General features: G+C 37.5%; 5 protein-coding genes and 1 long non-coding RNA gene across 8 annotated transcripts; 3 read left to right on the top strand and 3 right to left on the bottom strand.

The window, feature by feature from the left end:
• Positions 1-5,233: 5,233 nt before the first annotated feature.
• Positions 5,234-5,590, top strand: LOC136280308 (uncharacterized). The gene has a single exon (XM_066165320.1). It carries the CDS (start codon positions 5,234-5,236, stop codon positions 5,588-5,590), a length of 357 nt encoding a protein of 118 aa, XP_066021417.1.
• Positions 5,591-9,189: 3,599 nt separating this feature from the next.
• On the bottom strand, positions 9,190-12,388 carry LOC131792333 (monocarboxylate transporter 8-like). The gene is made up of 4 exons (XM_059109711.2): positions 12,131-12,388; positions 10,451-11,049; positions 9,493-9,862; positions 9,190-9,374 (listed from the first exon to the last, which is right to left on the bottom strand). The coding sequence occupies exons 1-4, from the start codon at positions 12,333-12,335 to the stop codon at positions 9,190-9,192; spliced, it is 1,359 nt and encodes a 452-aa protein (XP_058965694.2). The 5' UTR covers positions 12,336-12,388.
• Positions 12,389-27,668: 15,280 nt separating this feature from the next.
• LOC131792309 (uncharacterized) lies at positions 27,669-33,480 on the bottom strand. Of its 3 annotated transcripts, none has more exons than XR_010717295.1 (6): positions 33,322-33,480; positions 31,567-31,667; positions 30,493-30,542; positions 29,448-29,548; positions 28,093-28,772; positions 27,669-27,917 (listed from the first exon to the last, which is right to left on the bottom strand). It is a non-coding gene; the product is annotated as an uncharacterized lncRNA (long non-coding RNA). The 3 variants fall into 3 exon arrangements; XR_010717294.1 differs by having other exon boundaries at positions 27,672-27,917; positions 28,093-28,396; positions 28,687-28,772; positions 29,448-30,542; XR_010717293.1 differs by having other exon boundaries at positions 27,672-27,917; positions 29,448-30,542.
• Positions 33,481-39,045: 5,565 nt separating this feature from the next.
• LOC131792315 (THO complex subunit 3) lies at positions 39,046-45,054 on the top strand. The gene is made up of 11 exons (XM_059109693.1): positions 39,046-39,148; positions 39,297-39,392; positions 39,762-39,885; positions 40,686-40,777; positions 41,245-41,313; positions 41,523-41,599; positions 42,356-42,436; positions 42,766-42,852; positions 43,553-43,631; positions 43,786-43,896; positions 44,498-45,054. Exons 1-11 carry the CDS (start codon positions 39,062-39,064, stop codon positions 44,558-44,560), a joined length of 966 nt encoding a protein of 321 aa, XP_058965676.1. The 5' UTR covers positions 39,046-39,061; the 3' UTR covers positions 44,561-45,054.
• A 1,063-nt stretch (positions 45,055-46,117) lies between these two features.
• On the top strand, positions 46,118-51,003 carry LOC131792308 (extracellular tyrosine-protein kinase PKDCC). Its single transcript, XM_059109688.2, has 5 exons — positions 46,118-46,802; positions 47,983-48,117; positions 48,644-49,073; positions 49,351-49,551; positions 49,904-51,003. Exons 1-5 carry the CDS (start codon positions 46,203-46,205, stop codon positions 49,987-49,989), a joined length of 1,452 nt encoding a protein of 483 aa, XP_058965671.2. The 5' UTR covers positions 46,118-46,202; the 3' UTR covers positions 49,990-51,003.
• A 141-nt stretch (positions 51,004-51,144) lies between these two features.
• Positions 51,145-58,475, bottom strand: LOC131792307 (endoplasmic reticulum mannosyl-oligosaccharide 1,2-alpha-mannosidase). The gene is made up of 7 exons (XM_059109687.2): positions 58,242-58,475; positions 57,046-57,888; positions 56,175-56,363; positions 55,375-55,562; positions 54,493-54,616; positions 53,388-53,582; positions 51,145-52,590 (listed from the first exon to the last, which is right to left on the bottom strand). The coding sequence occupies exons 1-7, from the start codon at positions 58,356-58,358 to the stop codon at positions 52,264-52,266; spliced, it is 1,983 nt and encodes a 660-aa protein (XP_058965670.2). The 5' UTR covers positions 58,359-58,475; the 3' UTR covers positions 51,145-52,263.
• Positions 58,476-71,107: the final 12,632 nt, after the last annotated feature.

The raw sequence follows: 71,107 nt of genomic DNA, 5'->3' as shown, positions 1-71,107 counted from the left end.
AATAGCTTTGACCACTCGTATTGTGGGGTCCAACAATTGTTATTACACAGATGACAGCCCTTTTACCCAGTTCAGTAGAGTGTTTGATATATAGCACCCTTCAATTTATGATTTGATAGCCTTGAAGGTTGCCCTTTAGTCGCTCGTTACTATTGATGAAACGCCAAAGTTCAGGACTGAAGTAGCGAGTATCATTCAGTTATTAGTCACGAAAACGTTTAAGCTAAGTTTGCACGGATATCATGATCTTAATCACCGAAACAAGATCTCTGAACCACAAGACACAAGTTGTGTCCCTTTCTCATTGATTTTGTTGCACGAGGCAATCGAAGGCGGCGAAACATTTCTGCCTTAGGTGAAATCTTGGATAGTTGCATGCCCCCCTCCAGAGTTATATTCCGCCAGAGTATTTTCCCTTAACTTAACCTTTAAAGAAAAGCTCAAAACCCAGCCTCAAATTTTGTTGGAGGAAACGAAAAAGTGGAGGGTAAATGAACTGAGCGAAACATGCATATATTAAGTAGAATTCATATTGTGTAATATGACTGAACTATTTAATGGCAACAAAGTGTTAAAAACTTGTTCGTGTTCGTCTCTTCCTTCAAAGCGATCGATGTTCACTCACACGGTTTGTGCTTCCTGTTTGTGCACATTATTATCATAGTTCGATTTTCAGATAATCGAAGTTACTTTTGGAATTTTCATATTTCATTAACAGGTAGCGTACCAGATATTCTTAACGCACAGGACACGATATAAGCGTTATTAGCCGAACGCTGACTGATTAGTTGACTTTAAATTGGTCAAGTTCTTTCTGCTTTGCGTTTTTTCTTTAAATTATATTTTACAGTGCTCGTCTTTGTATTTGAAGTTTCAGTGGTTGAGATAATTTCCTGCTGGTCTACAATGTTGTATTTTTTTTTGCTTCAAAATTTTGAGCAGGATTCACGTGAATGCTAGTTATAATAATTTCTTCTGGAAACTAGCAGTTATGTGTGTAAAATACTTGGATGATCTTTGGGCGCCTTTCCCCACAACCCCTTCTCAAAAGATTTCGAGATGGCTACCGTCCACTCTCTTTTAAGCTTCATAGGGAGAACCTGGGAAAAGGGAACAAGGCAAGTCGAGCTGGGTCATTGAAAAATCACATCTTGTATATTGCCGTCTTACCATACAAAAGACATAAATTTTAGCCGCAATATTGGCCGAGGAAGGCGTGAGGAGCTTGAAAAACTCATACCCAGTTCTCGTTCTTGTAAGTGCTCCCTTACTTCCTTGTCAACCAGGTCTGAAATTCTATCATCTCCTCCCTTATGACTAAAATCGAGGAGGATTTTCCCTTCTTTTCTTATTTGAGAGAAAAATGCGAAAAGCGCTCGGGAAACAAACCAGAGAGACTAAGAGCTACTAAGGTCCCTAACGAAAATGATGGCTAGGAAATATTCAAATGCATCAAAAAACGGACCTTTAGGTTCATTGTTCTATTTAGTTAATTATTTTTCACACAAGCATGTAACTGAGCATATAACTTAGGTTGTATGCTTCTTTTTGCCATTAAAATGTCCTTGATACCGCTGCCTTTTTAATTTTCCCAAGGTTAAAACCATCTTTATCGCAAGCTTTCATTTCCCAGAGTTATCAAGGAAAAACATATACAATCCTATCCTGAACTCTTTTGATTTTGTTCTCATTATCGCTGATTATATTGGATCCCCATGGAAATATAGCTGTAGACTTTACACCGAGTAATTGTCACCAAATAAACCCAGAACATCAATACTATGTGTTGCCAAGGCATTCCCAATTAAAAACTCACCTGTTTTCCCAGTTGCATTTATGTTTTGAATGCCATTTTTCCCTTATTGTTTTCGTATTCTATCGCTCACCCTGATATAAAATCTGATAGGGTTTTTCAGAAAAAAATTTCTCTTTGTTTAGGATCATTTAAAAAAAGCTTCATCGTTGATTTTTTGCCATTCGTGCAAGATTAACATTAGTTACGGTTTCTGATTTCCACCATTTGCCATCCATTTTGACAAAGTCACAAAACCTTCCTACGTATCTTTGTCTTGTAGGTTTTATTCCCTCTGTTTTTTTTTTCCTTGTGGATTTCTTTTCATTTGCTTTCCATCGTTATTGATTATGGTTTTTGAGCAAACGCCACTGCAACCGAAATAAGATTTGAAATAGTATTAACGGGTTGGAACTGGTGACGACATTTGGCTGAAACTTGATTTGATCATAATAAAGGTAGTTGTAATGTGTTGTCGTAAATGATGTTGATTGATGAAGTTTGAAGAAGAACCAACTTTTATGTTTAATTAATTTTTTTATTTCATTCGTTCATTTATATTCTACATGCTATCTACTATTTACAATATTTTTAATAAGATTTGCGACATCTCTCACAATACCAATGTTATGTAGATAGTACGTATTTGTCGCAAAACAAAAACCAAATGAATCACCTTCGTTTTATCAAAAAGGAAGGGGTTATTATGGTTTTTTTCTTACATTGGAAATTTTGTGGCGTACTTATAAAACTGTTGCACGCGGGATACTATGAATTACGCTATTCACGATTAGATTACGTACTTACCCAACGTATAGCATAGTCACCATTAACAATAAGGTTGTATCATTCTTCTTAAATCATGGATTCTTACTACGTTTATTTAAGTTACAAGGTAAATTTAACTTAACGGTCTCTACGGGGCATTGATTCTCACCGTTAACAGTTAATAATTTTGGCCATTTTAGGTCCAGCGGTTAATTTCTGTCCGTTGCAATTAAAAGATGGAATTTTGCGGTTACCTTTTTTTATAACTAATGGTTAAATTTATCACTTTTTACCCTTAACAATTAATTTTTTTTTGCCGTTTCATGGCTAACAGATTACCCTTTTGAGACCCCCCTACCTTTGGAAAGCAATTGTTTTCATTATCTACCCTAAAATTATAAGGAGCTGTGTATTCAACGAGAAATATTCAATTATCCAATACGTTACTATTTTGGATTTACTTTCAAAAACACTAGACTTCTTTAGGTCCTAATAGAAATATTTAGGAAGTATCTCCACACAGTGTTATTTACAATGGACACTTAACTGTGCGAATGTTCTCGCATGACTCTAAATACGATCGAACTTCATACTATACAACAATGCGTTTCGCTGGTAAATTTTTTCTGACTTCATTACCACGAATGTCAAAAGAAACGTCGTTAATGCTGTAATCAAAGTGGCTTATTGCATAGACCAGGATGGAAAGCTGAGAAGCTGACTCGCGAAGTGAAACTTAAGTATAAAAAAGTGCTGCTGGCAACTCGTGTATTCTCATGCATTAAAAATATGGAAGTCTCTTATTGCAGTTACCGTTCAAAGTTTGAAAACCTGGCAGTTACACAACAGTTGTGAATACTTTTTTATTGCAATGCAGTGTTATTTTTCATTATCTGCACTAAATTCGCGTACGATACATTAATTCCAATCCACTACTTACAATACATTACCTATCAAAAGAATCGCCGAAATCAATTTTCAGTAAACTCCTCTCCCTATCATAACAAAAAATTTTCAGTTAGTTCCCAAAATCATAGCTATAAACCTCGCAGGCGGAATCCGTAACTTACAGATTTCCAAGCCAGAATTCCATCACAATCTAGTTACAATCAGCCGCGAAATCAAATAACAATCTCTCAATTAAGAACACCTAGATTTTTGCCAGGAATATTGGCGTGTATTTTTTAGTACTTTACATGCAGAACGATTACTCATTTTTCAATCCACCTCTTCTGTGATTAAATCAGAACGTTTTGACATATTGTGAATATTTCACTTGCTTTACTTGACTTAATATCGCACGAAATTTGCACAGCTTTCATCGATGTGAATCAGTGGTTAATTGTGTAAAATTATTATTCAAAATTTATAGTTAATAACTCTTTCGTTCGTCCATTCGTTTATTCAAAATGTAGGCTCACATTTGCCACACTTTGCGTCATTGATTAAGCAAAATAAAACATTATTACCCTGCCAAAGTTTTTCACCTCGCTTTTATAAGAAGTTTACATTTTCTTTGAAATTAGAAACAAAAAAGGTAGAATGTGTAGGTTCACATTTGTCACACTTTGCGTCATTGATTAAGCAAATTAAAAGACAATTACCCTGCCAAAGTTTTTTCACCTCGCTTTTATAGGAGGTTTACATTTTCTTTGAAATTAGAAAAAGAAAAGGGCACAATGTGTCACTTGCTTACTAAATCATGACTACCTTAAGCTCTGGCGAGCTTTCATGCCAAATTATTTAAAACTATATGAATGAGCTAATAAATCAGTTGATCGATCAAATCAGTTGCGTTTGTTATGTATGACAGAGTGGTTTAAGGAAAGCTAGCATTAAGATTGGCAGAACAGCTTGTTCGTGTTACCTTTCAAAGTCATTGGATTCCATAACACTTAAACTTTCCTAGAACATAGTAGCCCTGCTCCATGTTTGCTCCTGTATCACCAAACCTCAGCTGTTTAACTAGTAGATGTGTCTTTTCAGTGAGGAGACCACTGTCCTCCTGCCAGTTTGTCATACGTATTACAGTTATAAACTTCGTCTTTACTTGCGCAGGTGTTGTTCATTCCGCATGCGCACTTCTACTATCAGGAGCTGCTCCACCCCAGTAAGTCCTTTCCACTGAATCACTTGACACCCAGAAGGCAAATTCCATATTGGAACTGAAGCACTCGTACTTGATGAGCTGCTCACAGAATAGGGAAACGTTGATAAGACTCACCAGTTGAGGCATGTTCGCTCCGTTGTAATGTATGTCACGAGAGTAAGATCCCCCTACTTCATATCCATCCACCAATGTCTTGTCTTCGCTACCGTGACTTATGACAGTCACGCCAATTTCGTTTTTATCACTCATGTCACAGGTGACGTTAAATGGCTGAAGTCCTCCGTCAGTATCAATAATTATGGTCCACTTTTTGCATTAGGATCGAGCTTCTTCAAGTCGCTGCAGGATTTAGGTAGCGCTGAAAAATCCTTAAATGTAAAGTTTGAGTGAAAACTCTAGTAACATTGTATTTTTCGTCATTGTCATATCAGCCAATAGAGTTGCATTTGGATGGTTCAAAATAATTAAGAGCATTGTCGTTTTGATCTCAATACGAAGGTCAAAAGAGATCCAAATACTTCCAGTATAACGGATCGATTTACGAGCAAAAAGACGGAGCCGCCATGGGGAGTCCGGTTTCCGCTGTTATTGCTAACCTCTACATGGAGAGTTTCGAAGAACAGGCGATAACTACATCATCCTACGAGCCTAGGATCTGGAAACGCTACGTGGACGATACCTTTACCATCCTGGATCGCGAAAACGTGGATGACTTCTTACAGTATCTAAACAACCAGCAGCCTTCCATCCGCTTCACCATGGAGACAGAGAAAGACAACAAACTCGCCTTCCCAGACACCGCAGTTTTAAGAGAACCTGACGGCCGCCTCACCACTAGCGTATACAGGAAGCCCACGCACACCGGTCAGTACTTAGCGTATGATTCACACTCTTTAATCAGCAAAACGCGGTATTGTTAAGTGCCTTTACGAGCGCGCCAAACGTCTCGTAACAAAACCTTCCGTCATCTCCGAGGAGAAATAACATCTGTCATCTGTTCTGGTTTCTAATGGTTATCCTTTTTCTTTCTTGCCAAAACTTACCAAGACCGGAAAACCAAACAACAGTGCTGAACCCGCCAACGAGTTCAAAGCTACCGCGGTTTTAGCTTAGGTCAAAGGTCTGTCTGAACAGCTCCTACAACAACAAGGCGTGCGCGCTGTTTTCAAGTCGGAGACGACGCTAAGATCTCAGTTAGTATGACCAAAAGACGCTGTTGACCCGGCTAAACAAGATGGCGTAGTTTACAGGATTCCCTGTGAATGGGCAAGGTGTACATCGGAGAGACTGGAAGACGTATGCAAGACAGAATTAAGGAGCACGATCGAGACATCCGACTCACCCGTACCGAGACCTCCGCCGTTTCAAAGCATGCCCACAACACCGGACACAAGCCAGTCTGGAACGAAGTAAAGTTTATTGATCGTGACCCTTATCACTACACGCGCAGGGTCAAAGAGGCAATCATATAAGACTTCACCCTAACAAAATCAACAGGGTTAGTGGAATAGAAATTCCAGAAGCGTGGATGCCCACGATAAAAAAAAAACAAAAAAACACAACAGGAGAGCTGTGCGACAGTGGACCGCCGAGGGAGCAAATCACTGAGTGAAACAGCCAGGATCGAAATGCACCAATCAGAGCTGTTGTAAAAACAACTAATGACAGCAGAGCATCATGCTTTATAAGATCACGCATGACCAGTCGACCTCATCGCCTGAAGAAGACTAGCGGTATGCAGTCTAAACGTCGTGATCTACATCACACGTGACTACGTCGTGAGACAAACGGAAAAACTTAGCTTTTATTGTTATTCACCACGATGAATAACCACAACTTTTTTTGCGAGATTATGTACCACTTCAAATAGAAAACAGAAATTGAGTTCGCATCTGCTAAAATCTTTGATATTTACACACAAAATGGTGACGTGAAATGCACCTTTAAAAAATGCACAAATCCGAACCGAAATTAAAAATTTTCATGCCGAAAAAAGCTTCGAAATAGCCTTCGGAGAGGTGATGATCGTAAATAGATACCGGGTAGCTTGTGAATTCGAAAAAGTTTTTCTTCCAAGAAAACTTATAACTCTGTGCCATACCTGTGAAGAGACGAAAAAACATCCTTCTCCATCTCATCATCAAGCTTAAAATTCACTATTTTTCTTACGCTGTATACGCACATAATGCCTTTGACATTGCAAATCCTCGTAGTATGCAGGACGCGTGTTAGATATGAAACTCGTAATGGCTTCACTGACGGCATAGAGTCTCTTTGGTAGAGCATTGGAGCGTGGAACCTGAAGTCCTGACGTTCCGACGATTCCTCATGGGGACTCAGAATTTTTCCTTTGTCTCACGCTCATGGTAAGACTAAAAAACGTCTTTACCATTATTCCTTACACAGTTCTGTAATAAGATGGTCAATGCGCAGCTCGAGAAATTGTAAGTGTCACAAGTCAATTTTATATGTCGAACCGTTTTTTCTTGTGATCTACCAAAAGTCATAAAATGAACTAGTAAAGCAATGATCGATTACTAAAAGCCCAATGAGATCAGGAGTAGCACCGCTGAAACTTTTTTCAGGAAGTGCTTGCGACAGGAGGTTTGTTCTAGGTAACTATATTCTCGAGAAAGAGAAGAAGGTGGGAACATCTTTTCTGAGACAAGACGTTAATGTGAAAAAACCGAGCCAAACAAAAAACTAAGGATGAAAGGAAAAGTAGCAGCCCCACTCTTGAGAGAAGCTGAAGAACTCATTCTTGTGAAAATATCTGGCGGCGAAGTTTAGAAAATATGTGAAACACCCAGCTCTCAGTACAGGTCATGTTTATTAATTTTCCCTTTACTTAATACTAAAACAGGAGCATTAAGAATAAAAGAGAAATTTGTAGCTCCAATCTTGAGAAAAGCTGAAGAACCTATCAGACCTCATTATAATTAATTTTCCCTTTACTAAACACTAAAACAGGTGTAATAAAAAAGTTACAGCATATTATGATAGCCTTTACAGATCAGTTAAGGGCCATCTAGTATCCTTGGTAAAGAAAAGATCGTAGACGGCATGAAACTTGCCTTATGTACATTGTGTTCAACAAGAAATGTTCTCTTTCGCCTCAAGTTGCTTTAAAATGCACATAAAATGTTATGCTTGCATTAAATTTTCTTTGGAAATCAGGTTGTCGTAATAAAAAATGCAGGCTGAAAAAATAAATACACGTGGCATTATCAAATTGCGATCTTTGCACCTCGTCGCGTGATATATCTGTTTTTATCAGTGACGGAGTACCTTATATCAATGACGGAGTACCCTAGATCAGTAACGGAGTACCTTAGATCAGTAACGGAGTACCTTAGATCAGTGACGGAGTACCTTATAATGATCAGTGACGGAGTACCATTTATCAGTGACGCAGTACCTTATATCAGTGACAGAGTACCTTATAATAATCAGTGACGGAGTTCCTTAGATCAGCCATGTAAAGTGCATCCTGTTTATAAAACAGCCATTCCCCAACGAGCTGATTCAGACTACTTAAAAACTTGTTAAAAAATAGCATGAATTGTTTTACATGCGCAACGAATGAAAAAGTTTTTATCTTTATTTTATTGACGAAGTTGAACAAAGGAATTAAAGCAACTACCGATAATCATTCATCACAAACTTAAGTACATTTTGAAGGGTAATTCGTCAGGACAAGCACAAATTGATGGCCGACATTCATACAAGAGGCACGTACATCGGATAAATTTAACTATTTGTCGCTTTATTTGAAACTGTGTTATCTGGATCTGTGGTATTTGGGTTTTTCCTCTCTTTTTCCTCTTTTTCCATTCACAATTAATAAAAAACTTGCTTCATCAAAAATAACAAGTTCAAGTTGATATAAAAGTCAACAACAAACAAAGATGGAAACAGCGCAGCATAAGTGTCAAGTTTTATACCCATGGCCCTTTATAGACTTCTCTGGGCTTTCGAGTGTTCTCCCAAAATCGAAGTCGGTTATTACACCGGTAAAGGTGAGTTCGTACTATCTTATTTCATAAGATTACATCCGCAAAGACTTCTGTTTCAGAACCACGTGAAGTGGTGATCAATTTTTTTCATATTTTTAATCGAGTGACAAGAATTTTGAAATTCTCTGAAAGAGACCCCTATTGTCAGAACGTTTTCTTTTTTTCGTTAATTATTTTCAATTTGGATTCTTTTTCAAGCGACATTTCGAAGTAGTCGTCATTTTACGCTCGGTGTTCTTTGGGAAACCTGAGAGCAATTGTACGAAGCAATAGGCCTTGTAGATAAAATTTCGGCTGATTTTTCCAGTTTTGCTAAAACTATGGTTCTTGTTTATGATTGACTCCAACGAAAGCTTTCGTTACAAATTATTCACAACTATAACGATTTGAGTTTACCAAATTCCATTTGAGTTTACCAAAACAGTTAATCTCTGACGCCATGATATTTTTTTTTTGTTTTCAAATCAATCAACTAACAGGGAAGTCCTTTTGTCACATTTGCTTTAAGACTTGGAATAGTTTTTCCTTGCTTCCAAGTCAGTCATTTCTGGTAACACTATTGGACTGACTAGAAACCTTGTCCGCTTGATAAAAATCAATCCGAAAGGAATAACAAATGCAAACATCAGAACCCCGCCGGTCATGTAAAACGAATTAACATAGTTCCCATCTTGGTCTGCCATCAAACCTGTGGAAAACATCACAAGAGAAATCAAGATAACGCATTTCAAAACAAAGCACTAAAAGGATAAGCCCCTTTCATAACAATGTGACGGAATTTTTTTGTCATGTGGGGACTATCTTACCAGCAATAGGTCCACCGGTAGCCACCGAAAATGAACAAAGCACGCTAAGGATACAAAATGAAGCTGTGGCTCTCTCTTTATCCACACAGCTAAGCAAGATGTAACATTGCGTGGTTATGAAAATTCCATCACTTATTCCAAAAGCACAGCTAAATACAACCAAGGCCCAGTATTTAGTTGTCATAGGTAACAGGAGCACACATACACCGCCGATAAACAGCGATGACTGATAAACAAATACTGGGTTGATCTTTGGATTGTTACACAGTTTTCCGGACAGAATCCGCGCAAGAGATGAGGTAAGGCCGCTGAAGATGAACAGTCGAGAGGCACTTTGCGCCGTGATACCAAGATCATCACAGTACTTGACCTGGTTAAAGTTAAGACATGTGCCTTGTTATAAAATCGCTAATGAAGGACACAGCATGAAAATGAGGCAACACAGGAGCTAGTCATATCATCACATCTAAATTTGAAGATCTTTGAAGCAACTGCATGGTGGCATTATTTGTTGTTCAATTTTGAGGATACGGCTGCCATAATAATGGGGTAATTTTGGTACAAAAACCCAAAGTGGTTTCAAGTTGTCTCTTCTCAAAGATTGTAAAGGTGACGTCTGATATATGATTTTTCGGAATCGACCCGGATTTGGCTTAATTTGGTAGTTCTGTCGTATTTTGTGCAGTTATCTATGTTTGAAGCATCTCAACCAGATAGAATTATAAATCTTTGCAATTGATTGACTGATCTCACGTTCCTGGCCAGCTCAACGTTTTTGGCAGAGCCAATCGTTACGAGACTCAAACCATTCTCAAGACCTCACATATGGTGCAGTTTTAAAACAGTTATGAAACACAAAAAAAATCTTTTTTCATCTTTTTTCAGCGTCAGAAGTATTAGCAATAGAGAATATCTAGATTATTGGTATGAGCTATATTATAGACAGTTGTATTCTAACCAGATTGATGTAAGGAGTGTACATTCCAAAAGATCCCACCATCAAAGAAATGACGACGAAAGTGAAAACAGGAAATGTCCACACGCTGCAATAAGAGGAGATGCTGCCTTTAATTCCTGCTTTTTGCCCCATGTTCAGCGCTTCTGCTTTCACCTCCTTCACCATCGTTGTTTCAACTACGTTTGGATTGAAATTCAAACTCAAAATGCAAACAAGAGCGAAGGTTACCGTCATTATTCTAAAGGTGTTTCTCCATCCAAACGCATCCAAAAGAACCTGAAGTAACGGGCTTGTGTAAAGGACACCCACACTCGACCCCAAAGCTGTTATACCAACAGCTAATGAGAGTTTTTCATTGAAATATTTTCCAACTACCAAGTAGTTAGAGTTATATATGAAGCACGCTCCCAAGCCGTACACCAAACCATAGGTAGAATACATTAGACTCAGGCTATTGGCGAAGGAAGTTGCTACCAGACCGGTCACGCATAGCAATCCTCCTAAAAAACACGTTTTACGACATCCAAAGTGATCGCACAGGTATCCGGCCGGCAAACTGGCAAACCAAACCATGGCCAGGCTGATGGAACCAACCCAAGCTATTAAAAAGATGATTTTCAGTGATATTAGTTCCTTTCATTTCATTTGTATAAATATCAATACAAAACCAGCTGGATATCTTTAGGAAAAACGTACTATAACGGTTGTTGACATTTCAAGAGAAAATAATCATGTTCCTCTTCAGACAGGATTCAACAACAACCATGCCATCTGAGATAACCGGCAGCCATGGTGTTATAGTACTTCATTAATTCCAACTTGCATCTCATCGATAAAAATAAGTCATCTCAGCGCGATACGTGGTTTCTTTTTAAAAAACTGGCTAAGTCTAATGTCGCGATCCCGCATCTTATCTGCGTTATGACCCAATACTAAACATCTGCGGCTTTACCACTTGGTCAAGCAAGGTCACTTTGGTGGACATTCCATAATAAATGTTTAGAAAACCTGAATGGATCATTTCAGTTGATTTGCTCACTCCATTCCTGGTTTTCCAGTATCACTTTACTAAACTGATGCAAAAGTTCTTTTACATATTATTTTTTTCGATCCGCAGCTCGTACAGCAGAAATTAATTTCGCTTGATCTTTCGTTATCAGCACAAAGCCACAAGCCTATACTTTATATGGAAGACTCCCTCTTTGGTACTCTGCGGGGGGAGGACTCTTCAGGCTTTTAAAAATAACTTAAGGCCGGTTATTTAAACGAAAGCTGTCGAAGGCCGCAGTCATAGGTAAACAGTGGATCACAAAATTTATTTTCTAAAAGGAACAATCGTCTTCATCGTATACGACAGGTCTTCTTCGACAGTTTGCAAAAATCAATGTTTTTATTGATGAAGCGCTTGGTTTTATTGAACATGGTTTACTATAAAAAGGGTTTGCATTACCACAACTCCAGTAACTCTTAAAATAGAAAAAAGAGAGAGAAAGAAAAAAGAAAGAAGCAATGTCTTGTCGCTTCCGCCGAAGCTTGTTCGTTTTATTCATACTGGTTATTTACATGATTATGTCATAATGCGCCTTCAAGCCTAAGCCAGTGTTCTGATAAGAATTAACGACAAAATCAGCGTTTAGCAAATAACTTTCCGTTACTGAAACAGATTTATCATCAGCATACCTGTCCTTTCTCTTGTGGCATTAAAGTGCCTCATCAACTCCGGGAACAAAACTCCAAAACTGAGTGTAAAACCAAGATTGATTGCATTACACACGGCCGCTGAAATACAGACGATCCATGACCACGAGCTATCTTGGAACCTTTTACCACTAAAGAAACGCTTTAGCTTTTCAAAAGCATTTTCGATGTCTTTTTCTCCAACCATTTGAGTTGGATTTTCCTGAGGTTTCGTTGAGAGAACTCACTCGAGTTACTAAATTAAGTGGGGCAAATAAATTGCGTGAACTACAAACATGCGTTCTGTATGCAAATAAAGCCATTTCTTAATCTTCCGGGAATAACATTACGCCAGGGGCGAAATTTGATTGACGAATTCCTTAAACCCTGATGATCTGGATTTATCTGCTGATTTTCACACGAGAAATATCCGAATTCATGAACACCTGATCCCGAGATTACAGCAACTTCTTAGCGAGACAAACAAATTGAAATCAACGCATCAATTCCAGTGCGTCTGCGTGAAGAACTCTGAGATTCTGGCTTGTAAATCTAGCAGTTCTCAGGTCTTCAAATTAAAACGCATGGACGATCTTGACAATCTGAAACAAAGCTTGGTCAGTAATCCAACTCAGGATTAAGGAGATAATTGTGTTAATTGTTATTCGTTCATAATCTTAATGATGTGATACAGTTATTGGAAATGGCTTCGCACAAAGAGATGAAAAATCTCGCTAAAGAAAACAAATTTCTGTTGATGGGATTGCCATATTATAACTGTAAAGATCTGAAAAATGCCCACCCGCAGTATAACGCTTTACTGGACACTAATCTAGCCTCCAGGAAATCGATCTATTCATTTAATAGCTGATATGATCTTGGTCTCTTTCAGAACGATTCCGTAGACAAAACGATTGATCCGGCTGATGCTAACTTAATGACAACGAGTAAAATTCGTTCGAGCTACTATTCGCCTCATAGCTTCTCCGTGAAGTTTGAAAATACCAGAAATAGAGATGCCGTATCCGATTTCTCTATTCTTCACACTAATATAAGAAGCTTAAGAAAAAATATTGAACATTTTCAGTGTCACGTACTCAGTGAGGTAAAACATAATTTCACGGTATTAGGTGTTACAGAAACGCGACTGTGCATAGGCGAATCTATTGATTTTATACCACAACTACCTGGCTATTGCTTTGAATTTGTTAAAACCCCGTTGTCTGCCGGTGGTGTTGGTCTTTTTATTAATGAAAACTATAAATATCGAGTCTTAGAACGCTCTACTAATTCCTCTTATCAAGCCTTGAGGATTGAAATTTCACTACCAAATCACAAGAAAAATATCTGCGGCATTGTTTACCGACAACATAATAATGCAGATCAATTTCTTGACTATCTTTCGGATTCCCTCGAGTATTTCAGTAATCACAATAATAATATATATCTCATGGGAGATTTCAATATAGACTTGCTAAAATATGAAAACTGTAAATACAGCCAGATACTGCTTCAGTGTATGCAAAGTTTTTCTATGCTTCCTGCAATTGATAAATGAACGCGAGTGTATGGGTCCTCAGCGAGTTTAATTGACAATATCTTCACAAATAACCTGACGAATAATATTTCTAGTGGCAATATCGTCACCGACTCAACCGATCATTTTTCGCAAGTCTGTATTGTCAACGTAAACAAGCAAAAATTACCACATACAAAAAAGACTAAGTTTAGGGATTATTCCAGCTTTCATGCTAATGAATTCATGAATGACCTAAGTGCAATTAATTGGGAAGAGGTTTCTGGTGATTGCGACGTAAACAAGTCGTTCTCTCACCTTTATAAAACTATAAATCATGTAGTTAATAAACATGCACCGCTCAGGGATGCTTCAGTGAGAAAACTAAAAATGCTAACTAAACCTTGGCTAACTGCTGGACTAAGGAAATCTATAAAGGTGAAGAATAAATTGTTCTTTGAATCAAACTGGCCGAAATATAAAATATATAGAAATAAGTTAACAACCCTTATTCGATTGAGTAAACAACGTCACTATCAAAGGTTTTTTGACTCTAACATAAAAAATACGCGATCGACATGGAAAGGTATTAACGAAATATTAGGAGATGCGAAGAAAAGGAAAAAATCAAAAAGAATTAACTTCATTCGTTCTAACGAGCATAGCGTTTTATCAGATGATCCTAAAACGATTGGTAACACACTCAACAAATACTTCTCGTCAATAGGGCATCAACTTGCAACCAATATTCCTGAAGTTGACACTACTTTTTCTGAATATCTTGATCGGCCTTTGCAGAACAGTTTTTATTTTGATCCAATTATACCGCAAGAAATTGAAACAGAAATTAGCTTGTTGCCATACAATAAAGCCCTGGGGCTTTATTCTACCCCTGTTAAACTGTTAAAACTTGCCAAATCAGTCATATCCATACCATTAACCAAAATTTTTAACCACTCTGTACTAACTGGGGTTTACCCTGCAAAACTTAAATATGCAAAAGTAATTCCAGTTTATAAGGGTGAAGACGAGACGTTACCTGAAAACTATCGGCCAATTTCTTTGTTATCAATTTATAATAGTTTATTTGAGAAAATTTTATATCGTAGACTGATAAAGTTTATAGACAAGAATGATATTCTTTATGATTTACAATATGGCTTTCGCAATAAACATAGTACCCAGCACGCGATTCTTGATATTGTCAACACCATACATTCTAATATGGACAATAGAAAGTACTCATGTGGAATTTTTATAGATCTTAAGAAAGCATTTGATACTGTTAACCATGAGATTCTTTTGACAAAACTTGAACACTATGGAATAAGAGGAGTTATAAATTCTTGGTTTAGATCATATCTTTCAGATCGCCGACAGTCTATTGAAATAGACAAATGCATATCTGAAACTAAAACGATCGTATGTGGAGTACCTCAAGGCTCTATACTTGGACCCTTGTTATTTTTGTTATATATTAATGACATCCATAGATCTTCCAAGGAATTTACTTTTTATCTTTTCGCAGACGATACAAGTCTAACTTATGCAAATGACAACTTACGTACTCTTGAACTAACTGTCAATAATGAACTTGAGAAAATAAGCGAATGGCCGATGCTAACAAACTAACGCTCAACGTCAAAAAGTCTAATTATGTCATTTTTCGTCCCCACCAAAAAAGAATGCCCTTCATTCCTCAAATTAAGATTTTTAATCCAACTTTAAATACTAGAGTAACTCTAGAGATGAAGGACTTTGTTAAATATTTGGGTATAATGATTGATTCTGAACTATCATGGAAGCATCATATTGACTTTATCTGTCACAAAATTAGTAGATCGGTTGGAATAATTGCTAAAATGAGGCATTACATTCCACGGCGTCTTCTTTTGAATTTATATCATGCACTTATTTCTCCTTATTTAAATTGTGGTATCTGTGCATGGGGCAACTGTCCACAGACCTACCTCAATAAGATACTTGTTCTGCAAAAACGTACTCTGCGTTTGATTTATTTTTCTAAACCCAGAGACCATGCAATCCCTTTTTTTATTGAATCAAACTGCCTTCCTTTGCAGTCTTTGTTCTTTCAACAGTTAAGCTATTTAATGTATGACGTTCATGCTAAGACAGCTCCTAAAAGTCTTCTCGATAAGTTTGCGAAAATCAATACAGAACATCATTATAATACGCGATTATCTGCAAAAGAATGCTTCTCTGTCAAATTCTCTAGAACTGAAAAAATGAAAAAATCTTTTACTAGAATCGGTGTGTCTATTTGGAATTCTATCCCACTTTCTGTTAAGACTCTCAACGTTTCTAATTTTCGTAAAAAAATTAAATCACTACTCCTTAATGTTCTAGGTAATGAAGATAATTATTTGAATGTTAATTTTTTAATAGAATATTTTGTGAAGTTAACCTGATATATTGTATATACCTCTAGTTGTAATTTTAGTCTTTTTTAAATAACAAAATCCCTTGTACTTGAATTTATATGTAAGGTGTTTCTTTCTGTATGTTTTTGTATTTCTTCTTTTCTTTTTTCTTATGTAATTTAATAACGCCTTTAGTTAAAGTCTTGTCCTGCCTAGATTAGCATTGTAGCTATTTGTAGGACATGAAGTTTTGTAAACCATATATTTCTTCTTTAAATAAAGAGTGATCGCTATTATGCACGCACGACTACTGCACGAGTGATTCACAGCCACCGCATAACACTGGTAAAACGGCCTCTCTATAGGAACTACACATATTCAGATGCAGTGACTAACGTACTTATTTCTTAGTTTGATATTTGCACCCGTGCAACGTTGAGCCTAGCGTTTCAAAATAGCGTGTGTGTTTTTGTCACGCGTGACTTTGCCTCAGAAAAGGAATATGTTCTGCCTTGAGGAAACGAGTTCGAAGATTTGGGGGCGATCAGGCACAGGTTGGGGCGAGCCTGCAAAGGCTGTAGGGGCGAACTGGCAATGAAGCGAAACCTCCATAACCCCCTAAGATGTACTAACAATACATTGTTAAAAAACTTTCTAATTAGTTTGGTTGCAAAAATGCAGTTTACTCAGATCTTTTTCTTAATTTTTTTTAAACTCAAGTTGATGTGAAGATATATATGTTATTTGCCGGCTGGGAGGTCCGTATGGTGAAAAACTGTGACCGAGGTCTTGAAAATACTTAGCAGCATTTTCAAGACCGAGGTCACAGTTTTTCACCATACGGACCGACCCTTAGCCGGTAAATAACATATTTATTGTTTTTAAACTTGACGAAATTCTCTCCGAAAGAACCCGAATGATTTAGGGCTGTTAATACGGCAAGATCTTCCATAAACTGAACAATTTTTGAGCGAGTAAATGGTAGTTAAAATAGAGGTGAAGCAAATTAAAGAGAGATGCCTCAGCGAAACATTTTCATTTCCGTAACGATAAAGGTGATTTAAAAGGCTTCCAAACAAACTTTGAAACATTATTTTTACAAGTATCTGTCACAATCTGACACCTGTCAATTAGAGAGCGCGTAAGAAAAAAAAAGCATAAGAGCATTTGAAAAACAACGGAACTAGTTTGGCAAGGACTGTCACGACAATGTTTTCTTCAAAATCAGTCAATAATCTAACGGAAAGTATTATTCACTCTCATCGACGATTCATTCATGTACGAAGATTTACCTCTGTTCATTAAGTAAACGGCGAGGAAAGTAATTGTGAGTAAATTCAACTTTTTTATTTTGAAGTTGTGAGAGTTCGCTCGTTTGTTTGCTGCAATGGCGTGTGTAAATCTGGTCTTTCCTTCACAAAAACTAAATTCGAACGGCACACTCCAACGAGACACAAGGGAATTTAATGCGGCCTTTTCTCAAAAAATTCCTTCAGTTTCTGTTGTGTAATTTACGGTACAAATGTCCAAATTGAACGGAATTGGAAAGACTCACCGGGAGCCTATATTTGTTGTAGAACTTAAATTAAAACTTTGCTCGCTCTTTCTCTACTAACAATTTTCTCGAGAAAATTCAGATATTAAATTAAAGTTCCATCGTTCAGTTTAACTGTAATCAAATACCTCACGTTTTAACTTTCTGGGTACTTTTTGTGAACGATTAAAATTAATTGCAGACAGTTTTTAGGCCGCTTGTCAACCAACGTAATGACACTATTGTTTATACAAATTCATTCTGAAACCAATATTTTTCTGTCAACCAAAGTGATTTGAGAGAGAGAAAAGAGAGGATTCATAAGTTATTTATCGGCTTGAGGTAGTGACCGACTTGTTTGCTTTAAAATACTGCCCAGCCGGAAAACGAGGTATATTTATGAAAAATGACAACGAAAGTTGGGATGTACTCGGCGATTCACGAAAGCGTTACCGTGGCCCGTGGGCAGAGATAGGAAAATACTGACCGGGTAAAGAACCAATCAGATTGCAGGATTCGTTACCGTGCCCTCTAAAAAAACAATGAATGTACTTATTGACTGAGTGGGAGGGCCGGACAGAAAAATATTTGGTTCGAGGTCATGACGTACGGACCGAGTGCACCGGTCTCTGTGCGTCATGACCGAGTGCTGACCATTTTCCCGACCAAACTCAAACGATCGGCATTTTATCATATGACCACAGAATTTTGAAAATTCCGAAAATTTTGTTTCAAACTAGATAGGACGTCATAGACGCGCGCACGCAGGAAAACCACAAAAAGATTCTATAATCCAAAAAAATGTCCCTTAACAATGTTTTTTTCGAGTCAGAACAAGAAACTCACAATTCATCGAAAAACGCGAATTTTTTAACTTTTTGTTTTTCTTTTAGTTCTGTAACAAAGCCGCGTGATTGCAGGGCCGGTCAGCTCTTTCTGTACCGGCTAACGTCAACACGTCCGGCCCTTACTAGCGTTTTCAATGGGATTACGCGCGCGGGGCCGTGTGGATCACATGATAAGAAAATTTATTGGAAGACCTCTAAACCAATAAATGTCCAAATGAGAAAATCAAAAAATGTCTCAATGAAAAAGCATTTCCTCCTTCCTTCTTTCCTAAGGATCAAAGTGTCTTCTTTGTGGCGTTAGGGCCTATCTGTTGAACACCCATCCAAACTAAACACTGATGCTGGCTTGACCGGATACAAAATTTTGCGATTCATAAGCTTGATCGCGATACGACAGCAAGGGAGCTCCATAAAAACTCAACTATCCCATGGAATCGTGACCAACCTCGTTTCGACCCGTGTCTCCGGTCCAAACCTCATCTGCTCAGCCGGACGTTGTCTCTTGTCAATGAGGGGACCACGGTCGCTTAGATCGGAGCATTTTAAAATAAAACTAAGAATAATCTTTCAAGTAAAATTAAATCCACTTTTATGTCCCGAAATCAATGTAAAATTAACTTGAGCAAGTTTTTGTTCATTAAGTTTTCAATTATGGCATATAATGCCGTTTTTATTGGGTTTTTTTCATGATACCCCTTTTCTGTGGACCTGCAATAAGCAGGCATCGCACTTTTGGCATCGTCAGGAGCTGTTCAATTAATCCCTCTGCATTTTACAACACATTGCTTTTTTAGTGCAATGCTCTACAGCTACACAACAGAGGCACGTGCAGTCATAGACTTGCATTTCTTACAGAAGGTTTTTAACTCGTGGACAAATCTAGCTGTACGCGTTTGCCGTGGCATGACGCAATTTGCGTCACAAACGAAAAACACTGGGATCTAGTAGAAAGTAAACACAATATGGCGGCCTTTTTAAATCACATGGTTAGTTGAATGTGGAATGAACTGCCTACTGTGGTACCACAACGGGAGGGAAAGTGGCTCTTCTCAGATCTAGTGAATGTTATCTGCTGTTTGATAGTGCTTATGTGGAAAAGGTGTCTTAAAAGCGGCTGGAAAGCTCTTAAGTGGAGACAACGTGAGACAGTCATGTAAAATACTAGAGGTGAGCACTGCTCTACGGGCTGTTACTGTTAGTTGCAAAGCAAGCCTGCAATATTTTTGGTTTATTCTGTTATTTAATACGCACAGTTTTTAATGTTTTACGGGATGTTCAGATACTATTCTCCACTGAAGGAACATCTGATCGAGTTATTGACAATCCTGCCTGTGAGTAAGTTGTACAATTTTAATGGGGCTGAACACACTTCTTGATAGGATTTGATTTAAAATCATTCGTTAAGGGATTACTCGCGGAAAAAATTGGAGCTTAGAAGGTGACGTAAGAAAAAGGAGACTATCCAAGCTGAACTATGGTCAAGCTATGTATGATTTCATGATTTTATTCTTGATATTCTTGAATGGTTTGATAGCATAGTTTCAATATTGCATCTTTAGGTTTTCAATTCCATGCATACAAAGGAAAATCTCTGAATCTCAATCTTGAAACCTTAATCCCTAAGATAAATCTTAAAGTTATGTATAGCTAAAGTACACTGTGTACATGTATTATGTGGCAGTATGCGTGTCTTTAGAATGTCATTTTTACAAGATTGGTGCGTGGGTGAAGTCTGCACTCAAGACAGGGGGCCCATCCAGCCCCAGCTTATTCCTGTTTGGGTAGCATGAAGCAACTAGAATTATTTCTTTCCCCCTTGAATGGGATGCTTATCTATCACAGTTTACCCCCTGGCATTTTTCCAGCTTCCCCACAACAGTTCACCTGTACCCATTTATACCTCAGGGTGTAGAGAGGTACTGTAACCAATTAAAGTGCCCTTCCCAACATAATAACCCATTTAGGTCTTGAAACTGGACCTCTTGACCCAGAGTCTGGCTTGTGAACAGTTGTGCCACTGCATCTCCACATATTCACAGGCATCATGTATCAATAATTTTACTTATATGAGTTTTGCATTTTGTTGATGCACAATGTATGGCAGAAATATTGGAATGTTTTTGTCCTCTAGTTATTCCACATGTGTAATATCTGCTAAAACAAAATGACTCCTCACCTCATTGTTATTGCAATAAATTCTTATCTGTACTTTTCATGAGATGGTTGATGTCAATAACTTTTCATCTCTGTTTTGGTGAATAATAATTCTTTAAAATTTATTGAGAGAACCAAAAAGTTTGTGACATGATGTTGACTGGTAAGATTGCATTACAAAGGTTGTACAGCACTAGTTATATAAATTTACCTACTTTTGGTGAATACAAAATACATTTTTTAAGTTGAAAAGAAATATTCTTAAACTTTTTTTGCAGATGAGCCACAGAAAAATGGAGTGTCTTAAAATTGCAATTACAACATGTAACATTTGAAGCCAATTTTCAGGTACAGCAACAAAATTTTACTAAAGCTACATGTGTTAATGATGCAAGTGACCTCAACTGACCACATAGAAGCTCGATTCTCTGGTTTGTTAAAGAAGTGTACACTTCTCAAGAACAAGAATTTGAAGCATCTTTACTTGTCAGAACTTCAATTTCTTCTTATTTCTCTTTATTTTGCAAGTATCTCTGACCCCTTTGAGATAGAGGAGATAGAAAAATAACAGCCTTTAAGGCTGGGATGCAAAGAGTTGGTCCCCCTTAATAAACAGAGAGAAGTGTGCAAAAACTGTTTTGGAAACTGGACTGTCTTGCTGTGCTGAACTGATCTTGAACTGTGTATAAGAGATGGGTGACAAATAGCTGACCTTTCATGGAGTCGATTTCACACATAAGGTCTCTTCCTCAGTGTTGATCAGGGATGCTTAGACTTGGTCCTCAAAAAAAACAAAGAGAAGAGTGTGAAATGTGTTTTGGAAACTGGACTGTCTTACTGCAGCGAATGGATCTTGACTTTTGTAGAAGAGGTGGGTGACTAATAGCTAATCTGTAGTAGAGTCGGCTTCACCCATAAAGTCTCTTCCTCAGTCTTGATCTGTGATGCTAAGACTTGGTCCACCAAAAAACAAAGAGAAGAGTGTGAAAACTGTTTTGGAAACTGGACTGTCTTGCTGGACTGAATGGATCTTGAATTGTGTACAAGAGATGGGTGACTAATAGCTGACTTGTAATGGAGTTAGCTTCACCCACAAAGTCTCTTCCTCAGTCTTGATCTATGATGCTAAGACTTGGTCCACCTAAAAACAAAGAGAAGAGAGTGAAAATTTTTTTGGAGGTTGGACTGTCTTGTTGTGCTGAGCGGTTTTCGAACTGTGTACAAGAGATGGGTGACTTATAGCTGACCTCTAATGGAGTCGGATTCACACAGAGTCTTTTCCTCAGTCTTTATCTGGATGCTAAACCTTTGTCCACCATTTGACTGCAAAAAGAGAGAGAAAGCTGTTTTGGAAACTGGACTGTCTGAAGGGATCTTGAAATGTCTACAAGAGATTGGTGGCTAAAAGCTGACCCACAAAGGAGTCAGTTTCACCCAACAAACCCTCTACCTTGAGATGCAAGCATTTGGTCCACAATAAAAGGTAAAAAGCTATTTCAGGTTCTGGATTTTAATTCTTATGTGAGCTGGTGAATATTTTTCACAGCCCATGGAGACTAAGCAGGTCATGTTGTCTCAGTGAGAAATTCTCTTTGATTGACGTAGCTAAGCCCTACTAACTTGGCCAAAATAAAACAATGCATGCAAACAATAGGATTTTGTTTGCATTCAACGAGGCATCATACAATTTTAAAGTTACCTTGAAGACTGAATATTGAGATATTATATCCTTTTTTCTATTCCTGGATTCAAATATCATGTTGAGGTACACTGGACAGTAAAGTACACGGTCAACGTATCGATTAAAATTAGTAAAAGTGTTTTTTTATTATTGTTTCGAGTAGAGAAATTTTCATTGCCAGGTTTCCAAGCGTAATTTATTTCACCAGTGGTTTAAAACCCTTGAACCACCTCCACCAATGAGATGTGAACCCAAAATTGATGTTATTGTTCCCCGCTCTCGAGAATAGTTACGTCAATTTAATTCAAGTTCTTATAGGAAACTACCTTATTCGTACCTAATTTCGCGGATTTGGCGAGACAGTATTTTGCGGGCTTTTATTTTCGCGATATCAACAAGCAAAAAAGTGGGGCATCAGAATTCGCGCTTCAAACGTTCTCAACTTCATTTTATTTTTTAAAAAAGTCTACTTTTGACGACTCCACGAAAGATATTCCAAGGAATTTACACGAATCTAGTGATTCAATAGAAGATGATTTATATACGAAATTTTTGAAAATTTGCTTCATTTCACGACAGAAGATACGAAACAGAAGTAACCATTAAGATTAGTTAATGTTTGTGTATTTGTCGATACATATCTTGTATGTGTTTTTTTGTTATTACATGTTAATAATTTTTTCTGTGATTTGAATTTTCTTTAAGGGTAATAAATCTTGCGTGATTAAATTCCGCGAGGAATCTTTATTCGCAGGCCTTTTATTTCTCGAGTTTTTTACATTCGCTAAAAAAGCGAAATTAAGTACCCGCAAAATAAAGTACGAATGAGGTATTTTTGTTTTGGTTTACGTAAAGCAATCAACAAGCGTAATTATTTACTAACAATGAAAAATGGGTGTTTAATTTTTGTTGTGTTATTTTTTTTGTGGTGGGTGGTGGGAGGTGGATGAAGGAATAATGTAAACTGTTAAAACTAAATCCCGTCCATTGTAGACTATACAGGGGGAGGGGTACTCGGGTCAATTTTTGTTGGGTATGTTCTGTTGGCCTCTTAGAACCCCTACCCCATTATAGTCTATTCTGTGGCTTATTGTAGACCCCATCATAGTTTTTTTTGGGTGACGTAGCACACATTTTTAAATCCCTACTTACCAGAATTTTTTTACCTCTAAAATCTTGAAAATGTGCGACCCATTCCATTGAAAAGGCGACCCCATTATAGTCAATACAGTCTTGAAAATGCGACTCCATGCAGCGGCTCATCCCCATCAGCCTAATACTAGGAAGTATCCCCTCCCCAGAGACTAAGCTATTGACTGTGTATGCTTTAATACCTACCATGGGAAACTTGTTGGGTGTTACAGACTTGTTTGTCATAAAGGAAGTGTGCGGGTAGAAATGCTCTCCTAAAGGCGCTGATAGGGGAATCCCCTAATAATGAACTCCTGCCTGTGCCTCCTTAATGAACATTGAACGGTCACTTGATGGAGAACTGATTAATCCTCTGACACTTTTGGGAAATGGCGAATTCACTTCTCTTTGTCCTGACACGTGCTTATCTAAGAGAATGGTCCTGCATGTAGCGATACATATTTATTTTTGAAATCGGTGTGGCTCACTTGTGGTGAAGTTTTTTATTTCCAGATTGAAGTAGTACATACACTTCAGAGCAAGATATCTGGCCTATGAAAGTCTAGCTCATGGCTTCCCTGTCGGATTGAAGAAGCTATACCAATGGGAAGTTGGTTAATGCCCTTTAAAGTACAGTACCCCAACCGGAAATTTTTGGTTATCTCCATCTCATCTTGAAATTCAAGCAAAAGAGAGTTGGACCCAAAGGATTGGCTTACTTTCAAAAGAAGGAAATTTATAGAGGAAGGTAACAGTTCGCTTTTAGTGTCTTCATATTTCCTTTTATTTTTTAATAACGAATCTTGCAATTTGATTGGTTCCTTACCCAGTCAGTATTTTCCTATCTCTGCCCACGGACCACGGTAACGCTTTCGTGAGTCGCCAAGTACATCCCAACTTTCGTTGCCATTTTTCATAAACGTATCTCGTTTTTCCGGCTGGGCAGTATTTTTAAGCAAACACGTCGGTCACTAACTCAAGCCGATTAATAACTTATGAATCCTCTCTTTTCTCTCACTCAAATCACTTTGGTTGACAGAAAAATATTGGTTTCAGAACGAATTTGTATAAACAATAGTGTCATTACGTTGGTTGACAAGCGGCCTAAAACCCGTCTGCAATTAATTTTAATCGTTCACAAAAAGTACCTAGAAAGTTAAAACGTGAGGTATTTGGTTACAGTTAAACTGAACGATGGAACTTTCATTCATTTAATACCTGAATTTTCTCAAGGAGTTTGTTCGCAGTGAAAGAGCGAGCGAAGTTTTAATTTAAGTTCTACAACAAATATACGCTCTCGGTGAGTCTTTTCAAGTCCGTTCTATTTGAACATTTGTACCGTAAATTGCACAACAGAAACTGAAGGAATTTTTTGAGAAAAGACCGCATTAAATCCCCTTGTGTCTCGTTGGATTGTGCCATTCGAATTTAGTTTTTGTGAAGGAAAGACCAGATTTACACACGCCATTGCAGCAAACAAACGAGCAAACTCACACAACTTCAAAATAAAAAAAATTGAATTTACTCACAATTGCTTTCCTCGCCATTTACTTAATAAACAGAGGTAAATCTTCGTACATGAATGAATCGTCGATGAGAGTGAATAATACTTTCCGTTAGAACATTGACTGTTTTTGAAGAAAATATTGTCGTGAAAGTCCTTGCCAAACTAATTCTGTTGTGTTTCAAATGTTCTTACGCTTTTTTTTACTTACGCGCTCTCTAATTGCCAGGTGTCAGATTGTGACAGATACTTGTAAAAATAATGTTTCAAAGTTTGTTTGGAAGCCTTTTAAATTATCGTTACGGTAATGAAAATGTTTCGCTAAGGCATCTCTCTTGAATTTGCATTATCTCTATTTTAACTACCATTTACTCGCTCAAAAACGGTTCAGTTTATGGAAGATCTTGCCGTATTTACAGCCCTAAATCATTCGGGTTCTTTCGGAAAGAATTTCGTTAAGTTTCAAAAAAATAAATATGTTATTTACCGGCTAAGGGTCGGTCCTTATGGTGAAAAACTGTGACCTCACAGTTTTTCACCATACGGACCTCCCAGCCGGCAAATAACATATATAGATTTATCATTTTATTATTCCAATATCAAGCCGTTTAACCCTCTTAGCGAATGCGGCCGCACTGAAAGATCCAACGTTGACTTTTTTTCCTGGCCAAGAATCTTTAAGCTCATCCGAATTTTTGTTGGTCATTAAGAACATTCTCATGGTTTCGTTTGTGTTGTTTTCGTCTTTCGCGCAGTTCTTATGCGATCGACACTATACTCAGATGAGGCCATAGTATGTATTTCGAAAACTCAAAGCCAAAATGCCATAAAATGAAATAATATTGGGTTGGCAGCTCCCTTACTCAATTGTTTAACTTATCTAGAGGGGCGATTTTGCTCACCATTCGAATTTTCCGTCGCCCCAAACTACTACGCACCTCGTAAAGTATCTGCGCTTATTATAGAATCGTCAGATAAGGTGTATGTGTCCACAGTCCACCTGAAAATTGTTTCTCTTTCTTTTCGAAGGTGCAGCACCCCTTTTACAAAGGTCTTTCAAATTCCACGTCTTTTTATCGAAGATAATTTACGACGGGGCACGCAGAACAATTGTTATCGCACTGGCTACTTTCATTGGATTTAAAGACTGAATTTGTTTGCATTTGCTCTATAACGAGTCTTTACGTTTCAAGAGAAGTCTTTAACATAAGATTTCCTTTACAAATCGTTATTCTTTGACCAAAAAAAAAAGTTCATCCTTTTTAACTGAATCTATTTCTCACGCAGTCTGTTTTTTTCCGATAACGAAAAAATTGGTAAAGAAAAATTTGCACAGCCCAGGTTGCAATTAAACTTTTGATTTGAATATTTAATTTCTTATCGTGTGCTCAATCATTGCGCCAAATGATTAGACCTACGAAGTGGGTGGCAAGTCAAAATCAGGAAGTATATACACGGACTCTGAAAAAGCGAAACCTTACTGGATTATTTCCTAGTAGTAAAGTTGGTCTGCTTCTTTATGTTCAACTCTGATAAGTATGTTATTTTAAGTTGAACTAGGTTGTTTTCAAATGTGTTCACCTTTCACCTAGTTTTTGTGTAGTTGATAGGAAGTTCACAATTTTTTGGTGTAGAACACTGCACCGGTATCGTAGAGGTCAAAGGTTCAAATCCCAAACAGGCCTGAATTTTTTTTTCCAGGCCTTATTTTCACTACTGCTTAAGTAGTGTTCATTACTGCGAAGATCGCTTTCATATTCACGTCTTTATCCGCAGTTCACAAATATGATTTTCATATATTCACAGTCCTTTATTCATTACTTCACGGGTTTAGATCGAACCAAGATAATGATCAACTCCTGGTTGGCTCGTTAGCTCAGCTGGTAGAACACTGCACCAGTATCGCAGAGGTCATGGGTTCAAATCCTGTACAAGCCTGAAATTTTTTCAGGCCTTATTTTCACTACTGCTCAAGTAGTGTTTATTACTGCGAAGATCGCTTTCATATTCACGTAGATTCAGCTATGTAGGAATTTTTTTAATATCTTGAATTTTTTATTTCCAATAAAGCGAAAATGGTTACTTCAAGAGGTCAAGGAGACCAGGACATTTAATAATCTGGTGAGCATATCTGTTGTGGTGTAGTTGAACTCATATGTAGCCCTTCTCTAATGAAATTATAGAAAATTAGTTATCCGTTTATTTCTCTATATTTCGCAGGTACACGGTATCTCTGCTCAAGAAACAATCAAACTATCAACCTCGGGTCGAAATATCTCTTCGTCCTTGTGGTGCACTCACGTAACGTTCAGTACGGATGGGCATGTTCCTGAAGACTGAAACATTTTTCTAAGTCTTGTGGCGGGAAACGTTTGTATGGCATATTTGAACTCTCTCTATCTTACTTTATAGTTGTCTTGAGAAATGACCATCTCTAGGAAGAGACCGGAAAAAATGTCAACCTTGGAAAGGACGAAAAAAATTGGGGGTCGATCCGCCACCAACCCCCACCACACCCGCCTCTTACGGACAGTTTTTTTTTTGTAGTTTTTATACAAGTTTAACATTGTGGTACGACATATCTTAGTAGGCATGCGTCCAACATAACGCATGTGTACTAAAAGATGCATCAAACCACAAGGATGAACTTGTGTCAAATTACAAAATAACTGTCTATAAAAGGTGGGTGTGGTGGGGGACGGTGGCGGATCGACCCCCGATTTTTCGTTCCTTCCTAGGTAGACATTTCCTTGGACTCCAACTTGAGGTGTTCATTTCATCGGTAAAGTCACTTGGAAGTGAAGAAAAAAACTATAGCAAGTAGAGACTTTGGAGAAGGCAGAAGTCTTCTTTTATATAGCTTTACTCTGCAACATACAACTAACTCACAATAGATCAATAAAAATTTTCAAATTGAAACCACTTTAAATCTACTGTAGTTTGATAGTTTGGAATGTTAACAAACTTCCCCTTCCTTTCCACGCCGGTACTTTCTTGGACCTTTCGTTTTCTCCTTCCCTTCTCTTAGAATCTGAAGGAAACTGTACAAAACACACAAAATAAATCAGTTATCAGTCACTGCCAAACCAGTTAAAGTGTACTGTTTAAGAGTAATGAAAAACACGATATATATCTAAAAAAGAAACTGGAAGAGCTAAAGAAAAAACAACGTTTTCTGTTCTGAACGTTGAACAATAACACATCAATTATACTCACCATTCTCTTCTCCCCTGAGCGCCCTTTTAAACTTGAGGTCTTTGCGTTATCGTCTTAAAATAGAAAAATAAGAACAATTATTTTACAACAGCGGCAACCATAGAAAAACAAATCAACATCTACTACAATTATACATCCTTCACCTGCACTATAAAATAGGAAGCTATGTAAACCAGGACGGCTATGCCGATGATAACGTGGTAAAACAAAAAAATATAATCGGCAGAGTAACAGCTAAGCAGGAACCCCAACGGCAAATTATGAATGCATCTCCTTAGGAGTCGCCGACACCTTCACGTAAAAGCTGAAAAGGAGGTTGGATGTTATTCAAGACGGTAAAGACTGCAAGCCACCCCAAGTTTTAAGAAAAAAGCAAAGTCACTTTGAAATCAACTTTTTCACAATACGGAAAACTGGGAAAACGGAAATCTGTATGTGGCAAATGTAGACAATGGTCCGCCCTTGTTCGTAAGGTTGAAGTTAATTGTAACCACAAACATTAATTTTGGAAATAGGGAACGTAAAGATGATACCTCTTAGTCTGTATTAAATATAATTTCAATCAAATCCAAATCACAGTAAACAAAACCATACTCGGCCCTCCTCATTTTCTTTAGACGCCTACTTAAGAGCTAAAGTGATCTTGAGCCCATTTCCTTTCCCTACGCTCCTTCCAAAATCTGAAAAAAATCGGAGATAGAAGGACGTCAAAACCTTTAAACTCACAACATTCATCAACCGAATAAACACGGAACAATAAAACACCATGGAAAAGAGCTAACACACAAATGGGTTGACCTCGAAGTAACACATTACATGCAACAACATGAAATTGTAACTATCACAAAAAAACAAATCACAAAACAAACAACCAAAAACATTTATATGTAACAAAAAAACATAACATCAATGAACGCGTAACATGATTATGTTTAATCACATTTCTAAACTCCTCGCAACTCGTCAAAAATAAATTCTCAGTCTTAGAAGATGTGACGGTACCACAAACAGAAATTTTATAGCTATCATATTTAAATCAACGACACCAAAATAAATGTCTCTTAAAATATCCCTGACAGTACTTTTCGCGCGCGCGGACTGGCTAGATCGGAGATGATTAGCAAAGCACTATTCGTCTCTGCGTTGACAAGATGACAAGAACTGCCTTTCATTCGCTCAGGTTTCAGCAGAGGACATTTAAAGACGAAGCCTCACCAGAGAACAAAAAAATGGCAACAACGTTTGATTTACAGTGACATCAACCAAAAGTGACCTCAATCAAACGAGCTGACGGTGTCGAATTTATCATGCATTGCGTTAAATACTCTTGGAGTACTTTTTCAAGCATTGCTTACCTATTGATGAATGATAAGGAGATCAGCATGCGACTTTCAATTTACCCTTACGCAAATTACAATGAGGTACAGTTAGTCTCTTCAAGCAATCCCCTATTTACCTGAAAGACACCAGCACACACGAGTTTCTTACGATCTGTGCCCCTCAATGTTTCAACGCACTATACTATAGCAGGGCGAGGAAGTATTGTAAGTCTCAAAGCTCAAATTCACTGCACTTGGAAATCGAAATGAAATAGCGGCACTGATTCCCAAACTACTGCTCCGAGCTTATTTCAATTCACGGATAATGTCCATAACTTTAGTGCATAGCGTCGCCCTAGTACCTCCTAGCGTCACCTAGCGGGTACATTTGTGGATCCATGGTCCGAACGCCCAGCCACTGAGACAACAGACCAGTCAATCAGTCAGTCATTAAATCAGTCAGTAAGCCAGTCACACAGTGAGCCAGTCAGTCAGTCAGCCAGTTAGTTTTAAAGTGTTTCTGCCATTTAACCAATCAGTTTACAGCGTACCTCGGCAAAACAGTTTGTTTGTCTGTTGACCGAGCAGAAAGTCTGACACTACGTCAAAACACCTCAGTAAGTCAGTCGGAGCAACTCAGACAAACTGTCAGTTTAACCATCTGAGGAAATACAATACAGTCACTAGATCAAACAGACAGTCAGTCAATCAGTCAGGACGGCGCTCAAAAGTGCTTTTAGTCACTAATTTAGTCATTTTGTTCACCAACTGTTCTGTAGGTCTGTCTCTAAATCCAAGAGGCTGATAGATGAACAGCTGGTAATTTAAGCTGTTAGCAAGTCAGTCATGCAGAGTGAGAGCCAGTTAAATAGCCAGTAAAATCAATACCACCTTTCAATATAATAGCTGAAAAAATTGAACGTGTCTGTGAGTTTCACGTTCCATCTGACAGTCATAAATTACATGGGAGAAATACAGTGTTCCCGTAAAACTGTCCATCAATTTTTCTGTCAGATGTCAGAGCACAGACTATGATATTCCACATATTCCCTATTTTATATTCTCTCTCTCTTTCCTTTACCTTAATTATTTTCTCTTCTTTCATCCACGAGGATCACCTTTACCTCAAACCTAAGAAGAAAAGGTCATAAGAATTGTCCACCAAAAACCCATTTATAGATAAACAATTAAGCACAGCTGATTTGCTGATTGTTTCAATAAGCTTTAGAATATCTTTACGATTGTATCTAATCATTCAATAACTAATGCATGTTTCCTGAGAGGGACAAGCTTAGGACCATCTCTCAAGTGTTGGGTTTCAGCATTTAAAAGTCATACTCAGTTTATAGTTGAGTAAATAAGGTATTTTCATTTGGTGACAACAGTAGGCCGACTCAAGAAATCTTAGTTGCCTTAAGCCTTTCTACTCTTGTACCTATTTTGTCTGTAATTATTACCAGTAATCTAATTGCAAAAGATGTGTAAAATAAAACACGATGCTATTAAACTGCAGTTCATATATATGATATTCATCTATTCACAGTTGTTCAAAAGAAAAACACTGTGAGAGAAACAGTAGTCTGGAGGTCAGGTGCCCAAAACTCTGGGTCTATAGGTCCATTGTGTCATTGTAAAGACACTTTACTCTCACATTGCCTTTAGGACGTCTAAAATGGGTACTGGAAAAATGTCAAGGAAAGCTCTGACAGAGTGCTAAGGCAGCCTGAGCTCTTGCAGAACAGGCAATCTGACTTATAAGCTGACTTAGCCCTATTTTACCCACTTGAAATCTTGCGCCACCTTATAAACATACATTTTCTGCATGAAAGGTTTTTCATACAGCTGAAGTTGCACCTCTGATATTGTTATTAAGTAAACATTCTCTTCAAAAAAATTTTAAACCTTGAAAGTGAATATTAGAAATATTTTGCTACCCATATATTGAACAGCAGGTTGTACAATCCCCACCAAAACTCAGTGTACCTTCATTTTCAGAAGTTCTATTCCAATTCTCTTTGTCAATTTTCAGAAAAATATGTTAATTGAAAAAAAAAATCGAGATTTCCATTTGAACTTAAATTTTGATTTAATCACTGGTAATCAAAGGTACATACCTTAATAGCCCAATAGCCATTGTTACTCTGTTAAGTCTCACCTGATAATATTTCAAAGGTAGAATGCCAGTTGCTAGCCTCAAGAAAAGATTTCTACTGTGTCCAGAGAAAGCTGAATTTGAGAATGATCTCCATTCCTGTTCTGAAGAAAAAAAAATGAACAGGAAATAAATATGAATAGGTATAACAAAATGGCTAAAATAAAAAGACTTAGGTGCAACCTCATGAAATTAACTCCTCAAGGAATGATGAATGGCAAGGCAAATGTTTTTAAGGATGAAAACTCTCTCTCAACTCTCTCACACTCCTCAAAAATGTCTGTAGTTCGCAATTCACTCAATTATGTCTGTGAAAAATGGAAAATTCTTTGGTGTTTATTCCTCTCCCTAGGGTAATTGGACTATTATTCAAACCACAGATTTAATGTATTCACTCCCAAGAAATGTGTGTGACTCTAAAATTTTACTGGTCACCACCACAATGATAAAGCTGGATACCATGACAAACTTGTTCCTTCGCAAGTCATGGGCAACAGAGGTAAATTCACTCTGCACAAAAATGGACTTATATTTTTGAAAGAGGGAAATTCTAGTATTTTATCAACTGTCACCATCCATTCATTTCAGGAAATAGAAGGTATTGTTTAAAATTGAGCCATGGTATTGACATCTTATGACTTATATAGTTAAATAGACCTTCATAAAAAATGGCAGCTCAAAATAGACACCAACAAATACAACTGCAAGAAAAATTGATACATAGTTCCACTCAACCAATGCTTAGTGTTTTTGCTGAGAAATGAAATCTAAACCTTTGTCATGCCTCTAAGGTCATGCCTCTAATGAGAAAACTGTTGTTGAAAAAAAACAAATGTCAGACTGTCTTTCTTTCAATAGAAAAAGTACTGCTGAAATAAAATTTGCTGTATGTACAGAATATATAAGGACTAATTGTACCTTGCTGCTGTGCAGAATCTTTTTTTTGTAATATAAATTTTAAATTCTGTTTGTTATTTGGAGAAGGACCTATCCAAACCTGGCTGCAGAGTGAAGTTAGTAGGTTCTAAGTTCCATACCTGATGCATGTGGATTCTCTAGCTATTCTTGGCTATGAGCGTTTTAGTATTTGGTAATTATAACACCATTGTATGATCTGATGAGCATTTCAGAGCATTTGGTCAAGATGGTTTGAATTTACTGAGTTTCAAGTAAAATCACTGAAATAATTCATTGAGGTTTGATAGAACAAGAAAATGAGTGTGTAGCTATGAGAGTGTGTTAGGAACAGCATATTATAACGATAGGGAGTTTGCAGCATCCAGAACCTAAATTAGGACTACTTTCAGTAGAATCTGCTGCCTACTGATGAAGAAAGTCCTCTTTTCATTCCTGATGTAAAACTGGACAAAGTAAATGACATCATGAGTTGTCTAATTTGCATTGACCCAGATATTTCAAAATGGAAAAATAGTTTTCAAGCTTTCATGGAAGTATCTACAACAACCCCTTAAATTTCAAGAGATGAATATTTTTATCATAATAGCACTTCTCAAAAGCCATTTAGTATTCAGACTGCAGACCACAGTTCAGTCTGGATATTAAGTAATGACCATTATGTGTACATGTCAGACTTATGTTAAGAACTTGAATCCAATTATTGCTAGATACTTACTTACGAGTACCCAAAATATCTCAGCCAGTTGTAGAACTTAAAAACTCGGTAATACAATATAAAAGTGGGCAGTAACTAGCAGTAGCAACAAGGCGCCATATTGCTTAGGAGAAACTGAAGCTTACCTCGACTCTGTAATTGCGCAGCACGTGGGCTGTGTGTGTGAACGACAATCGTTATTTCCTCTATTTCTGTATTTTGCAGCCATCGAATATATTTTTCTACGGTTCTTCTGTAACCAAACCGGGACACAATTTCTAATTCTTCCAAATTCCTCCAATCTTTCGCCGCCATGTTGAAATTTGTAAGTAGTTCTCAGTTTCTCTCTTTCATCATGAAAGGGGTACGAGATAAACGAGGCGAGGACTGTGAATAAAATTCGTTTCATGTGACGTCACCAGTATAACTCAAATCCTCTTGCGAATCTCTTTTAACTGCTACCTAAAAAGTATTTGCAACAGGGTTTCTTTGTCAACACACACCTTCAGTCACCTAGAAAAACCTAGTACTTTCACTATTCTATTTAGTGCCTGGGGCGTCTATTTACTCATGGTACCTCCAAGGGCCATTACTTAGGCCTCTGATACCTCCTAATGAGGACGCTTATTCTGAACAGGCCGCTTATTAGGGACAGGGCGCTTATTTCATTTTTTGAAAAACAGCAGAATGTGCTATAAACGCTTTGATGTTTATTCAAAAAGGAAAAATATCAGAAACTATGAGAGTAACAAATGTACAGATAATAATGATAGGGAATGTACTCTAGCGTTGCTATCATTAAAACAGAATAGGGGCGCTTATCGTAAGGAGAGTGCTTTTGCAATAGGGTGCTTACTTACAAATACAAGTCCGAGGGGGCGCTTATTAGAGCGAGGGCGCTAAACTGAATCATTACGGTAACTTCTGGACTCCACAAATTTTTAGTCAGTAAGGAGCATTTCGAAAAGGATCAGATATTATTCGCAGAGAAAACAGAAAAACATTTCGTTCTTCTTCTCCTGAATTGTAACGTTTCCTTTTCCTTTTTCCTCCTTTTAAACTCAAACTTATCATTTGGACGCAGAAGCAACCAGACAATGATATGACAAGTGTTTCGCACCTGAAAATTATTGCTTTCTCGTGTGTCGGAAAATAGCTTGCAAACTTGCGCTGAATAACAAAGGATTAATGAAAGTTCTGTATTATAGCGAGTTCCCAGTGGAACGATTGAATACATTCAACTTTCTGAGGTTGAAATGGTGGTAGAGTTGCCGCTGGTCAAAGATCATTAAACTGAACTGGTGCAAATTTGGTTGATTACAAATTGCTGGTTCACGATGTGTCTTGGAGATTATGGTTGATTCATTTTCAACGTTCTTAATGATCTTCATTTACTTTGATCTAAGTCTATGCGGCCCTGGGAAAGAAAATAGTAAGTGTAATAGCGGAAAGACGTGTATTAGATGGTAATCTAACAAGGAGCGATTCACGATTCAAAAGTCATGGTCGAAGCAGATGCAATCTGGAATTTATAGCTAAAATTGTTAATCGTAGCACTTGCTCTAGCAGCATACAAATACTTTTTGGTCAAGATAGCGTAAATGTGATCTTGAATTAGATGTATTTATTGTTTAATAACGTTTTATGAAAGTGGCATTTAAGTCTGTTCAACTGCTTTAGGCCGCTTAACAAGGCTCGTCTGTCAGCTTAGTTTAGTTGCTAGGTGACGATATAGGTCGCAGTTTGGGGCACTGGGTCGAGTCGGAAATTGAACGATTTGCTCTTGTACTGACAAAAGTTGAATGTCTGCTCGTATTATGTTAGAAGACTCAGAAATATTTAGAAACCTGAAAATAATTGGCAAAACTTCGTTGAACCAAAGAAGCCTCTGCTTGGAGTTTCATTCTAGTAAAGGGAAGAGTACCAATACTCAATTGCCTCGGTTAATATCCCCTCGGGGAAGGCGTGGTTTCCGTCAACATGATGAACAATAATGGAGTTGGACTCCACATTGGAAGGTCTGAATTCAAACCCCCGTATCATTGTGTTGTATTCCTGGCTAAAACACCTCTATTTTCACAGTGTCAAATCCACCAGGGATTTTGAAAAGGAACTTGTGATATGTCAGGGAAAGCGCTGTCGCAGTGCTAGGTAGGATGGATTGGCATCTCAACCAAGAAGAAAGACAAAATTACCCATGTCCTCATGCTACAAAGCTATGCGAGTTAGTCTCGCACAGTTTCGTGTCCAGCCTCATGGGGATTCTTTTTCAGCACCTTTGAAGCGTACCTTATTTTCAAAGGCCAAAATGAGTTGATCAAGAGAATAGAATATTCTCTTGATTTGATATCATTCTTACTAGTTTTTCAAAATTTTTCAACAGATCACGACGAATTTTCCAATTCAGTAAAGTACGACTGTTTCTCAAACAGTATCGCTATTTCGCTGACCAAGAATCGCCTCTCAAACTTCAATCACGCTTTATTTCACCTAAACAACGAATCTTGCACAGGACAGCAGATTAACACAACACACATCAGATTACAAACTGAACTGAATGACTGTGGAACGCTCAAGCAAATTCTCGGAAATGGCTCAGTTATCTATACAAATCGAGTCTATGGATACATCAAGGGACAAAAAAATAAACCACGGAGTGCTTCTAAAACATATAAAGTTAAATGTGTGAAACCGCACGATGCATCAGAAAGGAATGTATCCACCTTTAAGTATGATAGCGTTGTGCCAAACTTCAGCACCCAAGACAGCACTCTTTTTCAAGTTGGACATCACCACAAAGCTTTTTCGTTACAACAAAGAAATGGTAAGTTCTGTCCACGACCTCTTCATTAATATTGCGGCAGTCATTCATATATTAATGAAGTAGAAGAAACTCTCAAAATCAAAGTATATCTCTTAAATGCACAAGTTAATACTAGGGAGAAATTTTCGATTGAGTGTTCAAAGTAATCCAAAATTTTTTGTCTTACTGCACTCGGCCGTATTTTGTCTGGAAAAATCTCGACCCGATCTTCCAACCAGTTAGATACAAAACCAACAATGAACGAAAGTTTTTTTCTTTACCACCCGCGTTTTCTCGTGTTTCAGGCAGCTTGCTTGCTTCATTTTGTCGGTTTGTCTCTTGTGTTCGTTTTAGCTCCATTGACATTTTGGTTTTTTTGCACCGATCAGCAATTGAAATCACATTGGCGTACCTTAGTCCATCTCGGTTTGCCTCCCAACACCAAATGCTTGTTCCGCGGCGTGCGCGTAATAAAATTCATTGACGCTTTCACTGTCCGTTTGGTCCTATTCCTGTCCTTCATATATTGATTTTAGCTTTTCTTTTTCGTTTTTTTTTTTCTTTAATTTCATTCAGTAAGCCACTCTGATCCTCCTTTACCGATAACATACAAGACTAAGGAGATTGTACAAAATGGCGACGAAGTCAAGCTGACGGCCGAGTTCTCATCAAACCATCATGGAAAGAAAAATGGCGTTCACTTTATTGGAGTGGCAGTGGAAAACTGCCACACTTCCTCTGACGACAACTCTAGCAGTACGGATGGCACCATGCTTATAGAGAATGGGTAAAACTGCCATGCACCTGAGGCCAACTGTTCGCGCTCTATATGCATTTTTTATTTCAGCCTGCCGAAGTCTCAGCTGAAACAATAAGGAATGGGCTGGGTATACAAAATTAATTACGCATAAGTGCCCCTAACATAAGAAATTTATAGCGCTTTTCTACGTGATGTTTTTTTCACTCAGTTATATTTGTATTTTTTGACTATTTATAGCTGTGTGTCAGCACCACACCTGTGTGGTTACTTCTTCCAGCAAAAGTCTTCGTCCCAGACAATCACATACAAATTGTCTAGCTCCAAACACAAGAAAAAAGGAACGGTGTACATCCAGTGCAGATTCATCCTCTGTCAGCTAAATGACACAGAGCCTTTGTGCATTTTTGGCTGCAGACCAAACAGGAAATTAAAGGTGAACGAGACCCGCAGCGTTACGGTCAAAGTAGGACCTTTTTCCGCAAAAGAAGCCGCACTCGCAGTTGAAAGAAAAGGTAAGTTAACGACTTATATGTAATCACATGGCAGCTATGATTAACTACACTATTGCAGTGGTCTTGAAATATTTTATGCGACAGCAAGACTGTGGAATAATTTCATTCAAAGACTTCTTTCAACTCGTCCTCCTTTCTAGTCCGTGCAGTGTTTTTACAGGTTTTTTAGTGCCTGTTTTTTTAACTCCCTTATCAATACCAGTACAAAATCAGTCAAGCAGACAAGTGATGAGAATAAAGAAAAATATCAATTAGGGCGTTATGAGGTGATTCAATACCAAGTTCTTAGATCTAACATCATGAGAATTGTATGGCAAACAGTAAGGAGAATTTCAAATGAGATCTTGTGAGTGAAATGGTTAAAAACTTTTGTAGTCCTACTCGCTTGGCGCGCAGAGACGTGATTCAATTCTCAGTCAGGTTGAAAAATAAGTCAGTAGCCCTTCTCTCACCGAGTTTTCCAGAGTACGCAATACTTACCTCTTTCTAATATGTTTTATGCTCAAAGTATTGTGCATGCAATTAATGCTCTGAATGCTGCTACATTAAGTATACTTTTCGCTTTTTGTTTAACTTCCAGTTTCACTTATAATGCCAATTGTAATTGGGCTTCTTGTCCTCGTCGCTGTGGGTGTCTTCCTTTTCATTTGGAAGCGGCACCAAAGAAAGAGTCGCAAAGACAATTTAATATCCAACGAAGAAGGACTGACCGAAAGTGAGAGAGGATTCGATCTCAGCGATACCTCATTATTCGACGGAAATGAATCGCTGGAGGCTCCAAAGCAAGATGAACTGGATAGCTACGCAGCAATTGAAGGAAGAAAATTGTTTCTTAACATGGATTGGACCACTGTTTAGCTTTTTGTGGGAAACACCGTAGATTTGCTATTCTGAATAAAATAGGTTGGATCTCATTATGAATAATGGTGCAGTGTACCATCACTTCAAAGAGAGGATGTACTACCGAACTTCAGTATAGCCGGACAAATAATTTAGTCATAGAATCAAAATTTAGTTAGGATTGAACACTGTAATTGTTAAGAGTATGAAGATAATTTCCCATAAATCGTAGACCGTTGGTAAATCTGACTGATTATGAAAACCAGCATAAAATCAAAAATGAAAACAAAAGAGGACTGTGCGACTGCGTTCGATCGATCTTTTGTTTTAGTCTCTTCATCCTGGGTCGTGTGTTGATGGGAATATTCATCGGGTCAGTCAGCTCAAAATGATACTATCAATTGTTGTGTGCGGTAAAAAATTACTCACAAAAACTAACAAAACCATGTGATCAATAAATTTTTCAGGTTTAATTTTCTTATCAGTCACCTATACCAACAATAGTTCCATTGAAAACCACCTAAGGTGGGTGGGGGTTTCCACATAGCAATAAGAATGCCAATTATTTGTCGTACGTACGATTTACAGACTGTTATGCCATGTAACCTTTTTAATGATCATATGAAGTTTTTTTTTCACAATTTTTAACTGATTGCAATTTCGTAATAAAATTAGTTCGCAAATCACCATATGAACAATCAGGATTGAAAATTATTTGTCTGTCTCTTCACAACAGTACTCACGCCGTGCGCGTGCAGTCATTTTCGCGCGAGTTTTGGTGAGAAAATACCCCAAGTGCTACACTGATAACGGACCATAAGAAGGATTAAAAGAGAGCCTCTTTCCTTAATTAATTTTGCAAAATTCCGCAAGGAGAAAGCCAAGAGAGAATAATTAATCGGCTTTAACCCAGATCTCTCTCTCCTTTGACCAGACAATCGTAGAGGATCTGGGACTGAAACTAGATTAAAATGGCGGCCGATGATTACTTGAACGAAATGCGACGATACTTTGAAAATAATAACCGCACAAAGGACTTCGTTGCTCACACAGCCAAGGTTTGATAAAAGAAGACTTTTTTTATCTTTTATCTAGTGATATCTGGTATAGAGATCTTTAGAGATCTACTTTAACTCGAAATTCGATCTTTTGTAAGAAATTGACAACTATTAGTTCGATTTGTCATTTTGCACGACTTTACTTTAGGTTCATTCAGTTGCATGGAGCTCCGATGGTAGAAGACTCGCATCAGGATCTTTTGATAGAACTGTTAGCATTTTCGTCTTGGAAAAAGATCGATTGGTAGGCAGTAATACTGTAATGTGCCTCTTTATATTACTTTGTGTAATCATAACGTGATCAGTTTTCACGAAACAGACGCACTCACTCCATTGACTGAAAACGAACTTCTCACCTGGCTCTGACAATTTTTTTCCCGTTCAGGGATCTAATTTCTTCTTACACTACCACCCCTGGATCATACATTAAGGTCACAAGAAGAACTGAAATAATCACCGACTTAAGAAGTTCTCGATTGTTAAACAAATTCTCCTTGTCAGTATTTTAGGAAATGTATAGAGAACGGTACGGAGGATATGCAAACTGATGTTAGGGTGTAAGGGATTAATGCATATTTACTGGTTTGACTTAATTAGTCATATTCTGTTTTAGACAAAAGAAACAACCTTCAAAGGTCATGGTGAGAGTGTTGATCAGCTCTGTTGGCACCCCAGCAATCCAGATCTCCTTGTTACAGCATCAGGAGACAAAACTATCCGAGTATGGGATGCTAGAGGTAAATAACCTATAACACCTCTGTTTCTGGGTTTTTGTCTAGTAATCTTCTAAATCATACCAATGGTCAGATCAAAGCATGCTAGAAAACAGCAGATGCAAGGGTGCACTCCATGTAACATAACTTCAACTCCAAATATACCACAAAAATTTTTAGAAATTTTAATCCTCACAAAGTACTTGGCAAAGCCAGGGCCAACTGCCATGTATGATGGTTGTATCTTATTGCCACTGATTGCTCCATAAGAGAAGCCAGAGGGAGAGAGATTTGAATTCTTTGAAAACACTCTTTTTTGGCATCACAACAAATTTCTTGAATTATTAAAACAGAAGGACAGCTATGTCAAAGCTGAACGAGTTATGTAAAAATCTGTTCAGTAAAATGTTGACTTTAGTCACATTCTCATTTTGATGGCTTTGCCATTTTACACTTGTTGTTATGCTTGTCACTCTCTGTATACTCAGAAATTGTATCCCAGGCCAGTATGTGAGAAAGTTTTAAAATTCAGGCTGGTTATTGTCAACATCAATGTCCTACACTTGATGCAACTTGGTTGTGAAAACTAGCCTTTAAGCGGCAACAAAATTGTTGACACATTGATCTTTTTCAACCCCCTATTACTTCAATTTTATCTCTTTTGCCCTTGTTAAGTTAACTTATTAGCTCTCTTTCCCCTCTAAAAAAGAATGAACGTTTAGCCAACATAGAATTGGGGAGTGAAGAAAGGTCATAGCTGAAAAGTATTGACCCTTTGAAAGGAGTAATGCAAAATGTTATAGTTGTCATATTTTAATTTACAGCCAGCAAGTGTGTATCAGTAGTAAATACCAAAGGAGAGAATATAAATATTTGTTGGAGTCCAGATGGGAACACAATAGCAGTGGGAAATAAGGTATTACAGTTTGTAATAAAATAATTATATACCAGAGCTGTCGCACCACTCATGATTAATTGTTATTGATGGTGCAACATTCGCCACTCCAGTTTCAGACACCTGTATAAAGGCAGTACAATGGTGTGGTAAGGCCGCTGAAGTCATAATCCAGTGATTGTTGATTCATTTTGTGTTCCCCAAGTTCAAATCTTTGGCTGTCCCCTTTTCCATATCCAGCTGGTCGAAACCTCAACAACTGGGGTATTTAACCTCATGTATGTCTTTTTCTAAAAAACTTGTTTCTTTGCTAATTCTTACAGTGATCCTGAACAGCACCTTTGGGGGGAGTTGTAAATTTAGTGTTCATTTTTTGTCGTCCTCGTCTGGAAAAATAATCCCTTTAAGGAAGGAAACTGCTTTTAAAGCTTGTTTTAAGTTTATCAAAATTGTCATAAATGTAATTTTTTAACCACTCTTGTCCCTAGGAAGACCTTATTACATTTATTGATGCAAGAACATTCAAAGCAAGGTGTGATGAACAATTTAAATTTGAGGTGAGATTTTTGAATATCGAGCCCTAATTTTCAAAATTGAAAAAAAAAAACAAAAAAAAAAACAGGTATTCTGATATTCAGTTTTCCTTTGATCTAATTTCTGTGAATATTGATAAATACAGGAAATAGAACACTTAGGTTTCTATTTCACACTCTTCATTGTTGTTCATAATAACTAATGAATATTTTCTTTTGAAATTTTATTTCAGGTTAATGAAATATCATGGAACAACACCAATGATCAATTTTTTCTCACTAATGGTCATGGGTGTATAAATATATTAAGGTAAATGGTGATGATGCTGCTGGTAACAACTCCATAAATCAATTAATGCTGCCCTTGAATTAACACAACCCCCAATCAGAAAATTGGAGCATTTATCTGATTATCTAAAAATCTAAATTTCCAAGTGTTGTACTAATTGGTAATCTACACCATGAGGTGGTAGTTGTGCAAAAAAAGAAATTAATGCATCCATTTAAGGCATCCAGCAGGGGGCAATATGTTTTTTTTAATGTTATTTTTGTTGGTAAATAGAAGGGTTATGTTTATTATTATTGTTTAAAACAATAATAATGCAGCACAAAATTAAATAATTAACTACATTACTTAGACGGTTAAATTATGGCCCCTCATACACATGTTCAAATGAACCCACCTCACTTCTTAGGCCTTCTTTGTTAATCTGTTAAAGAAAAGATGAAAAAACTTTCTAGATGAGGGATTTTGAGATCATTACTGTAGACGCATATCTAGAGCAATTTTCAATTGGGTGTAGAGAGTGATTCAGAATTGCATTAGTTTTGCTTAACTTTGCTTTGTGATTGGTCTAGAAAAGACCCCCAACCTCTCAACCAATCAGATGCCAAAACTTAAACTAATCATGATGTGGTCACGTACATTTTCCCGGGCGTTAAGTAGTTTGTGTGTTTTTATTGTGATATTTGTCTTTGGTCTGATTGGCCATTTTGACTGCTTTGTTTATGTTTTTATGACATTCAATCCAAAAGCCATCTAAAGCCTGAAGTCTATTTTCTTTAGTTATCCTGAGTTAAAACCACTGCAAACATTACACGCTCATCCTGCCAACTGTATATGTATAAAGTTTGATCCTAAAGGAAGGTGAGTGAAGCTTCACCTAGAGAAAAATAGAATCTACAAAGTAGGGCCAGGTAACGTAAAACATTTTGTAACAACACTGTATTGTGAATGAAAGGCAAAACTTAGCTACCGTTAAATTTGGCATCACTTTATTATGGTGCATGATGTGATTAAGGTATGTGTCTTTAAGTAATTTATGGAAGTCGGAATCCTCGTTATGCTTATTAATAATAAGGCCATCTACGTAGACAAACAAAGCGGTATGTTTTATAAAAAACTACGCATGTGCAATGCATTCAACTGAAAAAATAATGTAATAACCTGTGACTTTTGCTCTGAATCTTTCACAGATACTTTGCTACTGGAAGTGCCGATGCTTTAGTAAGTTTGTGGGATCTGGATGAGCTGGTTTGTGTTAGAACATTCTCGAGATTAGAGTGAGTAACAACGCTAGAATTATTATCAATTGAGTGTCTTTTAATTAGTAACTGGGAATTGCGTTGGTTTGCACCATGACGCTCTGTGATTGGTCCAGGAAACTCGAGCTACCCTCTCGACCAATCGGATGCAAAATTAAAACCAATCGCGACTTGGTCTTCTGCATTTTCCCGCGCTTTAGACTGGTTGTTTTTTCTTTATATACTGATTGGCTTCTTGTCGTTTTTACTGACTAACTTTCGTTATGCGGCTGCTGCGGCCGCTTTATGCACGATAGTGCGTTCATGATTGGCATTTTAAAACCCTATAGAGATATGAGTCATATTTGTTACGAGCATGGATTCCTGAGTTCCCCGTGAACATTCGAATTGAGGCCAGTTCCGATATCCCTTCCAACAAGCAAGGGAGAGCTCACTTGCTACGCTCACGTGATCAGCTATGTTGAAAGAGACGTGTGTGTGGGAGTCAAGAGACTGAGAAAGACGGTAAAATTTTGAGCTCGGCCTCGTCGAAGCGTAGATCTTGTATTCAGGCTTTTTTCTCGATTTCTCATGTATCTATATAATCCTCTATCGTTACTGATTTAAGCTTCCATGATAAGTCCAAATGTGGTATATCAGGTCTTTCACCGAAACCTTGTTCGTAGACTGTATCTTTAACACGGAGGATTAAATTCTATCTTAATTCTTTGTGTTTCAGCTGGCCTGTAAGAACGCTCAGTTTTAGTCACGATGGAGGGATGCTAGCGTCTGGTTCTGAGGATCTCATTATTGACATAGTGGGTGTTGAGGATCAGATTGTTCTTTTGGCTTGATGTTTTGCCTCTTTCCTTCCCACCAGTTTGTCATACTTATCTGAACAATATTTTCACACCGTATTGGAACCGCTAGACAGCCTTACCTTCTAGTGTAACACTGCATATTTTTTTCCAGGCGATGGTTGAGACAGGAGAGAGGATATGTGAAGTACAATGCAATGCTCCAACATTTACAGTAGCCTGGCATCCTCAGAAACCTCTTTTGGCATTTGCCTGTGACGATAAGGTGAATTAGTCCTACAGTTGAAAAGGATCTTTAAGCGCTCTACTACTCTGTTGCGCACCATTTCAGTTGTGGAATCTCCCCCTCTTCCCCCCCCCCCCCCCTTTCACGTAAGGTTTGAAACTGAATTTTTGGACAAAACTTTCTTTTGAATTGATTGGTGTAATAAAAGAGATAGAAACTTTAGTTTCCTTTTTTGGTAAATTTGGACAATTTGTCTTTGTGTGCTATCTTTATAATCGCCTGAATAAGATTTTAACGTCTTCGTCAATCTCTTTCTCCTAATTTCACAAACTTGGACTGGAAAATGGCATTTCCTTGCCTCAGTGGCCATATTTTGAGAATAATTTAATTTTGATAGTTCTATTGTCATCTTTGTGGGATTTAAGCCTTTAAACATTGCATAGAAAAGTGGATTGACCAATCAGATTACGTGTACCATGCACAGTTGTGTCGTAATCGTTAAACCTATCCTTTCGCACTCATTTTGCCGATGCTTTGGCACAACGTATTAAAACTGTATGATTCAAATTTACATACGTGGTCTGATATCTGTTTTATTTCATAGCAAAATATAATAAAAATTTTTCAATTTTTCTTTCAGGACAAACACGATCGCGATGCAGGCACTGTCCGTCTGTTTGGATTACCCACCAACTCCTCTTAGGGTGCATTTCGACTGAGTGTCGTAAAGTGAAAACCAAATATGTACAACAGCCAATCAGAACATAGGATACTATTCAAAGAGCCAATTAGAAACGAAAGTAAATACAAGCGAATGCCTGAAGCGCGGGAAAACGCTAGTGACGATTGGTTTTAGTTTTGAATCTGATTGGTTGAGAAAGTGGCGCGAATATTTTGGACCAGTTACAGAGCGAAGTGAAGCAAAACCAAAGCAATCCCAGATGTACTTGCGACACTGGATTGAAAATTGCTCCTGGTCAAATAATACATTAGTGAAATGGAACTTACGTGCAAACGCTCTTAACTTGTTTGAAACAATTTCTAAACGGTTAAGAAAAGATGAGAGGATGTATCCTCTCTTGGTTATGTTGTTATGTATATCTGTGCTTTTTTTTATAGCCATTTGATTATTGCGAATCGCCGTGCATTTGTGAAATACACTGTTGAATGATATTATTAAATATCTCATGTCGGAAATTTGAGGAATCTTAATTGATTGTAATCATTTTATACTCGGTGTATTTTCTCTATTAATTATCTTCCCGAGAGAAAAAAGTAAAAGAGAAACGGACGAATGAAATTTCTTACATTAAAGTCTGATTGGCCGTTTTTATGTTAGAGACGTTAAAGTTGTCTAAGACGTTAAAGTCGTCTCGAGACGACTTTAACCTCTTAGACAACTTTAACGTCTCTAGCATAAAAACGGCCATTTGTTAGTAATTTAGTCAGTCAGTCAATTTTGAAATTCTAGTCACTATTTGTGTGACTGCGGTACTAACTGAGGTAAACTCTGAAGGATGGTGGAACGCTCTAAAAACACACATAGAAAACTTAGAATCGCACACGATTGAATTACTCCTCTGGCTATAACAGTACTTCCCTGCACTTCTCTGATTTTGTTCAAGTAGGCCTTTTTTTCTCCAAACGTTCAAAATATTTAGCTTGAAATTTTTTATGGAACAGCAAAGAATGTCAGACGTTTCAAATGGAGCCGGCTTCATATCATAAATAGATGACCTCATGGATGACAAGGGTATCCGTACCATGGAAATTAATTTAAAGCTGGAAGGCTGTCTTATTGTTTTGTGTGTAGCTTTCTCGCGTCAACGCAAGTAGGAACACTGTCTCAGGATCAGAAGGTTGGAAAATGAAGACAGAACTTTAAATCAGTGCCCGCTTGATTAGACGGGAAAATATGCAAAGAAAATTGAGCCTGGTGGCAATAAATTGCACAGGTAATGAAATGTCTGAACCTGATGATTTGCAGTCCATTATCTTGTGGGCGTTTCATATCATACGAATGGGCGTGATGTTTAAAGATATTTTAACAACCCTATTGAAATTATATTGTGATGCTCCCCTAATGATTTCCGTCTGCAACCCCATGCTATTATTTTAACACCCTTGTTAAGAAATAATAAACGGGCGCTATCCGTTTCACATGATAGCCTCGCTTTTGTTTACACTACCATCGCAAGGCATCTCTGACATTTGTCTGAAATGACTCGAAGATAGACACTTTCGAGAGCGTCTGTGTTTTCCTGGTTTTCCGGCCGACCGATCGAGATATGAATAATTTTATCATGGAGGAAAACTTTGCGTAGCGCAGACGGAATCTAATCGGAATGAAGCGCTTGCGGCGTCGATTTCTGTCGCAAACCGTTTTGACTTTCTTCTTGTTGATAGTGCTTTGCTCTTTATTAGTTCTTCTCAAAACTGAGCGCGAGATTAACAGCGATCATCAGCTGCGCGCTTCGGAAGTAAATAATTATTTTATCGACCTCCCTTCGCCGGCTTCGCACAGTTCAATAGAGTCAGAAGATGCAGCTGTCTTAAAGAATCTACAACTGGTAACTAACTATCAGGATAAAGGAAAAGGTCTGAAGTCTTTAACCTACTTGAAACAATCGAAAGACAACCACAACGCGCAAAGATACAACAACACGACGACAGACAGGAAATCATTTCTCGACTGCAGCGACGTAAAATCCATTCAAGTCGTGGAGAATATTGGTCGAGGTTATACCAAAACTGTTCAAAAGGGAATTCTCAGAGGCGTCGAAGTCGCACTAAAAAGCGTCCACATTGAAAACGAGGATATTAAAAGCTGTGTTTCAAATCCATCAGCGCCTAGATCAATTGAAGAGTGTTTCATTTTCGCCAAATATAAGCTTGCTAAGGAAATTGTTATGCTGCAACAGCTGCGGCATGCAAATATTGTTAAGGTAAGTTAGCACAATCAGCATGAATATTTAATTGGTTTAGTGGACAGCTAATCATAACTTTTTATTTCACATGTCAGGAAATAGCCATTATTTTTGGATTCCTCTCTCTATTCTAGCCTTTTTCTACTGCACAATATTATTTATCGGAGAGATACAGATTTTAAATGTCTACAGTTCTTATTTCTGCTATGTCAAATTGAAAACCAAACCTTGTTTTTATTTGGAAATGTTCATTATATACAGTTGTTTTAAGGAAAGGTTGGAATTGTATGAGATGTAAATCTTATAATTTACCTGAAGTACCAAGTCGATTGAAAACTTGATTTGGAAATCACGTGAATACGAGCTGACTCATATTAAAAGCTCAATTGATCTCTTGATTTTTTTTCTCACCTTTATATCCTCTTAAACGGCTTAGGAATGTGCTACATATATAAGATAACAGCTTTAAAATATACCACTTAAAATTCCTCGAGCTATGCTTAGGTAAGGCGAACAGATGATGACCCCTCAGTAGCCTAGAGTCGATGAGGATAAACTTCTCAATGGTTGTTTGAGTGAATAAAGAACATGAAGGTATTAGGTTTGCTAATATTTCCAAGGTGGCTGCAAAAATAGGCAGCTGTCTTGTGTCAAAATCAAAATCGGGTCGTGAAAAGTCAAGAGATTATTTCCTTCCGAAGTGTCACATCGGAGCAGCTGAGATCTATCTGGTGAAAGTTGATTATGATTTAAAGATAAAACCAAACAAGGAGATACAGACGCTTTTGAATTAACACGCAGAGTTTAGCTCCTATTTTAGGCCACAAGGTAAACAGGAGAATTCTAAGCTCAAAAAGGACATAACAGACAAGTTAACATTCCTACAAAAAATAACGAAAAATAACGTCTCTCAGTTCGGTGAAAAGGCAACATCCGACCTGGGTTTTCTGCTCACGGAATAGAACAAAATAAAAGTATGAGAAAAGAGCTTCAAACGCACAGTTAGGGGGGATCTCGTTTCGGTTGATTGGATGACAAATAAAACATCGGGATGTAAGGAACACATCAGGCTCAATTCAATATCCTCTTTAGTAGCCATAAGCACGTAAAAAAAAAAAAACAATAACGCTGACTGAGCAGGAATGTAATCTTCGTCCTAGTATTGAGGTTTGTTTGACAGTATTTTTTTTTCTTCTAGCTTTTAGGTTTCTGTTGGCAAAATGAGTTAAACACAGCCGATCTCAAAAGTCGTGGCCTCACTATGGTAACAGAGATCGGTACAGAACTGAACGTCCTCACACTGGTGCAGTTACCATGGCAAGAACGATTTAGGGTAGGGAAAGATTTTTTTACTGGTTACAAAAGTTGATACTTCATAGCTATGATGCAATAAATGGAAAAAAGAGCGAAGAAAGAAAATCTGAGCCGTTTCGCGATTTATCTGTCACGATATCTGAGGTAGTATTTTTCGTGCAACATGCAAAATTATCTTCAGCTTGAAGCGGACTACTTCCTATTAATTCGGTTAAAATCAAAACGGCCAATCAGAACAAAGATACCCATCATCACCAGCCAATCAGAACTTCAAGTAAAAACGGAACAGGCTAATTTCTTGAGGCACGGAAAACTGCAAGTCACAATCGGCTTTGAACTGCAAATTTTTCCATGTATTTTGCTCCGACGGATCTGAACTGTGATTACTACTGTACATACTGGAAAGATAAATTAGTTCTGCGCACTATCCCGTACGAACTTCTTACATTGGTTGATCAGTAACGTAGATTCCCTCTGTGCTATCAAACATTTTGCTGAGTACCAATAACAATGCTGATTATGGCATATCCTTCTTCTTTCATCAGATTTGTCTTGGCCTCGCCAGGTTACTGCACTACTTGGCCCATTCTCCTCTCGGACCGCTCGTCATCCGGGACTTCAAGCTATCGCAGTTTATCTTGGTCAGCGGTGAGGTTAAACTGACGGATTTTGACGATGTCGACAACGAAGAACCCAGATGTTCAGCGGACAGGGATTGTGTCGTCAGAGGGATTGCAAAAAATAAGACTTTAAAGTGTGTCAGTGGAAGATGTCAAGGGGTGGTTGCTGCTACAAATTTAGATAATGCTTGCCGGAATGTTATTAGTCACGTTCTTGTGCCGGGAGCTCCCAAAAAATTACGAGGCCATTTGAAGGAAGTCAAACAGAATCTTCAGAGACTAATCTGGAACACTGACACGTTTGTTTGGCACCTGGAAAGAGTTCTCAACCTTCTACATGCTGGGAAACACCGAGGTAAAAATTATTCACGAGGAATAAAACAACGCGGTAGTAATCTCCCTGCAAGCTACCGCGGAGTTTTCTGTTGTGGATATGGCTGTGCTCCCTAATCTGTTGCGAGTAAAACTTGTGAAAATCAGAATCTTGTGGAGAGGGTCTCGTCTTTCTCTAGCGCTCAAACTAATTGAGAAGGAAACCTTAAGGTATACCTTGTGATCTCCGATTTTGAAAAATACCTCTCGAACTTCGTTTACATTTACTTTTCGTATTGATTTACAATCTTTTTGTTTAGAACCGTACACAAGGCCGTTAAATTTGTACAAGAAGATCGTAAAAGCCGACTTTCCCACCTTGCATGACTATCACTGTTCAAACACACGTTTGCCTGGTGCCTGTGAACTGGCAGTATATGACATCGCTGAGGCCAAGTACGAGTGTGACATGGATGAGGAGTGTATGGCTTTCGTTTCGACGGAAACGAAATTGTGGACGGGTAAGTAAGATCCCCCGAAGCAGTTGAGCATCTTTAGATTCAGAGTCAAAAACACAATTCGACAGGCATTGCTGGGGGAATGGTTTTGCTTCACAACGCTATTCATTTAGCTAACCGCGCATGCTACAAGCCTAACCAATCAGATGCAAGCTCTAAGGCCAATCAAACAGCGTAGCCCCGCGTTTTACCGCGGTTCAGACAGTTTGCTTTTTTCCACTTTAAGCCCCTAAGTATTTTCTGATTTTTAATTGGGATTTCTTGGTTCTACGACACCTAATCGAAATGTAGGTAATGTAATCGTTAATTTCTAGTATTAATGAAAATTCCTCTTTTTTACGCATTTTGTCTCAAGGTTTCTTCATCGTACACTTAAAAAGTAACACCACACACGTCCAACCAAACGAAGACACTACAGTCTACATTAAACAGCCCACGTGAACGCGATGACCGTGTTGTTGTCTTGGAAGCAAAGTACTCCATTGAGCCACGGACACGGAGTTCATCATGGCTACACCTTCAGACGCTTGCGTGAATTACACGAAAACACAGACATGGAAAGAATGGCTTGAAAGCACGGTTTATTTCAAACCTCCACAATTGGAGGTAGTAACGTATGCAACAGCTTGACCATAGTGATACACGAAGTTACTGAAACGCATGACTTTCGAAGCAAAACAGATCCAACGAAGACATCGCAAATTTTTGGTTCATAACAAGCACGCAGGCCGAATGTTTGATGTCAATGGAGTAAAAGGAAAATTGGAGACCGCTAACCGTGTCATGAAGCAGAACTCTAGCTTTGATTTGCATCAAGCAAACTACGGCTGTCAACTTTGCCAGCACTAGATCTAACACTGCAAGATCGAATGCTACCTTAAGTGTTTAAGTCAGCTTCTCTTGAATAGAAAGCCTCAGTTTGTCGAGCATATTTTTACGAGACACAGTTTTCAACTCGTGTAACTCTTCTAAACACCAGCAACCAAATCACGAGCAAATTTTGCAACACTCCAACTACAACCCTTTTCTAGAGGGAAACTGTTTTTTTCTTTAAACACCTTTGCTAGGCCAATCATGTTTCGTTTTACGCTTCCTTCAAGATGGCGCGCATTTTGTTCTGTCTTGATTAACTTATAGCTCCCAAGAATATTTCGCCCTTTTTCCCGAACAAATCTTCACCGCATAAACCACCGCATATTTGAAAATATTTTACCAATTTTCCTCGCTGAAGGTTCCCTGTTGGAGGAGAGAAATGGACGTCAAGTTGATTACTTCAAAATTTTCTCCATTGACTGCAGTGAGCGCGAAAGTCTGAGCTTGCTGAAAAACTGAATTCAAAAATCTTTGTGTTGCTGACTCGACGAGAATGGGGTGAAACAAAAGTACACGAGCAAAACAATTTCTAAGGTGTTTGCTGGGGAATAAACATAACAGACCACTTTCCATTGTGCAGCCTTTAACATGTTCAAAATTAAATAAACACAATATTTTCAAACGTTATAAAATATCATCTGCAGTGGAGTCCCTTCGTGACAAAATGTGAAGGAATTGAGGAATAAGTACCATTATATTCTATTGGTTCTTTTCAAGGGCTGCATTCAGTATATTATCAACACGAAATTAGTAAAGATAAGTTAACCATGTTATCGAATTGGTAAAAGCTTACGTTTACAGAGTTACTGTTGCATGGTAATCCTTTATTTGGACAGTGTCCACCGTTTAGAACGTCAAGTTTTCAATGAGTGTCGAAAGTAAGCCAGGATCACATTGGTTTTGCATTGCCACGCTTCGTTCGGTCGAGAAAATCTGCGTTATATACCCCTAAGCTATTCAGATGCAAACTGGTCGCCGCGTTTTCCCACCCCTTTAGCAGTTTGCTAGTCTTTCCTTTGGGCTCTCATTGGCTAATAATATAGTCAAGTTCGTTCTGATTGGCCGTTGCGACCAATAGGTTTTTGGCATTTCGACATTCAATTGAAAACTTCTCTAAACTGCGTGTTGATAGCTGATTTCAATTTCCATTTGCAAGCCGAAGATGTGTTACAACAACTTGCTTAGAAACGAAACGGAATAACTTCATATCAAGAGAATATCAGTTTATATTCTCTGCTGCATCACGAGGGTTGAAATCCCTTTATCTGAATTCTGTTTGAAATGAAGTATTTGCCGAAGTTATTCGCTATTGTGTCACCGTAGAAGTCAGAATTGAGGCCATTTTCAAAGGGATTGCATTGTGCAATGGTTCATCTCCAAGATAAACTAAAGATTTCGCTATAGAAGGTTTGCTATAAAAGCCTTTATCCGTGGTCCACTGCTCAGAATTTGAAAGTTTAAAACTTATGTCATGTGTGTTATCAATGAAGCGCGATTACCCGCGCGTGACGACCTTTCTTAAAGAGACGAAAGGCAAAAAAATTGGGACTTAGAACTACAACCACTAAATGTCAAGGAAACCTGCACCTTGTGATTTTCCCTAGCCCGTGGAGCACGTACGTGCGGAAAACCCGAGCGAGATATGCTATTCCTTTTCCATTATCTGTGTAGCCCTTTAAGCATGTAACCCATTGCACCTTTCGCGTGGGGACGTTTTTTCGCTATCCTAGCGCCCAGATTCTGTACTACAATTTTCAGCCCGGCCGCCCACTTTACGCGCGACTGGCCAAAAAAAAAAAGCCTACTGTTACCTTGATAGTATTATACCTAAAGTTCCATTGGCTAGGATTTCCTTATAGGCAATAGGTGTGCTTCTGTATTAAATACAAACTTATCAAGAGGCACCATGTCCACATCACTAAATAATAGGAATAAATACTTTAGAGTCTCCCCAAGGAAGAAACTTTCCATTTTGTCTCTGAATCCCAACTTTGTGTCTTTGACACTGTTCAACGACGAATATCCTCCAGTGCTTATCTTGGCATGTTGCTCGATGGCTTGGAATATGGACCAGCCATAATCCTGGTATTTCTTGTCTTTCGTTAGACGATAGAGAATAAATAATGATTCTACAGTTTCTGGTCGCAGCAAACAGTGGGCATCTAATGGCTGGAAAATGTTAAAAAAAAAAAACACTCTTAAAGTGATGCTCCGATGACGTTCCAGCACCTAGAACAACTTGATGAACTCAGATGAAAGATATCTTTACTTTTTCACTAACAACCTCACTGTAGAATTGTGTCAAGAACAGTCACGTTGCGTATTAATTTGTCACGAGTTAATAGGTTTTGTTTGTATACGACGTTATTGTTTTTAACTTTTTTTTAATAGTTTTACATTATTATCAAATAACCTGTTTAAATACGTGATTTTCGGAAACGTGTAGTTCAGCTGATTTGCGAGTTACGAGTTGCGAGTTGTAAGTATTTTCGATTCGATTAAGCAATAAATTTATTCGATCAGTACACTATTGTCGAGTTTATGTAATTAACATTTAAACTTTTCACCTCCAAGAGCCATCAAAAACATCAAAAACCCCAATCACATTCTCTAAAAATTAATTCTTTCCCAGAGAAAAAGGATGCCATGTGAACCGGAACGCAGCCATAGTTACATTCTTCTTGTTTACAGTGCACATGTGCGTGACCTTCGGGTAGCGTTATTTGACAAGCAATATTCAAGACGAACATAGCAATGACCTCAATCGTATTGCGTTAGTAATTTCAGTGAGGGTGTAGTTATAGGAAATTTCTACGCTTTTGTCTTCGGAGTTGACGAAACATCGAGATATCGAGACATAAATAGTGATTTAAACTATGAGCACTGAATAGAAACTAAACCAAGATTTGAGAGTGACTAGTGTTGTATCCGTGTTACCAACTGCAGTACACAGTTGACAAGCTTACCCTAACTTGAATATCTTCATGTTTGGAAGGCCCTTGGTTAAAGTAAACCAGTTCAGCACTCAATCCAGTCGGCATACGTTTATACATCTGAACACATGTCTCCAACAGATCCTTTGCAAATTGTTCGTATTTTTTGTCCAGGCCATTCTGGACAGCTAACATTAATGTTCCTGGCAGAAAACACACCAAATGGTCCTGCAAGCAAAGAAATTAGATTTCTTAAGGAGGACAATGAGAGCTTTTAGCAAGGTATTATACATTGAAGATGTACATTTAGGGACCAGTGGCTTTTTATTGCAGGGGGGGGGGGGGGAGGAGGGGTTAGAGGATCTAGGGGGAGTGGAGGGAGGATCAGTTGTTGTCAACAGAGTACAAGGTGGAAGGGAGTTTAAAAAATTGACTGCCAAGTGACTGCTTATGAAGGGGTAGGGGAGGGGGGGGGGGAAAATTAAGAATGGTCACATAAGAAATGGTCACTGTTAACTCTCAACATGTTATCTTTTCATCTCCACATTTCATGTTAACTGAACATTTAGTAAGATTCATTTACCATGACATAAATTTACATTTTGTTGCTGTCCAAAATTAAATGGGGAAATATTGATACCCAAAAATTATTTTGGGAAATGATATTTGAAAATCAACATTCATTAATGAGATGTGTAGAGCATTTGCCTGACGCAACAGATGAACCACAGTATGGTTGTAAATTAAGCTAGTAGGTATACCACAGATAGGCAATTAAAGTACACCATTTAATGATTGGTGATCAGGAATGCTGCAGAAGTGAGAGTGCTTGCCTCTCTCCAATACCACATGGGTTGAGGTTGTTTTTTGGTTTCCTAATTTTCTTCACTCCACTAAGAAAAAAATCTCTGAATTCCAAATGAAGCATATAACGGTGGACAAGGATCAACCTTATGGAAGCATTATGTTAAATTATCACTATCATCATCATTACAATTATTATCATCACCATTATAAAAATCATTATTTTTATCATCATCATCATTATTATCATTATCATTATCATTATTATTATTATTATTATTATTATTATTATTATTGTTATTGTTAAAAATTCTTACTATTATTTCATACATACCATCTTAGGGCTGAATGTTGAGCCATGCAGAAGTTCACCAATGTACACCAGCTTGCTTGGTTCTGATTCTCTCCTCAAAAGAGACATGACTCCATCCATGGAATCTACAAAGTCATCTCGAAGCCTGGCAAGAAAAAAAAAACATTAAACTACTGAACCCAACCTTCCTTCCTATACAGAAGGTAGTGAGACAACAATACACTTGTGGTGTTGGTTGATTCTTGCTAATCTCTAAACACACTTTCAGCGGTTTGCTAGAGATCTATTTATGAAGCATTAAATGATTCAAACAGCTACATGTTCCTTGCAAACTACATAATGATAATTAAATGATGTATCAAGAAAATATGCAAAAAAGGAATATTCGCTAAACTTTTTATTAATTATCTCAGATAGTACAGGCACTACAATAACTAAAGTCAATTTAGCAGGCTATATTTCACTGTGCAGTCCCTAAATTCAAAAGTTTGTTTGAATTGAAATTTCCCCCATTAGAGACATAAATTCAAGCAAACAAATCTTGGTCTGCAGACTTCAAACTAATGATTACTACAAGGAATTTGATTTGTGCCTCTCTATCCAGCTTAGATAAATGCTAAAAATTTGAAAAAAATTCTGAAGATTTTCTCTCCCTCATTTTTGTTCATATCTCACCCTGCAGTTTTTGCATACCTGCTCCCTTGTTCCCTCTAACTGAGAGCATAGCATAGGCTAGAGGAACTGTAAGGGTGTGATAAAGGTAGCCAAGTCTTTCAAATTTTAACCAAACAAAAACAAAACACCCATAAAAACAAGCAAAAAGACAAACACAAACATGAAAGAAAACAAGATTATTATACCAAGCCCAACAGAGTGTAAGACTGTGTATATGCATTCTCTTACCAATTTTCTGTTTTCCCACTCTGTAGCCACTGCTTCAGAAGATACTCATAGTAACTGTCACCCCGAGCACCCAAGGTAATTGTTGAACCAGGTCGGAACTTGCCTGTATCTGCATTCACAAAGATTGGTACTAAGCCTGCCCGCTTTGGAAGGGCATGAATGTGACTCATTACTGTATCTACAGCGCTCTGAAAAAAGAAAAAAATTATTAACCTACATTTGCCACCAGAGAGGGCACACCTTTCCTAATGTATATATATATAAAAAAACAAAACAAAACAAATCTTTACATAATTCAAATTCTAAAAATAAAAGGAATCAATTGACAAAGACCTTAAATAAATATATCAATAAATACAGTGTACAGTTTATAGTTACCTAAAAAATACTTTTAAATAAGAGAATAATTTTAGATTCTGAATACCAAAAGTTAGTAGTTGAAAAATGAACATTTTTTTCCTGGTTCTGATTTTTTCTACCAAGTTTTTATGGAAAAAGTTAACTACATTGACAACAAATTTTTAATGTTTTATTGTCAAGAGGAATATTATTTCTTTTCCTATTAGGAATAGAATTCTGGCAAAACTTATATAGCAATATTAAGAATTTCAACTAAAGTATTTCTTACGTACAATTCTAACATTTCCTCTCATATAAAAATTACATCACCTACATTGCAATAGTACTTGAATAATTGACACTACAACAGTAAAATACCTTGCAACAAAAAAAATGCTATCAAAGCAACATGTTGAACATGAATAATGCTGTATTCCCCTGCGACACAATATTCCAGATACCTTGTATTTTGCATCCCCAGTGGTATAAGTGAGATCTCGGAACTCTAGTTGTATGGTGGTAACCTCAGACACTGAGCTGTCTGGACCCCAGCGAGGAGGGTGAGCTGTACGAGTCAGCAGATTCACATCGGAATATGGAATGTTTGATCGCGAGTGAAAAGCTGGCAGGAGGCGATCCCCCAAATCAATCTGACACAAGAGATAAAAGGAACATAAATTATTTGCATTTGTTTCAGCTACATTGATTAAATACAATGACAGTAAGCCATATGCAGGAAATAAATGTTTGTTGAATAGCAAAAAAAAAAAAGATATACAAACAGTAAGTTAGTAAGTTAGAAGGGTTAACCCTTTCAGTCCCAAGATCTAATTAGTAATTCTCCTTACTATCTGCCATACAATTCTTATGATGTTACCAATAGTTCAGAGAATTTGGTATTGGATCAACTGATAATCTTGTAATTGATATTCTTCTCTATTCTCATCACCTACAGGCTTGATACTGTATTGATATTTTTAGGAGAAATTGTCTTGGTCACTTGTGGGAGTGAAAGGGTAATGGTGTGAGAGCATTAATGGTGTGAGAGCAATAATGAAAAACTCTTGAGTTCCTCATCAGCATCAGAAATGATGTAAACGAAATGACAAGAAATAGAAGTAGCTTAGCACTAGTGAAGATCTAACATTTAGCTGAAACACAAACATGAAATATATGGCTGAACCATTCTATATGTGAATAATAAGTGTGTGCTTCAAAAAGCTGACTAGTGTTTGATGTTTGGAATAAAGGTCAGGCATTGGAAAAATTCATGCTTCAATATAACTTATCTGCTAATCCTTCCAAAGATATTTCTTTTTCATTACTACTTACCGCTTTTCTCAAAAACAGGTCATCTCGTGACAAATGGTATGCACTCAGGAGTCCTCCAAGAACACGGATTGTTGTCTCAAACAAATTCACATCAACATTTTTCTCAAAGGTCAAGCTGTTGGCTACCCATTCACGAGCCTGTTGAAACTCTTCACGCAGGTTCATTAACAACATGGTATCTAGTGAATCAATTATTGTCAGCCCAATACCAAACCATTCACTATGCGATCTGGAAATGGGACGCAATTCATCATGACCCCATGCATATTTTTTATAACCCTCCCAGGCATGTCTAAATGCTTCTACAACCTTTTTTTGACGCTGACTTTGTTTATCTAATGGAAGTATGTTAACTCCATTTATGTTCAGAGCAAAATTCTCATTATTTTCTACAGGATTTGCTTCACCATCACCAGCAGTGTCTGCTCCAACATCACCGGGCAGCTTATCCTCAGTATGTACACCTGTATCACCATGAATCTCCCCCTGATTTGTATCTTCATTTGAATTTAGGTTTTTGTTATCATCTACATTGTCATCAATTGGTTTATCCCTATTTTTCAACTTTGGAGGCCCTTTCTTTATTACCAGGGCATGTTGCTTCCTGAGTTCTTCCAGTTCTTTCAAATTATTTTCAATAATTTCCTGTTTATTTACTCTGTTAAACTTTGGAGAATGTTCCTCAGAAATCTTGTGACCTTGATGACCTACAGTTTCATCCATATTGTCAGTTTCAAAGTTTTGCCACATTAGTCCTTTATGCCACAACAAAAAAGTGACACAACCAAGAATACACAGCAGGAAAATGAGCGATCTTTGAAAAGAAGACATGGCTCGCCACTTCTGCAGTAAAAAATAACAATAAATAACACATTTAGTTTAACGATGTAAACAAATTTCGATTCAGTTTACGCAAAGATGAAATTCAATAGCCATTAAATTTATTTATCCATAAGTCTTTATAATACAGTAGATTGTGACGAAATTCATGTAACTGTGTCTCTTTGAAAATTTATGCACACGTTTTAACCTTCATTCCTTTCCGCTGCGATGCCCTGCAGCGTTCTACTAATCCAGTTCCGCGTATTTAATAGTTTATGATCTTTGTTTTCACAAGATGGAACGCTCTTACTCCACTCGAAAGTACGAACACCAACAATCGGCTACACAAGTGCCACACATTGTCGGTCTCTTACCCTATACAGTGAGGTATGTCGACGTCCCTTGCTGTTGTCATCATTTTTGTCGTCATTATTCCACGGCATGGAAACTGAGATAAAATCTCTCGATCCCTCTCGCTGAATGGAGCTCATATTTTCAAGGAACGGTGTGAAAAAATACGGGACAAAGAAAAGTTTTCCTGAAGAGGGTTTAATTAGATACTTTTCCGCTTACTCATGATCAAAGATTTCATTAATAACACCGATTGTCCGCCATTTTAACATAATATTTTTGCTCCCAGGCTCCTAGGTCAAAATTATTCGTCAAAGAGACTGGTTCCGTAATTTTGTGGAGAAGCCCAAGAGAACTACAGTTTGATAAGGAAGGAGGACACCAAAAAAAGAGGGAAAGAAATGCTATCAATGCTTTTTTACTATTTTTCCAGATCACTCGCTTCTAGATATCTGAGATTTATATTGGAGAGGTAAACAAGCTTACGAATTCATGAATTCGTGAGGTTGTATGACTCATCAGACAATCGCTTAAAAGACATAAGTTATGACGTGTCACTATAAAAATTGTCACCCCCGACTGAAAATGGCTACAAACGTTATAAGCTCAATCAAATAGAACCAACACAGTCCGGTATAAACAAGCTCCTCGAAATGCGCCGACATATTGAAGTCACAGGCTCTTCAGAAACCCCTGAATTTTCAAATTTGATACTAACTATAGTAAAATGTATGTATGTTTATATGCGCTCTTGGTGAAATCAGGGTCAAGTTGTCACTTTGATATAACAAACAACGCAAATGGTTTCTTTAGAAGGTATCATCAGTCTACTGTGTTAATAAACTTTCTCTTATAGCACTAGTCCTTCCAGCTGAAAAAATATGCGAATGTTATTTCGAAATGTGCAGCGCTGAAGTTTCGAACTTTCGTTTGCATCGGAAAAGGACGGATATCAGAATTATTCTGATTGGACTTTGCTTCAAAGCCTAAATGTCAACGCGCTTCGAAACGTAATTGGGTATGCACGCACGCGAAAAATTTCGTTTGAAAAATCAAGACACCTTATTGAAACAAAGTGTTCTTTATCTTATGTAGCTGTTTGTGTTTTTCTCATTTTGTTAACTGTACAATTTTATGGTCATTATTCCACGATGATGAATTTCTTTCAAGCCACGCTGTTGGGTTTGTTAATAGCGGTGTTGGTAAACTTACAGCCGACTACGAAACTAACGAGCCCGAAGCTGTGTAACATCAACAACAATTATAACAGCTTCTATGCCTGTACCTAAGTGCGAAAAAATGGAGCAAATGTTTGCGCAAATGAAACAAGAATTAGCCGGACTGAAAACAAGAAATCAAAAACATTCAGGGAATCCTAACTGGATTCCTTGTTCATGATGGAGAGGGTTAGCCACTTTTCTAGATTGGTTCAGCGGAGCAATTACTGCGAAGTCTCCGTAGCTAAGTAAAATATGGTAAACGTACCAGAGCCGTTTTAATTCGTGTTGAGTTCGAGGAAGAACCAAGCTTTCCAGTTTTTGATTCACTGAATAAAATGGGATTTAAATAATTTCAACTGCTTTATGCACAACCTGTATGTGAAAAATACACAAAGGGTAATTTAAGTGTTTGAATTTTCTATCTTTATATGAACCCTGGCCAGAGAAGAAAAATTAAAACTCGAATATCTCAACTCGTACGTCGAGTAAATTCTTCCTTGCTTCGAAGACCAGTGAACAAACAGGCGATCTGCTTTTAAGCTTGGATTTAAAGCGACTTTTGAATCAAGGCAGAGGGCTATTAAATTTGACGGAGCGAATGATATAATTTAAAACAGATAAAATCTGTTGTGTTTTGATTCCCACATGTTTAACATTGCGATGATAATATAATTTAATTTTCCCCTCTTCCCTTCTCAGCTGCCACTTATCGTAAAACCTTCAGTTGGGAATGGCCAGGCCAAAGTTAGGAAAGACAGTTTGAAACCTTCATTAAATTTACAGTTTACAAGAATTGTGCTGAACTTTACAAGTCTGGGAAAAAGAACAACGGCTTGTACATAATCAATCCTGTTGATGGTTTTAGAGAGCTTGAAGTCTACTGCGATCAGACAACAGCCGGTGGAGGATGGACAGTTTTCAGAAGAGATTTAATGGCTCTGTGGATTTCTTCCGAACTTGGAGTGACTACAATCTGAACAATCGGAGCTTCGGAAATTTAAGCGAGGATTTTTGGCCCGGACTGGACAAGATCTACCGCCTGACTGTGACTGGTTAAAAAGAGTATATCCTATTATAGTCTAATTTTCGGAAAGGTATTAATTGAAAAAGAAGATATTTAAAATCGCGGTAATCAGTTTCCCTATACACTTTCTAAGAGACTTCAATCACTATACTAGGACAATTTCTTGCTCGTTTTTTGACACAATCAAAGATTTTTTTAGGCTTGGTCAGTTTTGAGGAAGGCTTCTTGTACCACTTCCTGAGATTGTAGAACTTCGACTGAGGCCTCTTCCTGCTTCATCGGGTCAAATGAGAAGGATTAATTGACGAGTGACAAGTTGATTTGTACAAGGAAACTGCAATTTATATTAATTTATCTAGGGTGGATCGCAGGAGGAAGATTGGTCAAAGGCAACCGTTAAAAAACTGATCACTGCAGGAGAACGGTAGAAAGGAAAAAATCCAAATTTCTATGGGGATTGAACCCGTTTTTTTCCACATACAATTTGGAAGAATGTGTTAACTGCGCTAAGAACTGACATTTCAGGAACGGGTGAAATGTTAATGGGTCCTTTGTTTCCCTTAAGAAACAGCCCGAGCCATATACAGTTTTGTCTATACCATTTCCTTTAATATGATTGGTCTAGACAAAACCAAAACAACCTGATATGACCGAGAGAGGATTGGGACGATACTTTTTCTTGCTGGCTTTCTCGTGACGGCCAGGTTGTAATGAGAAGGAGACGGCAGAACAGAATTCAAAATTTCAGGAGACATAATTGACTTATTTATTTCTCTACTTCTGTGCTACAAATCCAAGTTTCGACAGACATTTCATCTCTTCTCGCGCGCCCTGCTATGTGTTGCACGTACACGAATTTTGCTTGCAGTGTTTTGTTATCAAATTCTATCCATTTCACGGGTGAGATGTCTAAAAGACACCTCGTGGAAGGTAGCGACTGATGAAATAACAGAATGTTCTTAAGAAGGAGATATGATCATCCGTGAGCTGAAACGAAAAACAAAAGGACCTCTAGGAATACTGAGAAAATCGATAGCTGGCAGAATCCATGACGCCCTGACGGCCTATGACAGCAAGTCACAACAACAACGGCCGTGCACTCGAACTTAACCAACGTTCATTCGACTTCTGTTTTCATAAATATTAAGCACTTATATCGAGGTTTACCATAATATTTTTCTTTTTTCAAAAAAGAAATCGTACATACCTCAAATTTATATGATACTGATAGCAAGTGTGTCCTCCACTATCCCAAATAAGACATCGTAGCTCTACTTTAAATTGTGATTTCTCCCGCACATTTCAACTGATGCCATTCAAACTGCTATTGACACGAAGCTCGCTCAGTGCTATATCAAGTGAGCTGGGTCCCAAGGGCCATAATAAAGAGAAACTGGACCGTGACGCCATGTTTCATCACGTCATGGTATAGACTAAACTGTCTATGGCCCGGACTGGGGAACTCAGATCACTAATGGGATACTTTAAAGCTTGTTTTTCCGCAGTGTCTTAAATTGCACCCTATCGGTGAAAATCAATTCATCACTTGCTACCTCATCCACAAGTCAAAAATATGATTTTATTAAGGGAATATCATCTAGTAGATATTCTCTTGGATTCATTTCATTTCATTTGCACCATTCGTGATCAAAAGAAGAATTCAAGAGAGTTAACAGCGAATTCTGTAGGTCACTTCCTTGCCTGCCTGGCATAAAATTAAGATGGGAGAGGGTCAACAAAAATCACTCCTATATTCTGATGAAGAGTTTCTAGTCCCCAATCGGTCAGAGGCGGGATTTCTGGAGTCTGTTATGTGTTGTGATATAACATAAGAATAAAATAAAAGGGGAAAATAGTCTGCTACGAAATGAACAAAAACCGATTGCGGATTTGGTGTTTGGAGAAGGATGCAGAAAAAAAAAGCAATTCATGTAACACAGGCAAATTTTTTCAACTTTTGATTCAATATACATAATTTTATTTCAGGAGAAATTGACAAAAATTCATTTGCTGAATCAAAAGCTTTGGAATTTATAATAATATTCAGTTACTTGTTCCGGTGATTGTTTGTTCTTTATATCATTTGTTTTTAAATTGCATGTTTCGGATGAAGATCATACTCCTCGGCTTCATCTGCTTCCAAATCCTGGATAGCTTCAATAACCGCTTGTTTAGCGTTTGAGGGGATTTCCTCTCCCTCGTCCATTTCATTTTGCAATTGGCTGGTTGCATCAGCACCTTCGTCCATCTTGCCACTACGGCGGCGACGACGACGTCTCCTCCAGGCATCGCTATATGGATAGGGAAAAAGTGTTGGAAGGAAATACATAATAGCAAATCGTTTAACATCTCAGAATGCTACCTGCGCATAATTTTTACGAGCGATCAGTATCTTATTGATTAAAAGATCCTTTCTCTCAGTTCTCTACTTAAGTGAGTATAACTTAAACGCTATATCTTATAGTTTTTATCTAAAATTGGGAAACGAGAAAAGGACTGTAAATGTTTCAGATCTGATCGATGACAGTCATTCCCTTTTTCTGTCATTGGGAAGTACAAAGCCAAATCTTGACCATAAGCTGCTTTATAAACTCTCAGTTTCTCAATTCTTTAGTTTTTTGCGGTGGTGTTAGAAATCCATGTCTTCGGAAAAAAATGCCCGTCATCAATGTAACAACAAAAATCATGAGAATCACGGCACAGGACTTTTCACCTGTAGCGATCACCTTAGAATGTCTACAGTGCAAAACATGTTTTAGTTTTAGTTTTAGTTTCTACGTTCAAGGTTATTTTTCGATGAAATTTTCAAAGTCCCACACACACCTGTCATCGATGAAAAGAGCTGCGACAACCATCATCAAAAGAACTGCGATCAAAAACTTGTTCATCTTGATATAACTTTACGTCGGCTTGCTGGAGATTACTCTTCGTTCAAAGCTACTTCGATCCAAGATACCTCGAATCATGCGGACGAGATATTTATATCGTGTGAGTCTATTTTCTTTTGTTTACTTTTAATGACTTGGTGTTTTACATGTTTTGGCCAATTAAAGCTTTTGTTTCAGTAGTCTTCCGGCTGATGCAGCTGCAGCATGATGATTTTTTGTTTTAAGTGAGAGCAGCACAAGAGCCTCTGCACTGATTCTGAAACAATGTGATAGGTGACTTCTTGGTGAGATGAAACTTCCTTCATAACATCTTAAGTTAGTAAAATGTAAATGAAAACAGAAAAAACAGCTATATAAGGTTAACGAATGCCATTTCTTTTCATTATGTTTTTCTTTTGACCAGAATGATGATAGTGATAACGAAAGTTAACGAAAAGCATGAAATATTTGAAAATGAAATAAGAAGTAATTGTAAATTATTGTGGCTGTTTATATCCACTTTTCATAAGCAGTTTTGCTCGTTTTTTACGATTTCATTTTCAAATGTGATATGAAGTGGCTATCATCTCAAATGACGAGACAAAGATGTCTTGAAGGGAAAGTGCGAGAACTGGAATACAGATATGATTATTTGGTTATTCCAAATGCCTACAACAAATCCTTGTATTTGAATATTCATTGAAACAGAAAAAAATTAATAACATTTTCATTCTTATTCATACATACATGTATCTAAAGGAAGTAACCTTTTTTTTTTGGAAAAGAATAAGTTTCCAGCCACAGAGATGCACGTTTGTTGTTTAAAATCTCAATAACTGTGATCTATATATTATTTCGGTCATAAGTGAGCATACAACTATTTATGAGATACTAGAAAGTGATTTATTGAACACGACTGCGGGTCATTTTAAACTCCTGTTAAAGGTTGTTTTCTGTAATTCTCACAAATGTGTTGAGGTGGTAAAGTTTCTGATTATCAAAAATGTCAGAAAGAGATTGAAAAAGACTTTCAATGAAACACATTTGAGAACGTGATGAAAAATAACAGGATAACTCTGCGTTGTACTTGGATATCTTACTGTTCTCTTATTCAAATAAAGAGAACTCCAAAAACTCTTTGAGCAGCCTTCTATGACGACCAAACAACACAGGACCCGAAAAAAAGCGCTCTGTTAACGATTTACGTGGATGTGGTACTTCTCACGCGCGAGTTATTTCTGATAATATGTGCTGAACAATATCGGATAAAAAACCTGACATGGCGACATTCTTGTCGGTGTTGTGATAAGAAATACAAAGATAAATACACAAATGATAAAAATTAGTAAAATGAGGAAATATTCGTTAGCTTAAATTTGTTTACGAAAAAAACAGTACGTCGTGAGTCTTTACATTTGCTGGCTCGAACTGATTTGGTTTTTAGAAAAGGAAACGGTCTGAAAACCGCAAGAAACACACACTCGAAAAACTTTCATTTCAAACTTTATTGCAATTTACAGAACTTATATGTTGCAGTGACAATTGATAAAAACAATATCTTAATGCAAATTTGCCATAGTTTTCATTTTACTGGAAATTTCTCGATCTTTCAATTTCTATGAGGATTTTTTCCAGGTAGTTAGTTTGGAATGAAGATCCTTTTCCTCGGGTCTGTCTTCAGATTCCTGGACAGCAACAAAAGTTTCACTTTCATCATCTGCAGTTGAACCTTCAACTATCTCGTCTGGTTTGCATGGTAACTGGTTTTTCCTGCCATTAGCTTTGCCCTTCTTACCGCAAGGATGACGACCGCCATGTTTTCTCTTGGCATCGCTGTATGAAAGGAGAAATAAGAGTCTTATGAAATACAAAAAAATATTTGAAAAACAGCCTAAGTCGGCAGTTGAAGTGTGTTACTGTGGCATTCCCACTCAGTGATTTCTTTCTTTTTACGTTCCTAATTACCTTTTTGTGTTTTTGTACTCACATTTTTCTCATTGTTTCCGTATTCTTTTCATTCACGGCGATTTGTATTCTGTTAGATTTTTTCGCCTAATTCTGCTTTGTTTAATTTCTTTCGTAAAAGTTTATCAGAAAAAAATTTAACATTGGAGTATCAGTGATTCCTTCACTGCGATCGTCTTTAGTTTTTCAATCCTTCGTGCTCACAAGTCATACAACCTTTGTAAGTGTCTTTCCATGTCCGATTGTATTTCCTCTGTTTTTTTGCGTTTTCCTATTCCTTTTACCTCGTAATAACTTGTAATTATTTGTTCCTTTAGCAACCACGATCAACCGTAATAAAAATAAATTTAAAATGTTCGCGCGTTGAAATCTGACTTGTTGGCAGTCACAAAGTGCTTGCAGCTGGTCATTTCAAGGGATAGAAAAACGTTTTGAGATGTTACCATGTAAAAAACTGCCTGCGAAGACTTGCCTGTTTCATTTTCAGTTATAAAATAAATCAGAGCTCTATACATTTTATAGACCTAAAAACAAACAAACAAACAAAAACTACGTTACGCTTTCACCTGAAGTTTGTTGTTTTAATGAATATATTGCCTCCACTTACTCCGTTCAGCGATACTTATGACTGAAAAACATTTGGATTTCATATCAAGCCAGTTTTGTAGAAAATTACCTGTCATCGATGAAAAGAGCTGCAGCAACCACCGTCACAAGAATAGCTACCCAAAGCTTATTCATATTTCGTGACCTTCTCTGGGTGTGTAAAGAGTTCTTAAAATCTATGAAGGGGATCTTACTTCAACGCAGCCAAATCTGATTGTTTGGACGAGATATCTATATCATGCGGGTCTTTAACTACAAAACATCAATGACTTGGAGACATCTATTCTCTAAAGTTGCTGATCACTACTTGTTGTGCAATCACCTTGACACTATGGACAGAAACAACACGCATTGTGCTGAAACCTATGACATTTTCAACTGGTGTCTTGCAGGTGAGGCTAGAAAATGGGGAATAACAGTCAATGGAAAATATTTCCGCCGTCATCTCTTAATCAATTTGTCACCAATAACCTCATGCATTTGAATAACACTAGAATAGGCACTGATTACCGATCTCATCAATGTGAACCAATGTTAAATATTTTTCTTTTTTTTTTTTCAAAGACCAAAAATTTGGAATTCCTTACCCAGTGATAAAGGGCATTCTGCATGAAACTTTATCTTCTTTTAAAAGACGTCTCCAAAATTTTTTACTTACCGGTGGTCTGGAAAAAGAAATTTCTCCAATGAACGCGTATCGCTAAATACATGATATTTTCTTTCTTTTTTTTTAAAGCAAGGAGGCCTCCTTCGGCCTTTACAAGTCCAGCACAATATGCATTATTTATTACCACCGTTACCCTGGTAATCGATACTTATCGCTGAAAATAATAATCAGTGAGCTAGCTGATAAAATGGAGCTCACCTAATCTTTAACGGTTTGCAGAGGGTGAACAAAAATTTTGGCGAAACAGTAAGAGTAATCGCATAAAATAACTATCAGTGGGCATGCAAAGTTGAAGTAACCTCCCTTAACTGAAGTTAAGTAAGCATTAAATTTCACGCTGCTTTCTTTATTTTTCTAAGGTTCTCAGTTTTTTTTCCCATTCACTTTTTATTGAGTTTCTCTCTTTGCTTTGAACTTTTTTAATAAATCGGTACTTTACAAGGAGAGATGTATATACAGAAAGCAACGTTCGGAATAAGGTTGACACTTAGAATTAGCCGCGCTGAGTAATTCACATACAACGGGAATGAAAATGTTCAGCTGCAACTGAAAGGATCAAGTCACAGTTAAGATGATATTGTAACGCTTGAACACCTGTCGGAATTTAACAAGTTCTGCCTAAGAACACAACAAGTTAATCAAGAACTGATTTTCTTTTTTCAAAAACCACTTTCCCTCCACCAAGAGGCCGAAAAAGATAAGGGAGATGTATCAGCTCGATGTTAGGCTTGGGATGCTTCCAACCTTGTTTTAAAAATATCTAACGTACTACATTGGAGAAATAAGATATCATATACTCCTTTTGTATTTTCTACAGAGTAGTTCCACTGTGACGCCCTCTATGACATTTTCAGAAGGTAGCCAATCTAATCTCACCCCAGAAGCACCTGTTTCAGATTTCACAAGTCCAGTATAATGTGTGTTGTTTCCTGCCACTGCTACCAGGTGACTGAACAGCAAGCAATAAGCAGTGAGTTTGCTGGTAAAATAGATCTCACCTGATCGTTAATGGTTTTCAAATAATTCCAAAAGATATGAAATGAAATAACTATCAGTGGGCACGCAGAGTTGAAGTAATTTCCCCCAAGTTTTTTTTTTAGTAAGCATTAAATTTCGTGTTGTTGTCTTAATTTTATATTTAAGTACTATTTTTTAAAAATTATTTCTTATCGAGGTTCTCTCTTTGTTTTCAACTTTGTCAACAAATCGGCATTCTAACAATGAGAGATGCAAGTTACAGAAGGAACGATCGCAATGAAATTGACACTTATGATTAGTTGAGTTCAGTAATCCACATATTTCGTCAATGAACATGCATGTTTAGTTGTAACTGAAGTATCAAGCCATCGTTAAGATGACATTGTGAACCTTGACCACCTCCTGGAGTTTAACAAGTTCTTCCCAAAAGAACGATAAGCCAATAAAAAGCTGATTTCAATTTTTTAAAAGGACTTCACCTCCACTGATCTTTAACATCAACACATATTTACTGGCTTGTTCGTCCCCCCTTTGTCTCCTACAAATTTCACAAGTGCAACGCAATATGCTCGCAGTTTCTTACAGCGGCGATAGGGCGACTGAGAAACAAGCAGTAATCAGTGAGTATACAGAATGGATGCCACCAAGTCATTAGCAGTTTGGACATTAAAATGGACCCGCATGGTATAAATACCTCGTCCGAACAAACAGATGTATCAGAGTTTGAAGCTACTGACAAGGAGAATTTGCACGCTTGAAGAAGTTTAAGATGAACAAGTTTTGGGTCGCAGTTCTTGTAATGATGGCTGTCGTAGCTCTTTTCATCGACGACAGGTATTTGTGTGACTTTATAGAGTTGTTCTAAAACATAAAAAACAAAAACTTAAACAAGTCTTAAAGTTTGAAAACGCTGAGAAGATCGCAGAAGGTGAAAATGTTCCAAACAGTAATTCTGAAATTCTAAATTTTAAGAGTTGAAAGTAAAGTGGAACTGCATTGGCTCCTCTTTCTTTTGCTGTGTGATCTATCGAAAAAACTCTCACCATCCTCTCAGCAAACAGAATCAAAACTAAATTTTGTTCGCTTGTTTTTTTCTCGAGCTCCAAGCAGTTTGCATGTTTCTTTTTTATTCTGGCTCTCATTGCCTCATGGGTGTTGTAGAGATAAATTTTTTTTTTTCATTCTTATAGCGATGCCTGGAGACGTCGCCGCCGTCGTCGCCGTAGCGGTAAGATGGACGAAGGTGCTGATGTAACAAGCCAGTTGCAAGATTCAGCGGACGAAGGAAAAGAAATTCCCATACACGCTAAAGAAGTTATTGAAGCTCTCCAAGACTTGGAAGATGAGTACGATCTTCATCCAAAACACGCCGGCAAAAATTAATAATGAAAAAGAACAACAAGCACCGAAAAAGTTGAAAGTACAGCTTCACACAGCGAACAAGGATCGATAACAAAGCTTTGATTTTTTTCTGAATTACAATTTGTCACTTTTACTATTGTATATGAATAAAAGAGAAAATAAAATATCGGTTAATACACTTGTGTTCCTTTTATCGCATCACGCAACCCTTTCCTAAGTTACAGTAGTTTCCTTCATATAGATACGACTAAAACATCAGACTAAAACTTTGCTTAATTCTTCTTTCCTTTCTTTTTATCCTCTTGACTCTTTGACTCCTAAGAGTGACTAGCATTTCATTTGTTCTTACAGTATCATCCCTAAATTACACTTTAAGGTCACGAGAATAAAGGAAATGATCTCCAACTTTAGAAGATCTTGATTGTTAAACAAATTGTCCTTGTCCTTATGAAATGCACAGAGAACGGTATAAAGATTGAGCACACCAATATTAGGGTGCAAAGGCTTAAGCCACACATTTTGCCACTAAGACAACCTGAATGGGCTTAGGGTAATTAAAAAGTAACAAGCACGTGATCCCACAGATTCCTGTGAAGATCTCTATTTTCTTGTTAAGCGTTAAATCAATCTCAATTTAGTGACTATGATTTAATACGAGCATACAGGGAGTATATATCGAGTATATGCCATATACCAACTCTAGTTATCATTATATAGCCTTGTGCTTGACCAGGACTGCAAAACAGGATTTAAATACAAATTGTTCAATTTCGTGCCGTTGTTTTCATTTTCCTTTAAGGCACTCTGTCTTTTTTTTTAACTACTTTTTTATTGATCATCTCTCTTTCACTTTGAACTTTGTTAATAAATCGGCATTTTAATAACGAGAGATGTAAATTAGAGCGGAAAAGAAAGTTTGGAAAGAAGTCTTGAAGTAGTAGTGTTTAGAATTCAACGTATTTCGTGAATGAAACATGTTCAACTGTAACTGAAAGAATCAAGTCACAGTTAAAATGATATTGTGACGCTTGAACACCTGTCGGAATTCAACAAGTTCTGCGTAAAAGAACGATAACACGATTCCAGAGATCACTGGCAGTCAGTTAAACGCTCAAGTAAGTGATGTTAATATCACCCGCGGGACATCTGTTATAAATTTCACAAGTTTATCAATCAATGGGTATACAGAATGGATGCTTTAACATTAACAATTTAGTTTGCTCGGTTCCAATTAAAGCTAAATTAAAACCGCAAGATAATGTTTGGGCTATAACTAATTGAATTAAGACAGCGATCACTTCGACAGAAAACAGTTTTGACGAGATCCTTCTTTGATTGCAATATTCCTACGTACGTACCATCATGATATCTCTTTCTAAACTTTCCGACAATTTTCAATAGAATAGAAAGTAATGTAGGAGGCCTTTGGTTCTGCTTTCCTTCGCTGTGTGATTGACGACGATTGATGTTTGGAAAAGACTTTGTCCATAGATCGACATTTTCACAGAGAGATATAAATTACAGATAGAAACGTTCAGAAAGAAGTCAACTCCTACAATTGGCTGTGTTCAACATCTCACGTATTTTGTGAATGAAACTTGTTTAGCTGTTCACAAAACATGAAAACAGTTAAAATGATATTATGACCCTCAAACACCTGTCTGAATTCAACAAGTTCTTCCTGAAAGAATGATAGAGCAATCAAAGTTTGATTTAATTTGATAGAAGTTCACCTCCATCACTCTTTGACAGCAACACGTATTTGTTGACCGTAGTTAAATGTCAATGTCAAGACTTGCGCAGTAATATCACTTATAAGTATATAAATATATACAAATATTCTGCCATGGGTAGGTAAGTATCCAGTTATAAGAAATATTGTTCTTATATCTTTTTAAGAGATCACAGGCAGTCAGTTAAACACTACAGAGAGTGATGCTATTATATCGCCAGCGGGCCATCTGCAACAAATTTCACAAGTTCAGCACAATGTGACTCAGGCTGTCTCTGACAACGGCAAGAAGGCGGCTGAGAAACAAATAGTAATCAGCAAGTATATAGAATGGATGCCACCAAGTCATTAGCAGTTTGGACATTACAATATACTCGCATGGTATAAATACCTCGTCCGAACAATCAAATGTATCAGAGTTTGAAGCTATACTGACAAGGAGAATTTGTACACTCAAAGAAGTTTAAG

This window comes from Pocillopora verrucosa, chromosome 4, assembly GCF_036669915.1.
Source record: "Pocillopora verrucosa isolate sample1 chromosome 4, ASM3666991v2, whole genome shotgun sequence".
Taxonomy (NCBI): Eukaryota; Metazoa; Cnidaria; class Anthozoa; order Scleractinia; family Pocilloporidae; genus Pocillopora; species Pocillopora verrucosa.
The sequence above is the reverse complement of the archived record's forward strand: the minus strand, read 5'-3'. Positions and strand labels throughout refer to the sequence as shown.

Excerpts from the sequence above, each read along its gene's own strand:
- LOC136280308 (XM_066165320.1), top strand. The coding sequence starts at position 5,234 with ATGGGGAGTCCGGTTTCCGCTGTTATTGCTAACCTCTACATGGAGAGT.
- LOC131792333 (XM_059109711.2), bottom strand. The coding sequence starts at position 12,335 with ATGGTTGGAGAAAAAGACATCGAAAATGCTTTTGAAAAGCTAAAGCGT. Across the intron at positions 9,863-10,450 it reads ACACTCCTTACATCAATCTG|GTCAAGTACTGTGATGATCT; the intron begins GTTAGAATACAA and ends AACTTTAACCAG. Across the intron at positions 9,375-9,492 it reads TACCGGTGGACCTATTGCTG|GTTTGATGGCAGACCAAGAT; the intron begins GTAAGATAGTCC and ends TGTTTTCCACAG.
- LOC131792315 (XM_059109693.1), top strand. The coding sequence starts at position 39,062 with ATGGCGGCCGATGATTACTTGAACGAAATGCGACGATACTTTGAAAAT. Across the intron at positions 41,600-42,355 it reads GGGTGTATAAATATATTAAG|TTATCCTGAGTTAAAACCAC; the intron begins GTAAATGGTGAT and ends TATTTTCTTTAG. Across the intron at positions 42,437-42,765 it reads AAGTTTGATCCTAAAGGAAG|ATACTTTGCTACTGGAAGTG; the intron begins GTGAGTGAAGCT and ends AATCTTTCACAG.
- LOC131792308 (XM_059109688.2), top strand. The coding sequence starts at position 46,203 with ATGAAGCGCTTGCGGCGTCGATTTCTGTCGCAAACCGTTTTGACTTTC. Across the intron at positions 46,803-47,982 it reads GGCATGCAAATATTGTTAAG|CTTTTAGGTTTCTGTTGGCA; the intron begins GTAAGTTAGCAC and ends TTTTTCTTCTAG. Across the intron at positions 49,074-49,350 it reads ACATGCTGGGAAACACCGAG|AACCGTACACAAGGCCGTTA; the intron begins GTAAAAATTATT and ends CTTTTTGTTTAG.
- LOC131792307 (XM_059109687.2), bottom strand. The coding sequence starts at position 58,358 with ATGAGCTCCATTCAGCGAGAGGGATCGAGAGATTTTATCTCAGTTTCC. Across the intron at positions 57,889-58,241 it reads GACATACCTCACTGTATAGG|AAGTGGCGAGCCATGTCTTC; the intron begins GTAAGAGACCGA and ends TTTTTACTGCAG. Across the intron at positions 56,364-57,045 it reads ACCTGTTTTTGAGAAAAGCG|ATTGATTTGGGGGATCGCCT; the intron begins GTAAGTAGTAAT and ends CTCTTGTGTCAG.